This window comes from Pteropus alecto, unplaced genomic scaffold, assembly GCF_000325575.1.
Source record: "Pteropus alecto unplaced genomic scaffold, ASM32557v1 scaffold76, whole genome shotgun sequence".
In the NCBI taxonomy this organism is placed as follows: Eukaryota; Metazoa; Chordata; class Mammalia; order Chiroptera; family Pteropodidae; genus Pteropus; species Pteropus alecto.
In genome coordinates this window covers 19,197,251-19,257,051 of record NW_006443138.1, presented here as the reverse complement: position 1 = coordinate 19,257,051, position 59,801 = coordinate 19,197,251, and the positions used below count along the sequence as shown (strand labels likewise).

The following is a 59,801-nucleotide window of genomic DNA, read 5'->3' as shown; positions in this document are numbered from 1 at the left end:
AGAGAGAGAGAGAGAGGGAGAGAGAGAGAGAGAGGGAGGGAGGGAGGGAGGGAGGGAGAGAGAGAGAGAGAGAGAGAGAGAGAGAGAGAGAGATTCCTATTATTCTGGTTTTATTTGCCTACTATTTTAAATACAAATGGAACCTTTAGTATTTTGTGTTTGTTTATAAACACACATAACTGTTTTTTTAAGAAGACATTTGAATTCTCTAAATTTCTTAGGCATGCTACTACCACTACCACCAAAAATTGCCTAAGCATGCCATCTATTTAAGCATAATAAAAGCATGTGGATCAAATCTGCCTCTTAAGATATATCCCCCTTTTAAGATTGAAGAAAAAATATTTTGCTAAACTCCAAATATTTGAAGGACACTTTGAAGATCTGAAGGAATGTTAATCTCAACACATGGTTTCTTCTTCTTTAATATTGTAAGTCTTCCTGTTATGATAATGATCAGGCTAAAAAATTCAGTACAAATGAGAGCTAACCATAATTATACTCATATTTTCTTTTTGTTTTACCTCCCAGTGTTGAAAGGCCCTGCTGTGACAGATATTTCGGATCTGGTATACTGTCAACATTGCTTCCAAGCTAAAGCCATCTAAAGCAGTGGGGAATTTCCTTCTTGTAATAAGGTCCTCTTCACGAAACTCCTCTGTTTCCTCAGCTTGGCTGTTGAGGTTATTTATCAGACTGCAAATATTTAGCAGGGTCATTTTCCAAGATGGAACCCTTGCCTTACTGATCTGAAATATAAAAATAAATAAATAAATATTGCATTTTAATCTTATATTTTATGAATAAAAAATAAGTAATAAGAGCAGAAAAGTCATGGAATCTCTCATCAAAGGAGAACTATGTAAAAGAAACATGTAGAATGATGTTCAGCTTGGCTACCATTAGATTGGAAGACTTTTAAAAATACAAGTACTCTCAGTGGTGTACTCTTGGGGACATGAGACTCACACACCTTCCTAAATGTTCGTTGCTCTGGATGTAGATCAGTGTAATTTCTTAAAGGGTGTTTTGGCAATATGTATTAAAATTGTAAAATGTACATTCCCTTTGATTTAAATTTTATCCAAAGGATAGGCAAAGCTGTGAGTATGAACATAGTCACTGAAATGTTTTCAACAGTCTGAAGATCCTATCGACTAGGTCCCTTGGATCTGATTATTCAGCCATTGTTTCAATTTTTTCTATTATGAAAACTTAGAGGAAACATGCTTCATTGTATGGCAGCAATATCATACATCCTGCCAATTAATGAGATACTATAATACATTTGAAAAGCTCTTTAAAGAGCTTTCTAATTGAGTATTTTCCAGTGTGTTCCTAAGAATACTAGTTCTGTACTTACTGGTTTTAAAAGAGGAGTTCCGCTATCAAATAAATTAAAAAACTTGAGTTTAAAAAAAATTTCAAGGCTTCTTAAATGTAAGTAAGTATTCTCAGAACTTTTTACTTGCAAATCCACATTTTAACTTTTCATTGGTGCCAGTATAGTATCTGATGTTTCCCAAACTCATTTGACCACAGAAGGCTTTATTCATAAAGTATCTGACAAGCCTAGTATTGTCTGATTATTTTTTGGATGAGAAAACTAAGTTAATTACCTTGTTGCCTTCTGCCATGTAAAATAGGCACTATATCACTCAACGCTACTATGTAATGTCACATATTAATCTCAGTCCTACCTAGGAAGCATAGCAGAGAAAGCACTCTTGACCAAAGGATGTCTAAGTGCTCATATATTTGAGAAATTTTGAATAAATTTTAAATTATTTCACTCAGGGGAATGACAGACTCTCTCCTTGACCAAATCTGAGTCAGGCTCCTCTGAGCCTTCTTCTTGACTATGTCTAGACCTTGGGTTCTGTCTTTGGTCCACTTACTCCAGTTTTAACAAAAAGCCAGCTGAGTCGGTGTAGCAAAAATGCCTCCCTCTTGGTATTTGATCACTTTAGATATATCTGATATTTGATCAAATTTCCACTCTCAACATGAGAATCCTATTGAGTCATCTAAAAAATCTTCCTATCCTTAATGTTTCCTCTTAGGAATTTCCCATCCATTGACCCTCACCTTGCTCCACACTTGTCCTTGTTATATTTGGAGTTAAATCCAATTTCTGAAAAACTCCCATTGTGATAGCTCCTGTTGATTAAAGTTTTCCTTACTACCTTTAACAAGCGTTACAAATAACTTTTCTTTAACAATAAGCAATCTTACTTATTAAATTATTTTATACAAATGTTTAGAATAGGCCTAAGCCTACAGATAAGAAATTTAAAATATTATCTCATTGTTTTTTAAGATGAAGACAATAAGAATATCTGTGGTTCCTATTTACTATTATTTTTATTTTATTTTATTTTATTTTATTATTATTTTATTTCTTTTTATTATGGTGACATTGGTTAACAAAATCCAGTAAGTTTCAGGTATACAATTCAACAGGAAAGCATATATATATTGCATTGTTTGTTCACTGCTTATAAATTTCTTTCTGTCACCACATATTTGACTCCTTTCATCCTATCTAACTTCTCTTTTCTTCTCCTCCATACCATCTTCAGGGAATCCTGAAATATATAAAGCAATTACTAACAGAACTAAAGGGAGAAACAGACCAAAACACTATCATAGTAAGGGACCTAAATACCCCAATGTTGAATATGGACGGATCATCCAAACAGGAAATCAATAAGGAAACAACAACCTTAAATGACACATTAGACCAATTGGATATTATTGACATATACAGAGCCTTCCATCCCAAAACAGCTGCTTATACATTCTTCTCTAGTGCACAAGGAACATTCTCAAGGATTGATAACATACTGGGACACAGAGATAGCCTACTCACCATTATTTGATTTAACTTCCTAATACTGAATAAGATCCTGGTCAAATTTCTGTTTTCTTCATTAAATGGACCTGATCGATATGACTAATACTCACCACCAAAGGTGAGGGTTAGTAGTGAATCCTGGATTTCCATTAGTTCATAAATTAGTTAGTTCATTAATATTTATTAAACACTTATCATATATAAGGCATTGAGTTTGATCACAGAAAATTACAACATTCCAGCAGTTTTTTTTTTTTTTTGAGACTCTGAAGAAAACATGCAGTACAAAGTTTTGTTTCTTAATAAAGCTATACCAGAATACTAGCAAACATAATTCTACTTATATAGTGAAGATAGTTGTACCTTAAACAATTAGGAAAGAGAAACCTGACACGATGAGACTTGATTAGGAGCATTGCTACAGAAATTAGCCAGGAGTTTGGAGAACTTACTTTCTTACCATAACATCTGTTGAGTCTTCAGCTTCAGTCTCCCAGTGTTGTAACAGTGATTGCACCAGGTGACTGCCTCATCTCAAAACTTGTTTTTTTCTTTGAGAAATATCTTTTGATTGGGAACCCTATTCTCTAACTCTACATTTAGATGCACACTGATTGATTCATTCGGGGTAAATCAATATTGTGTGGTAGCATGGTAATCAAGTATATCCTAATTTAATTTTTTGCCCTTAGGTACAGGTTGGGATCTAACCTGTTTCTTGCTTTCAAAACCCAAAGAGAGGAATAATAAGGTTCGATATATCAAGTTTTACTTGATTCAATAAAAACAATGAGCAAGGACAGATAATACTTCTGTTATAGGAAGAATTTAAATCTAAGTATGGATTTAATGTAAATATCTAAGAGATTATGAACTCCAACCCCAGAATTTAAAAATAAGGAAATGAAGGCAAACAATGTCAATTGCCTGCTTGCTTAAGAACAAAAGTTCTTAAGTTACAGCTGCTGGATTAGATCTCAAAGCTTCTGTTTGCTAGTCTACTACATTTATTCATGAATTGTCATGAACTTTCATTTTTAATTTAAGAATTTCATTTTACTTTCTTCACTATAATTAAAAAAGCAAAAATATCACTTAATTTTCATATATGTATTTAACTTGAGGTCAATATACCTTTCATCATACACAATGTGACAGGAATGGAAATGGGGTTCTTTTAAATATATGTACATGTCCACATAAATAATATGTGACTATTTAATTAAAGTTACAATATATTGATTAAGAGTCACTATAATTTCTTTTCCTGTCACATCAACACCCTTAACTCTTTTGAACTCAAAGAAAAGTTTCAGAGAAAGGAAGTGCCTCCCAATGAACTTTTCTGTCTCGATGGGAAGTTATTACTATAGGAATAGGACATCATGTTTATAATGAGAGTTCAATCTTCGACTGTTTTTCAATCCTTGGTTAAAGAAAAGAAAGTTACCTTTGATGTATGCATATTGGTCAATAAATCTGCTTCCAGTGCTTTCATTTCCTCTTCTGAATCTGAGTAAAATTAAAACCACATGTTTACTATATAATCACATATCATATAATTATATTGTAACCTATAGATTTTAGATTAATCTCAAAAAATTAGTCTTAGAGGTTTATTGTCTTTCTTCTGTTTTTATTCAACTTAAAATATTAATCAGAAAAAAGTATATGTATATATTTTTTGTTTGTTTGTTTGTTTTAGGCTAACAGACAGCTAGGATAACAGAAGCTCTTCTAAGAAAATAAGCACCTGATTATATGCCAAGAGGGCTATTGATGATTAGAGTTGTTTAATCTCTAAATCTCAGAATTAAAAAAAAAAAAAAAGATTATATCTTATAATAGAAATGTCATGAAATATGCTGGTTAATTTCACCAACAATAATTTACATATATAGACTACATGCATATTAATATTTAAAAACACAACATAATGAAAAAGTGTGCATAAAAGACTTTTTAAGACAATAACAAAAATACTAAAAACCATTGCTTACTGATAATTTTAAAACAAGAAAGACATTCAAATTTAACTTGAGATGCTATTTTACAAAACACATTTTGAAAGATTTTTTTTTTAATTTAAACGAGAATTTAGAATTATGTATACTTAGCAATCTTATCACAGTCTATTAAGGAAATTGTTTAAGCAGAAGGGAAGCTATCCATCAATACATCTACAACAGAGTTAAAAATGGATTTCTGATATTTTTTAAATATCCTTTCCAGTTTCCACTAATGAATACTCTACAGAGAAGAAAAATTAGGAACTATTATAAGGTAATAAAAATAAAGTTATAGGACACTGTAATAAGATGACTTAAATCAAACTCACTGATCTATAAGTCATAAAGCAGAAGTTAAAATTATTCTATCTTCCTTGCACTCTACACTATTATTAAGAAGTTTTGTCACACTTGGAGAAATTAAATTAAGAACTAAATTACACCAGAGATCTTTTTTTTCCTCCTATTTTTAGGGGCCAAATCTGTTTTTCAAAAGGAGTTATTAATTCCTTTAGCCATTTATAAAAAAATGTATACCAAAATTCCCATAAAATTTGGCTTATTACAGCAAGAAGTTTCAAGATTTAATAAACAAAATATTTCATCAATAACCTAGTTTTTCTCACATGCTCTAAGTACACTTCTAACCTCATGTAACTATTAGATAAAATCATAACTGTAAAAAAAATTAATATTTATCTCATAAAAAATTACAAAGTTAGAAGTTCCAAGTATTTTTTTGAAGATCAAAAGAAATTAAATTTTTTTCTAAATTACATTTATATTTTTTGATAGATTTAATTTTATAATTTAAATGAAATCATAGCAGGAGTTTGAATTAAACATTTCAATGTCATTTTTATAAGATAAAAATGTATAAAACAGGTTAAATAATTTTTCCTACATTTATTTCTTGTTTTTCTTTTAATTTTGATGTAGTTTTTTTTAACATTACTGAAGTATACTGTAATCATTATATTTCATGTCACTCTTCTAAATTTAAATCTTATTTTCAAGATGAATTATTGATAGATATTTAGTAATTATATTATATGCAAAACATCCTGCAGGTAAATAATTTTCCTTAATATAGGTACACCAATTTGCCAAATACATTTTGTATCTGCTTAAACAACATGTAAAAAAATAAAATAATTAAATTAATAGGATGTCCATTTGTCACATAGAAAAACTATAAAATGTATTCACCAAAAGGACTTGGAATATTTTTGTATTTTTCTAGAAATAATTTTCTACAAATAATACTTTATTCATTTATTCATTAATCATCGATTTTCATATTGCTATCTTACCACACACACAGAGTCAGAGTTAAGAAAAATAATTTGGAAGTTAGAGAAGCCACTGCCTTCTAAGAGAATGACTGAGAACGAGATAGAGCATTTTGAATGAAATGGGCTTTAATTACGAGTTTGCACTTTGACAAAGCACCATCTCTGTACTTATTATTAAATAGTAACCAGCCTCATTTAGTTTCAGGTTTTTTGTTTGCTTTTTGTTTTCCCCTTCTGGTAGTTACATTCAAAAGAAGGGCATAAAGTATTTCATTGAAATCCCTTTTATTGCCTTGCAGATTTAAAAACAGAAAAGAAAGTGTTCAGTTCTTATAATCATAAAGACAGAGAAAGGAAATATTCAGCTTCTATCACAAAAAAAAAACAAAAAACAAAAAACAAATCCAGAATAAGGGAGAAACTCTTCTCTTTGGATACATTAACATAAGAAGCAACAAACTGCAAAAAAGGGAAAAAGAAATCACTTCAAGGAGTTGTGAAATGCAACTGAGCTTACCTGAGCACAGACTCCAGGAGCTGAAAGCCAGGAGTATCATGCATGCCAGCTGGATTTTCATTCCTGCCATCATCTCCTTGAGATTTCTAGCAAGCCAAGTCTATAAACCTCAGAGACCCACTGAAGTAAGGGCTCTCTCTAGTGCTTCCTCTTGCCTTCAGCTGACTTGGAAAGTGACTGAACTGTGAGAGATGCTTTGGCCATTCCCTATATATATATAGGCAGGAGGATGATGTCATGAGACTACAGGGATTATCTTTTCAGGATGTGCCTTCCCTTCATCCCCATCCCACCCCACCTTTCCCCACTTTCTCCTCCCCTTTTCCTTTGTCCCTCTCTCTCCTCTTACACTTCTGAAGCACGACTGAAAGTGACATCCTCTCTAATTGTCGCTGCTACTCCAGACTTCTGACTCACAGAAGGAGTAATTCAAAAGCAATTCCATAGAGAGCATCCAGGACAAGAACTTCCAGTACCGTTCTCTATTTCCTCTCATTCCCTGGCTCTAAGAAGTTGTCATTCTGATTTTGTAAAGAATGAGATCTATTATTTCCAATGTAAGCAACATCTTCAGGATGAATGTATGAAATCAGTGATTCTTTAGGTTTGGAAGTTCTTAAAGAGTTAGGATTCTTTTCTGATAACGCACTTTTGAGTAAATATGTTGTGGTTTCGAGAGTAATATAGGTTTTAGATAATATATGCTTAAAGAAGGAAGTGAAAGATAATCAGATAATCAGTTATAATATTGGAGTTAAGCAAAATAAATTATATAAAGAGAAAAAGTCAATTAAAAATACTAACAAGCACTAAGTCATAGGGCATTATTTTCTAAAAAATTAAAAGGCTTTTATTTTAAGTAACTCGGGGAATGATATACATATGCTTACTTTCGATTATATTTCTTAGGAAAACAATTTTATGTTTATAAAGTCCAACTATAAATTATTTATCTGTTAGCAGGAGGAAAATGTATCACTGTATCACTGATTGCTGTTTTCTGATACTTTCCTCTTTTTCTGTCATTCTTGTTGATATTGATTGTACAATAAATAGGATATAGTTATTGTACAATCCTCTTCTCACTGGTTATCACTATTTAATTATATTTCTTTCCCTGTTATAATCACAAAAATGAGGCAATTCTAAACAACTATCATTCACCGAAGTCACATTTCTAAGACAGTGTCTTTAAGTATTTTGTAACTTACAATGATGCTCATTCCCTCTGTAAATTCTCAAAAGAAAATTGCTAAAAACGCCTTATGGAGTGAAGCTTTTTTCTTGCATTAACTATGTCAGGATAAATAGAGTGATCTGAAAGGGGTATGCTTTCAGGAATGTGACTGTTTAAAGATAAAATTGTCTGAGATTTGTTCATTTCTTAAAGAATATCAATCATATAGTAACAATCAAGAAAAGATTTGGATTGAGTTCTATAGAGAGCTAATTTATATGGCATATAATCTATGAGATGAACTTCTCCATTTTGCCCTAAATTTAAGGAAAGAGATTAATTTAAAATATGTGATAATTATTTAAATTAGCAAAGAGTCATTTATATAATTTAATGTTCAGGAATTTAATAATAGATGATGTTTTATTACTTTTAGTTTGTTTTATAAACTAACATAAAAAATATTGAACTTGACTCATTTGAGGAACGTTTTGTATAAAGGATAAATTAACTGTCAAAGAAATGTGAAAGAACATGCATCTAAATTTTGCTTTCCTGCCACTAGGGGGCACAATAGAAGTTTAAAAGGCTTTATTTTCACTTAACTGATCACATTAGAATTCAGAGCACCTTTGTAAGAGAATCCTTTTAAAGCTACTTTTAAAGAAATTATATATTCTTTGCATGATATTTAAATTTGTTTTGTCTGTTTTTGAATTGCAAATATAATTAATAATATTTTTAAATGTGTGATAGCCTAATAATGAAAAGGAAGTGTGATTCCTATTTTTTCAAGTTATTTATTATGAAGCTCAAAGAATTGTTGACAAAATTTTTTCCTAATTAATCATAAAAAAGTAGAATAAAGAAGAAAATGAATTTTGTTTAAAGAAATCACTTGGATATTAGCTGTCATGTAAGTATTGTTTTAAATATGTGATAAATCTGAAAAAACTGGGGGAAATCGCAAATGATTCAAAATCAAATACATTCTATGCTCTATTTTCCTGTGAGGAAAAAGATGTGTAATTATTTGTGGTAAAATTATAATATATACAAATCTTATCTGTTCTCTAATTAGTATTTTTAAAAATCTGTTATTTCTTTTCGTTTTAGACCCAATGCCTTCAAGCTATAGAGAAAAAAAAAATTAAACAATTTGTTTTAAGAGGGTAGATTAGATGTGAATACTTGCCTTTAAAAAGTATTTTAAGAAGTACCCAAATGATGCCTTTAATGCAGGATTTTAGGACTTTCCTATGATTCATGGACTATTTTTACTCTAAAGTCTTTATGGCTAAAATCCTTCTAACTTTTACTTAGTTCTTGAAATAACTAATAAAGAGTATGAACATTATCTTTTAAAAATCTTCATGTGTTGGCCATCCAGTCTGAGGTCACCACGGAGTAGCTAATCTAGGTTTTACCTATTTATCTATCAAAATAGATTTATCTGGTTAATTGTAGATTGCAAGATCTCTACTGTATATAGATTTCTGAGCTCCTACTGTGACTTAATTAAGACAGTTAATAGTTAATGACTTAAAATAATCAACAGAGATACCTAAAGTACTGACAATTAGAAGGACTGGTCAGTGATTTCTTCAATTTGGAGATGGCAGAGCTCAAAACCTACTTGATGAATAGTGGTTCTTTAGTTCCACATTTCTCCCTTTACCTTCATAGGCTTCGTCACTCTGGTAGGTAGTCAGGCGTGAGCAACAGGAGCCATGGCCCAGCTTTGTAACTACAGAAACTTTCCTTGAAGACCTTCCTTAAGGACCTCCCAGAAACACCTCCCTTTTAGGGTCATAAATTACCCCAAATCCTAGAGCACAAAGTCTATACAAGCTGCTGGCTAAACCAGCTACAGATGCATGTGCAGAAACTATACCTATAACTTTTGCCCCATTATACCATCATTTTAATCTCATGACTATGCCTGGAAGTTCATGAATCTAATTATAACAGACCGAATTCTGGATAAGCACATGCGTGATAGGCAAAGCATTATATAGCAGCCAACTGTCAATCAAGGCGACCTCACAGATGGATCATGTAGGCCTTCCCATCAAGGCCCAAATATAAACAGATCTTCCCATCTCTGTATTGTTACTGGAAACCTGCTCCACTCTTTGAGACGTACTATCTTATCTCTTCACCTCCTAATTTCCACAGGGCTACAGCCTTCTTTAGTGTGGCTCATCTCCTTCTAAAATGTACTTTCAATACATTTTACTTTTTCTAAATCTCAATGACCTGTAATTCTTTGCTGCATTGGAGGAGAAGAAACAAAGGACAACACAAAATGCCACCGTCCTCCTCCTTCTCCTCCCCCATGCCACTGGGGCGACATTGGATTTCACATCACCCCAGTTGTGACAATCCATTAACAGATACCTGGACTCTCCAACCTTTTTAAAATTTAATACCTAACACTGAACCTATTGTGTTTCTACTATCTGGAATCTGTCCTCGGTCTTCCCTTTGACTTCCCCGTCTCTTATTTTCTGACGTTCTCTCTCATTTTTTAAAAAATCGTATTATATGGCCTAATAAAAGTAAACTTTCTAAGTTTGAATTCTGAAGTAGTCTCATTTACTTCTGTTATTCCCAGTTTCTGCTAAATGCTCATTCGCTTGTGGTAATCTGTGAAGGAAAACAACTTGCCATCTCCAAATATGCCTCTTTGTCATATTGATTATCTTGAGCTGGTTATTTTTAAGAAACAGCAAACACAGGAAACCCTCTGAAAACCAAAGAGAAGTTATCTTTTTAAAAGAAACATTTACATCAATAAGGAAATCTCCATTCCTAAGGATGCCCCTCTTTGTACTTGGAAGAGAAGAATGACTAGATCTTTAGAAACACTTATCAATGGAGAAGGGGAGGATGAAAATCTGCCTAATAATCACACCCCTGTTTACTGTCCTTTTCTTAGTAACCTTCTATAACTGGCTTCCCCCATCCCCTCAACATCTTCTTTTGTCTTTAGCTGGAGATGGTACTTAAGGTGGAGGCTTGAGCCATTTAGGAGAGTTACTCAGTTTTCCTGGGTATCTCTCATGTAAACAGGAGATACACACGGTATTAAACTTTCTATTTTATTTTCTCCTATTAATCTTTTTGTTACAGAGGGATCTCAGCCAAGAACCCAGAAAGGCAGAGGAAAAGCTATTTTTCCTCCTCTACAACTAAATTTCTAGAAGGAAAGGACTCTCACTCATTATTGTATGACCTCTTGCAAGATTTATAATCCTTAAGTGTTTAAAATGTGTTTACTAAATTAAATTGAAATCATAATTATTTTAAATTTTAACATGTTTTTCCATGTTTCCATTTGTAACATTTCTTTCAGCCACATCTCTACTTTGATTTCAATTATTTAAAATTTCTTTTTTTTATTATTAATCTTAATATTTGTTGTGAGCCTTTATCTAAGTCAGTTTTCTCAGTCTTTTTTCTAGTCATTCTTTTCCTCCCTGACTGGGAAAGTCAGCCTTAAGAAGTTATTTAAGAACAACGCCCTGGAATCATGTAAATTTGTCAGCTGAGTGCTAGGCAAACTCATTAGAAAAACTTGCTGTCTAAATAAAACTTTTGATTCTGTTAGGTAGCTAGTCAGACATGAGCAATAGAAAGAAAAATGAATAGGGGCCCAGCCTAGAGACCTCCCAAACAACACTCCAATGGTAGTAGAATTCTAGGTATGCTCATGAGCACTAGACAAAGAGTTATATAGCAGCCAAGTATCAATCAAAATGACCTCACTTCCATTCATCTAGGCATGACTTTGGAACCAGCCATCAGGGCCCAGATAAAATGCAGACATTCTTATTTCTGGTTCCTTTTTGCCCTTTTTGCCCCTTTGTGGCCTTTTTGTGGTCCCTTTGTGTTGGTTATTGTGTTTATAGTGCTCTGTTTCAGCTCTTCACTGGGACCATGTGCTTCTTTGGAGTATGCTTTGTCTTTCTAAAATATACTTTTAATAAATCTTTTCTAAATCTCACTGACCAGTGATTCTTCACTGCCTCAATGAGGAAGAACTGAGGAAAAATGCTAACTACACTTCCGCGCTGTCATTATCCCTCTTCCTCCCCGCTGCCATTAGGGTGACACCGAACTCCCATCAGCCCCAGTGGTGACAATTCCTCCAAATTTATGCTAGATAAATTGTGGGCTTACTCTGTTCATCTAAATGAGTCTCTGGTTTAGAACTGTAACTCTGATTCATCTGAACAAACAAGGATGTAAATCTCTTTGTAAACTCAATTGATTTTTCTATTCAATTAAAGTCCATTTTCTAGACATACAGATAGTTATATGCACATACACACCCATACCCACATAAACTTTCTTCCTCACAGAATGCCTATAACCCAGAACTTGGAGACTTAGGTAAATATATACCAAATATCCAATTTCCCAATCTATGTGTAATCATGATTTGCCCATAATATCTGTAAATTCCCTGATCATTTCCCTTTAGTTCTTCCTGACTCTGCTTTTGCATCTTTATAGGTAATTAACTTGAAAAAAAAAAATGATGATAGATTTCTGTAATCAAAATATATTTTACAATTTAAACTCCAATCATAACACAAGCTTTCCCTGGGATTTACATGGTAACTAGTTGCAATATCTAAGGAAAGATGCTCCACTTTGTAGTTACTGCTAATCTCACTTATAATCTTATTTCTCATATCTAAAAAAAAAAAAGTGAGATGTTCACAAGATTACTGTATACTATGTGTAATGCTCAAGTAATTGTCTTTATAAGCCTCATTTTTGTGTAAGACCAAAATAAAAGCATTAAAGAGAGAAAAATGTCTGTTTCTTTTTATAAATTAGACTGTAATTATATAGAGTAAGAAATGAGATGAATTTTCAGAAAGAAATTTTCCTTTTATTTTTATGTTACAAAATCTAAGAAAATTCTGTAGCGCCTATAATACCCAAACAGAGCAAATACTTTTAAGCTACTACTTACCAGGAGCAGATTCAGTGAAAAGCTTTTTCTTTATCTTAAGAAGATATTTGATGTTGAATTTAGAATATCATAATTTATATTATTAGCTCTCCTTGGTCTTATTTTTTTGTTAACTTACATCCTTTCCCTATAAATTCTTATAATCTCAAGGCTTTGAACTTTATCTATTCCCTAATTACCTCCCAATTGGCATCTCCAGCTAACCAAACTATATAACCAATCACATCTTCAGCAGGTTTACTTGAAGGATCATCATTAGGCAAACTTATTGCCCAAAATAAAACTTTTGATTTCTCCTTTTCTAAAAATATTCTCTTCTTTTAGTGTTCTCCTTTTCAGTAATTAAAACCATCATTCTTTGAGTGGCATAAATCCAAAAACTAGAAGTCATTTCCGATGTTTTTTTCTCTTCACCCACAGTTCCTAGTTTCTAAGCTCTGTCATGCAGATCTGACACTAAAATATATTCCAAATCTAAGTACTTTTTCTCACTCCATTATCATTACCCAGGTCCAAGCCATCATTGCTCCCCTGAGCTGCATGCAGCAAGACTACTTTCATAGTGTTCCTCCCAACAGTCTTGATCCATTTTGATACAGTTACTATGTAGCAGCTGGAGAAATTATTTTAAAATGTAATCTATTCTTGTTTCTCTCTGTTTAAAATCATCCAAGTTTTTCCTATCATACTTAGAAGAAATTCCTGACCGTGGCCCTTATTATCTTGAGTAAATCTCTGCTTCTCTCTCCGCTGTCACATCCTGCCATTTTCCATTTCTGTCTCTATATTTTAAGCACTCTGGTCTTCGGGCTTTTTTTCCTCAAACATGTCAACCTTTTCCTCAGAGATCTTCAATAAACACTGAAAAATACTGTATATTCCACCTACTCTGCCTCAAAGAGTGGGAATACACCTTCCACTCTTTTGACAGTGACCTTGGCCACGAGGCTTGCCTTAGCCAATGGGATGATAGCAGATGTAAGGGAAACAAAGATGTGATATGTGTTTGACGCATGGGGCTTGCCTGCTTGCTCTTCTGCCACTGCCATAAGACCTTTTCCTGGATGGTCCCAAAATAAGGACAAACACAAATCAAGGCTGAACTAGCTGTCTCTCAAATCTGCAGTGTGAAGCAGAGCTTCCAGAGTTTAAATCAGGTTCACCCTGGGTCACTTACAGACATATAAAAATTAAATGATTTGCTTTAAGTAACTGAGTTTTAGAGTGGTATGTATTGCAGTATTTTTGTGGCAATAGTTGACTGGTAGAATCGACATTTTAAAACCCATCCTACTGCTAACGCATTCAAATTCTGTAGTCTTTATTTGTCCACTTATTTCTTTATCTTTTGCGAGTAAAAGCAACATTTTTTTGTCTTGTTTCTTCTATCCTCAGAAAACACAAAATGATGCTTCTCTAAAGTAAGAATTCAGTAAATATTGTTAATTGGATAAATTAATGAACTAATGAAACTCTAAGCATCCTCTCTGATGGTTTTAGGGTAGCTATTTCTCCCTTACCTCTCACAAGGATATTTTTATTCTTCAGTCTGTGAACAATGAAATCCAGGAAGCAAATTTTCTTTTAGAGAAATTCCTAGTCAAATGGTCCAAGAGAATGCTTTCCTTCAAAGGACTCTTGAATGTTATTTTAAATTGCAATTGACATTTTATAAGTTACCATTAAAGAGAAGTGGGAGTATGGTGGTCCTAAAAGCACATGTTGATGCTGCCAATTTGTGAGCCGATTTAGACAGAAAGTGTAGGTGGGGGCAAGTTGCTGGAGGCAGAGGGCTAAAATAAACAATACAGCATTCTGAGTCCAGAAACAGCCACTGTAACTAATACCACAGTCCTCATAGTAATATAAAAATTAAACCTGAAATTTATTTATTGAAAACCTACTCTATGACAGGCACTGTGCCAGGTTAATTTGATTTCACATAACATAGTATACTGCAAAGTAGAGTTCACAGAACGATATTATTCCCATTGTGTAGACTAAAAAAATAGATAAAAAGAGCTGTAGAGAGTTTAAATAAGGGTAAAGTGACTTAATAAGTAGAGCTTGGATAGGACTAAACAATGCTCTCATTTCTAAAGCAACAGCTAATCTTTGTAATATTAATACCGGATCCAAGAACAAGTCCTAGAATATCTTGTATTAACAAGTTATAGAAAACATTATGGCAAATAATGGAGAGGTTAATACTTTTAACCTAAAAGTACATTTAGCAAAAGTCAGATTGGATTCTATTTTCAAATTGATTCTAATTCATCAGTTTAACCTTGTTTTTTCTCCCTTTCCAGGCTTAAGTGTATTACATAATTAAAAAAATAAATAAGCTATTTATCTCAGAATCCTCCTTATTATAAAGATTGTGTAGAACTTAAATGGGCTCTACATGCATTGAATTCTTTTAGCTGTGGTGGAAGATTAGAAAATATGAGAGGAGAATCAGGAAGAAAGTGAGATTGTAGCCCAAGGAGAGTCAAGCCGAATGGCCTGGGAAAGAGATCATTTCCTACTTTGTACTCTAGGTAAAGGCACTAGTATGTGTAGAATGAAAATTCCAGACAGGCACTCTTGGGGGTAGTAGGCTACATTTTAATGTTATCCTGATTCATTAAGCCAAAGAATGCTGGCGCTGAAAGGGGTTGTATGGAACAACCCCATGGTCTTGTCCTTTAATTTTACAGAGAAGGAAACACAGACCTAGCTACTCCAAGTGTGTTTCAAATTTCCTCCACATTCCAACTCTTAATTGTATTGTTCTAATTGCTTTGAATTTAACCACACTTCTTATTCCAGAGAAAGGTTATTCTCTAACATCAGTCAAACTATTTTGAGAAGTTGTCTTCTGTGAGTTCCTCGATTATTAGTACAGCATCCCCACAAGTTGGAATACATCCAAAGGGTATTAGTCACTATAAAAAGGACTTTCCTTTTAGACAGATCTCTCTTTGTCTTTTTCTGTTACATAATATCTTGCTTTTGACATTATCAGTTTCCATCGTTGCCTTTTAATAAACACAAATCGTTTATAAACACAAATGAGTTATGGATTCTCTACTCATGATTTTTTATCCCCTTTCACTGTATAATATCATCATATTTTTTCTATGTCTTCTCTGGACCTGAACACAGCAGACGAACATGGTCATAAATCAGGAATATATACTCAAATGTCTACAAGGACCAGGCAGGTAACATGTCCTATTTAAGTCTCTTTTAAAGGGGCCACCTGCTTGCTACTGAGCTTCAGATGATTTTTCTCCATGTGGAAACACAGACACAAGATGGTAGATTTTCCAATTTTTTAGCATTTTCCAGAAATTCAGATTTTTATGGAAATGTTACTGTCTTTAAATACAAATATTAGTTCAATTTTTTTTTTTTTATTTTATCATGCTCAGCAGACAAATTGAAATGTTGAATTTAGCCTCAAAAGCCACCACTTGGCTAGTCCCTGGTTTAAATCCTATTCCTATAACTTTCTACCTTTGTGGCCTTAGATTTTAATTCTCTGGGCCTCTTTAATTATCTGTAAAATAAAAATAATAATTACTGTCTAAACTATGGTAATGTGCATTATATTTGTTCCTATATGGTACGCATCTATCACAAGGTATCTGTATAACAGGCATTCAGTGTTAGCTTGTGCATCTCATTGTAAGCTGCTCATACTCCTATTTATTTTTAATTTATTTTTAATCTTTCAATTACAGTTGACATTTGTATAACTTACAAAGTGATCCCCCCAAATAAGTCTAATACCCCCTTGACACCATACATAGTTATTAAAATAGTATTGACTATATCTCCTATGCTATACTTTACATTCTCATGACAATTTTATAACTGCCAATTTGTATTTCTTAATCTCTTCCAACCCCTCTTCCACCTGGCAACCATCAGTTTGTTCTCTGCACCTATGTCCTCCCATTCTTATTTCCCTTGTTTTCTAATTTACATTTATATTCCTTTCTTTTTAGTTTAAATACATTTTATTTTTAGACAAACTACACAAGTTTTCCTTAAAAACAATGCCTCTGCTCCAAATAAATCAAGATAAAAATAAATGAAGAGTTCAAGATAACATTAGCCTCATTTGTCCGACTCCTGGTGTGTGGATGAAAGCAACAGCCAGCTATGATGATGACAGCTGATAGATCCAAATGGCCAAATTTGTTAACATTTTTCCATTTCTAAATCTTCCTTAAAGAAAATTATATATGGGGTCACACCATCCTCACGGTAGTTCAGCAGAGCAACCTTGCCATCTGGATTCATGTTTTCACCAATAAAGAACTAGTAGTTTTTTTTTGTTTGTTTTTGTTTTTGTTTTTTTTTTAATTAGCAAGGATGTGCTTGATTTGCGTTGTTTTTGTTTTTGTTTTTGTTTTTTTTTAATTAGCAAGGATGTGCTTGATTTGTTCTGTAGCCCCACTCATAAAAGGCTTTACTCTTTCTGATTTCTGGTCTTCAAGTTGATTGACTTCATGTAATCTTTGATGTAGTTCTTGTAGGCTTCTTTTGTGAGGCTAGTTTTCCCCTTGATGGTTTCCGAAGTGATGGTTCATGACAAAACAGACACCAGTGATTATCAAGCCTCGGTATCTTCGCCTTCCCAGCCTTCAGCGGAGGCGTTTGCACAAATGAGCAAGTTATCAATGTTACCCTCTGTCCTGCTGACATCTTCCTCTCCAACTCTAGGCACAGCCATCCAAGATCTCCCAGGTCTTGTAGATGTCGAGGAACATTTCATCATAGCTGATGAAGTTCCCGTGTCTGGTCGTGATTGCGACTGGAAGGAGACAGCGGCGGCGCTGGCTTAGCAGGAGCCTGGAGCTCAATGCAGCTGGAGTGGTGCTCAGAAATGTGGGCGGAAAAGCTATATTCCTTAATCTTTTTAAATCATTCCAGGATCTGTTCACAAAATCTTAAATTAGACTTCATCTCAGAGATTGTATGTGAACATTATTCGTCTCCCTTCTCTTCAAAGTTGAATGTTCTTTTGCTTCTTTGCTTTCCAATTTCAAGGTCTCTTAATGGTAGTACAACATATAAATTTTGTCCCTGCGTGGCTTGTTTTTTAATTGCAGTATAATTTACATGCAATAAAGGGCATACACTCTAAATATAGATTGATGAGTTTCAACAAATGTTTAAATTTGTGTAATTCAAAACCCAATAAAGATAAAAATCATTTCCTTCACACCCCCAAATTTTCTCATTTTTTCAGGGGCACACTCCCTGTGAATTTCTCTGACATTACAAACAGTTAATTTTGCTATTATCGATCTTCATATAAATGGAATCAAACATTGGCTACTGTTTTGTGATGTCTGCTATTGTTTAACAGAATGTTTTGAGGATTTGACTTTTGTTATTACAGACATCAGCAGTTTGTATCTCTTCATTCCTATTATTCTAGTGTAGAAATATACTATAATTTGTTCGTATGTTCTCCTGTGAAAACTCTTGTGAACATTTAGATATAAGTATTTTCCTGGGCATACATTTTCATTGTTTTTGTAAAAATACCTGGAATAAAAGTGCTGGATTATAGGGTAAGGCGTGTGCTTAACATAAAAAGAAATTGCAGGTTTCCTATGTGATTGTATCATTTTAAAAATACCACCAGCAATATCCTTGCTAACATCAGGTACTGCCTTTCTTTTGAAGTTTAGTCAAGAAAACCAGGGTGAACGTGGAACTAGGCTCATGTGTTGTCCTTCTTTCAGGAATTATAGTTATATGCTGTGTTTTCCCCAAAGCCTGAAAAAAATCATTTCATATATTTTATCTTATTTTGTTGATTTCTATGGCAGGAAGATAAACCAGATATCCATTACTCTGCTGTGGCCAGAACTGGCAGTATATATACATCATTATTGCAACTCCTCAAAAGCTAGTTGCTTTTCCTTTCTTCCAATTCTCATTTCCCACTCTTCAATTCCTGCAAAATATTTAGTATTTAGAACTCAATCAAATGGAAATATCAATGAACCAGAAATAACTAAGCAATACTTTGATTGAAACAAGATAAATGGCAACAACCAATCTGATATAAAGGAATCCGTTTTTCAATTATTCATTCATTTTTTTTATTAAACATTATTGGAGTGACACTCATACAATCAAATAAGTTTCAAGTGTACAGTCCAATAGTATGTCATATATATTGCATTGTGTATTCACCACCCAAAGTTAGATTTCCTTTCATCACCAAATATTTGATCTCTTTTACTCTTGTCTACCACATCCTGCTTCCTATGATAACCACTAATCCACTGTTCATGTCCATGATTCTGTTTGTCAGGTTTGTTTGTTGCTTTAAATTTTATATGTCACATATGAGTGACATCATATGGTTGTCAACTTTTTCTGTCTGACTTATTTTGCTTAGCATGGTTATCTCAAGATCTATCCATGTTGTAGCAAATGGCAGTATTTCATCTTTTCTTATGGCTGAGTAATATTCCATTGTGTGTGTATACACACACACACACACACACACACACACACATATACACACACACACATAGATGATATATAGATGACATATATAGATGATATATATAGAGAGAGATGATATATATATAGATAGAATATATATAGATGATATATATCATCTTCTTTATCTAATCTGCTATCATAGGACACTTTGGTTGCTTCCATGTCCTGGCCACCATGAATAATGCTGCTATGAAACATTGGGGTGAATATATTTTTGTGGATAAAAGTTTTCAGATTTTTTGGGTAAATACCCAGAAGAGGGATTGCCGTAATTCTATTTTTATTTTTTTGAGGAAACTCCATACTGTTTTCCATAGTGGTTGTACCAATTTACATTCTCACCAGCAGGTATAAAGGTTCCTTTTTGCCCACAATTTCTCCAACACTTGACATTACTTGCCCTCTTGACTATAGCCATTCTAACAGGTGTGAGATGGTATCTCATTGTGGTTTTGATTTGCATTTCTCTAATAGTTAGTGAAGTTGATTATCTTTTCATGTCTGTTGTCCACTCAAATGTCTTCTTGGGAGAAGTATCTGTTCAGGTCCTCTGCTCATTTTTTTATTTGGATTTTTTTTATGAGTTATTTTTATATTTTGGATATTAGGCCCTTACCAAAAGCATTGTTTGCAAATATATTCTCCCATTTGAATGGTTCCCTCTTTGCCTTGTTGATGATTTCTTTGCTGTGCAGAAGCTTTTTCATTTGCTATAGTCTCATTTATTTATTTTTGCTTTTACTTCCTTTGACTTTGAGGTCAAATTCTTAAATCGTCTCTAAATCTAAAGTCCATAATTTAGTACCCACATTTTCTATGCAATTTATTGTTTCAGGTCTTATATTCAGGTCCTAGATCCATTTTAAGTTAATCTTGGTGTGTGATGATAGACAACAGTTTAGTTTCATTCTTTTACATGTGGCTTTCCTGTTTTCCCGGCACCATTTATTAAAGAAGATTTCCTTTCTCTATTGTATGTTTTTGGCTCCTTTAAAAAAAATATTTGCCAATATATATGGGGTTTACTTCTGGACTCTCAATTCTGTTCCATTGGTCCGTGTGTCTGTTTTTCTGCCAATACCATTCTGGTTTGATTATTGTCACTTTGTAGTATAATTTGAAGTCAGGCAGAGTACTACCTCTGGACTTGTTCTTTTTTCTTAAGATTGCTTTGGCTATTTAGGGTCTTTTGTGTTTCATTTATTTTTAATTCATCCATTCTATTTATATGTATTGAATACTTACTGTTTGTAAAGCACAGAGATAAATATTGAGGGTTGCACAATGAATAAGAGAGACATAATTTTTTTATTATGATTTGTAGAGATAAATCCTGAAAAAAATATCTCATTGTGAAAACAAGAACATTACAATGGACTAGATGCCAAGACTTTTCTTTGGTTGACATCTATCTTGATGAATTCACCATGGTTTAGGATCCAGAAAACTGATCTTGTCTTAGTTCTAGATATAATCAAGTCCTCGGCAAGTAATTAATGGTAACTGAGCTCACTAGAGAGTAAAGTATCTTAATCAGATTAGCAATTTCTTAATTTATATGAAGATCTCTACCATAGTGTCTGTTCTCACACCCTCAGGTCAAGGCATTCTTTTATTGTACACAAGACTACTATAATTAGAAAATGTTTCGTGAGAATGACATCAGCACAAAGACTGTTAAATGATAAGAATAGTTTCTGGCACCAGGCTCTGATAATCTAATGCTTCATCTCCACAGTGATAATAGCTAATGTTTATTGAGCCATACTTTCTCACAACATTTCAATGTGGTACATAAGCTTATAATCCCTGTTTTACAAACTAAACATTGAGGCACGGAGAGTTTACGTAACTAGAAAGTGTCAGAGCTGGGATTCAAACACACAAAGTTTGGCTCGAGTCCAGTTCTCAACTGCTCTGAAAAATCCAGAACAGCAAGATCAGATATACTGATGCTTGGAATCGGTAGTATATGTGTTGAGATTGCTTGAACATGCCACTTCTTTGTCTCTATTTTTCTGTTTCCGCGGCTGGTTAATATATCTTTGACTAAGACATCATTTCTTTAGCTATGATAATGAATTAAATCACCTTTCAGTGAAGTGTGTTAGGTGGCTTGGAATAACTTTTCTTAATTCATTATTATAAATCTATAGAGAGATACCAACCTGGAGCACTGTGGTTAGGGTTTGCATTTAGAAATATTACATTTGGCTTTAGCATTTTAAAAATTTTAATTTGTTGTCATACATTTAACATGGCGTGATTTCACATTTTAAACAATTCAGATTTTCATGGGTTCTCTTAAAAAAAATATCAGGAAATTAGAAGTAATGGACTCACATTCCACATGGTGGCAATCTGCTGGAGTTCTGCAGGGGCTATATTCATGAGCAACACCTGCTTAAGGACTTTAGGCATTTTCATTAGTAATCCTTGATATGCAATTTAACATGAAGGAAAATAATTACTAATACCATTTCATCAAATTGCATATGGATCTAACTTATTTTTAATATTCATAGAGGTGTCTATAACTAGAGTTCATTATTTGTTTAAACATTCTCCTATTAAAATACATTAAAAATTTATTTTTATGAGAAGCAGCCTATTGTAATTGTTAAGCGCATGGCTTTGAATTTCTGTTCTGCTGTTTAGTAGCTTTGGAACCTCAAGGAAGCTCTTTCACTTCTTTGCATCCCAGTTTCCCTTATCTATAAAATGCTGATTAAAAAATGGGCTTAGCTCATAGACTCTTATAAGGATTAAGGAAAGTGCCTGACATTTAGATCATTTATTTTTTAGATCATTTATTTTTTTAGATCATTTATTTTTCCCTATTGCACACAATGATATGAGGGTCATCTTTTTTAATATTTATAAATATTTCTTAGATTTTTTATTGAAGTAGAATCACTGTTTTAAAAATATATGTGCTTAAAATTGTATAAGTAGTATATTGAAAAATTACCCACCAAACAGAGTGTTTCAATTAAATACCTATCTGTGCTCTGATAAATACCAGGAATTACTATTTTAAAAAAATGGCAATATAATGTTTAAGAAGTGACTTGACTTTGTTATTTTATTTTCCATTTCTCTGAGTGAGTCTGATTGTAATATTTATTTAACTCTGTGTAATATTTTGGTTTATAATAAGAAATACATATTTAGTCTTTGTCACCATTTCTAGAACAGAGGTCCTAAAATTCTTGGAATTTCCTAAGTGCAAGAGTAAGAAAAGTGTCTTTTGCTATATTAATGAGGTGGCTTTTGGACCCTACCTAAGGGTGAGGGACTGGTTGCTGGGAGAATCAACCACATGATTAGAGGGTTAGAATTTTCAGTCCCTGGGCCCACCCACCTCAGGGGTGGGGAGAGGAGCTGGAGATTGAGTTCACTTGCCAGTGGCTAATGACTGAATTAATTAGTCTTATGTAATAAAGTTTTCAGAAAACCACAAAACTTAGCATCTATAAACATTTATTAACTCATGCAGTTTGTAAGACTCAAAAATCTGGGAGCAACTTTGCTAGGTGGTTCTTTCTCAAGGTCTCTTAGGAGGTTTCAGTCAAGCTGTCAGCCAGGGCTACAATATCTGAAGAAACTGGGTGTCTGCTTCTAAACTCTTGTGGCCTCTGGCAGTAGGCTTCAGTTCCTCAGCATGTGGGACTCTCCATAGGACTGCTTATAACAGAGTGTTTCCCCCAGAGCATTATACAAGTTACAGTCTTTTTATAACCTAATATTTAAAAAACACAGTGTCACTCCTGCCATTATTTGTTGAAAGCAAGTCACTAAGTATACTCTATTGTTATTCGTTGGAAGTGTGTCACTAAGACTTGTCTACACTCCAGGAGAGAGAAAATTAGCTTCACCTATAGAAGGGAGGAGCATCAAAGAATCTGTGGACATGGTTTGAACACCTCAGCACTGAACTTTTTGAATCCTTCATGAATTGCTTGTTCACAAGTGTAAACATTTTTTAAAGTACAGCTCATAGGGCACTAGTATATATGAAAATCTATAAGCTCCAAGCCATTATATTGGGGTAACAAAATAGTTGTTTTTAAAATATTTCTCCCATCAATCATAGAGTAAATGACTGAGTGGATGCCTGAAATGTGGATAGGACCAAATTCTACATATACTATGTTTAATTTTTTATATACACATACTTTTTCACTTAAAGGAAGCACTTTATGGGTTCTATGGGGCATACATGAATTGCCAGCATTGCTGGTCTTGTGCTTTGGGCCATTATTAAATCAAATGAAAGTTAGCTGAACACAAGACTGTAATATCACAATAGTCAATTTGTTAACAGTGATGACTTCTAAGTGACTAAGTAGCAGGTAGTGTATACAGCATGGATACCATCGACAAAGGGAAGATTCATACTCTGGGCAGGATGGAGAAGGACGGCATGAGATTTCATCAAACTTTTCAGAACAGTGCCAATTTGAAACATCCGAATTGTTTACTTCCAAAATTTTTTCATTAAATATTTTTAGACAATGGTTGACCGTGGTAAATGAAACTTGGGAAACAAAAACTATGAATAAGAGAGGCTACTATGTTCATCAGGAAATCTAATATGTCCTTTCCTTCTTTTATTCATTCCCTTACTCCTTAACTATTAAACAAAGCAATCCTGCTTACAGAGAACATAGGGAAGAAAATTTTAAAAATATAAACAGCTTACTTGCAGTTGGAGCTTTTTAGCTGCCCTTTTTTCTATTGTTCTCACAAGGTTTTAGTCTCAAAAACTAGATCCACAAAGTCAGATCTGTGCCCACTGCTCTAAGAGCTCAAATCTCTGTGAGTGCAGAAGGCGGCAACTTTGAGGGTCATACATTTTTTCCTAACCTACATTAACAAATTTCACTAAATTTTGAAAATCTATGGTGGCTATGTCTTGAAATTTTCCAGAGTGAATTCTTCCTCAGAAGGCTGTGGGTTTCTCTGTAGAATCCTACTGAGAAAGATACAACCTGCAAACTTCTTTTCAGTTTGATTTGAATCACCCTTACATCCCTGAAACCCTTTCAATTCAAAATGGCACTTATTCATTGAGAAATTCTATAACATTGAATCTCAAAGGAAATACGTGGACTAAGATCTGTGAACTTCCCAAGAGGCTCCCAGATCCAGGTGTAAACTCACCCACCTCTTCTCCCAGAACACAAAGGGATAAAAGAGATAGCTTTTTCCCAAAGAGTAAAAGGTACTGTGTTGTTCCTCCCCACAGAAAATTAGCCCAAATTCATCAGTTTTATATTATTTATGTATCAGTTTGCTTGAGCTGTCATAACACAATATCACAGATTGGGTGGCTTAAGTGACAGAAATTTATTTTCTCAAAGTTCTGGGGCTAAAAGTCATTCATCAAGGTGCTGGCAAATTGTGTTTCTGATGAGGAGTCATTCTGGCTTGTAAACTGCTTCCTTTTCTCTGTGCTCATATTACCTTTCTTCTGCATGTCTGCAGTGAGAGAAGGCTCTGGTGTCCTCTCCTCTTCTTATAAGGATACCAGTCCTCCCAGATTAGGACCTTGCCCTTATGACCTCATTTAATCTCATCTAGATAACTCCCTAAATGCCTTATGTCCAAATACAGTAACATTGGTGTTTAGAGCTTCAACTTAGTAATTTTGGTGGGACACAATTCAGTTCATAACAATTGGTATTAGTGCTTCAATAGATATGAGGCTAATATGTTCTTTGAATTTTGAATTTTGGTGTTAATAATATTTAAAGTAAACCCAGCATCTTAAACAAATAAACAATTGTTCTTTGTAAACTTTGTAAATGCTCTGAATTAAAGAATAGTCTATTTATTTTCTGCTGTACAGACACTGACTTTTTTAAAATATTTACTGATTATATCTATAAACTAGTCAGGCATGAAGACTAACCAGCAACTTTAATTCTTTACAAGTAATAATTCTAGCAATTTCATGTGTGTTTAGTTGAGAAGATGGGAAAAGAAGAAGTGTTCCTAATTCTTCTAGGAACAATTCATTCCAGCATAATTTTTACCTGAATCATACATATTCTAAGAGGCAGGGACTGTTAGGACATGGAGCTAACATTTATTGACTATGTATTATGTATTTGGAACATTGTGTATCTTACCTATTGTACTTTTCAATCATATTAGGTATGGATCCTATCCATTTGAGTTTAGATAGGAAATTAAGGTTCAGAGAATTTAAAACACTCAATGTCTCCACGTCACAAAACTAGTAAATAACAGAGGCCAAATTCAAATTATATGTCTGATTCCAGAACTCATGGTCTAGGTCAGGAAGAATACATTATATAACAATGCTCCTCTAACTCTTTTAGAGCACTTGATCCTTTTCTAAGCAAAGGGAATATTGACTGGGATTTTTCTATCATCCCTATGAACCAAGTCCTGAACATTGGCTGTTAATTTTTTTTTTTTTTTAATTTACATCAGTCATAAGATAGGACATATTTAACAGCTTTGTCTTTGCCCAGCCTCTCTCCTTTGGCATTATGTGTAGTGTCAATGAATTCTAGCCTTCCCCTCCCACCCCAGATCCTGCCACTTAGGTTATACACAGAAGATATGTCTTTTGTCTCTGTAATCTTCCAGGTAGCTATACATTGACAAACTACCTAGTATCAATTCGTGTATGATTTAATTGTTTTCAACTCCACATCCTTCTATATTTTCCACCATGCTGACAAGTTTAGAAGCCTGCAAACTATTTCTGAGACACTTTACCAAACTAGTAGCTTAAGTGCCAACTTTCTCAAGTTCTGACATTGAGAAATATGGGCAGAAGTTTGGAAAGTGGGAGGAGTTGAAAGATTTGCAAATATTGACCCAGCCTCCTTAGAGTACACACTTCAGGGTTTTTGTGAGGAGCAGCCCTGAAGTTCTAATAGGTGTGGTCAGTCAAAAATGTTTCTCCAGTAGCTGAGAAGCCATTGCTGGCTCATGGGTTCCAGCACAACTATGATAATAGCTTCCTAGTATTCTGCTTTTAAATCTCTGTTCTTTCCAGCACCTTTGTAACCAATTCTCTGTACCTTGCTTGGTTTGAACTACCTAAGTGTTGTTTAATATTAAGACTGGAAACATATGCCGTCAGCTTTTCTTTCTCCATGCAGTATTTGTTAAAAACATAGTTTTGAATTTTAAAAGTATTAGTCTCTGGCACATTAAAACTTGAAGACTAAATTTATATCCTCTGTAAGATTTACTATTGTTTCAAGAAAAAAATCTGCTAGTGCTTTATGAGTTTATAAAATTTCTTGTCACTAGATCTAAAGAATAAACTATAAAATAGATGTCACTTAGGCCTGTGAGATTTGAACCCAAATCACTTAAATGCATGTAAATAGATTGAGCATATACAGTTATATAATTTAAAAAGAATACTGAATTTGGAGAATTGTGTTTAAAACCTACTACTCTGTAAAGTTTGGAAATTATCCTTTGCTGTCCTTAGTGGTAAAATGAGTCCTTGCATGGATGAATCAGAAGGTCTGTTTCAGTCCCTAGATTTTCATTTTGTTCTATTGTAATTGAAAAGCTATATTTGAATCATTAATGTAGTCAATGAGGCCTGTTCTTGGCTCTATTTCATGCTAAGGGCATTTATCTCTGAGTCTCATATTCTTCATTTATATAATGAGAGATATGAAATAGAGGGTATCTATGTTTCTTACTTTCTCTAAAATTATCTTTGGTTCCACTTTGACTGTGTTTTGTTTTGAGTAATAGTTAAATCATCAGATGGCTCTAAACCTCAATTTTCTTATCCATAAAGTCGAAATAATATTGTCTTTTCTGCTGACCATATTGGAAATCAAATGAGATATCGGATATAAAAATGCCTTGTATAAAATTCTGCAATATAATATTACGATTCTATTATTTAGTATAACAGATGAATGTTTATTTGGGGGTGTTTATACATTCATATGCACAAATTTAATTTTATTGAAGTATCTGTGTTTCACAACACTTTTCTTTGAAGCTGAGCGATTTATAGTAGTAGCCATCCTTACAGGGATTTGTCACTTTATCTCATTAGACTTAATTAAAGCCATGGCTACTTAGTGAAGAAATTGGCCTTTTATTTGGGACACAGGCATCTAGCCAGCACCCAACCAGTCAGCTCTTCAAATACTATTTAATTAATTAAAAGTCTATTGAAGCTGGATAAGTAGACATATGATTATATAAGTCCTACAAATTTTAGAAGTGCCATTCTCATTTTGTTTTTTTTGAAAATCAAAAGAACATTGCCACCATAGAATCCTAAAACTGAAATAGAATCTCTGCTTTTGAGTTTTTTCTAATATTCAAGGTAGTTATTTCTTCCATGCTCAAACCTCTTAGAGAGGTTATTTTACAACCTCTGATACCTACATACATTTTTTAAAAGATCCTGTGAGCAAATTTTAGACAGGAAAAAAAAAATTCAGAAGATAGGTACTCACTGGAATAATAATAATAACAACAATAATAATTTAGTAATAATAATAGTAATATTAATTGCAATTCTGGAATTCAGTTTACCTTATATACTCCATTCACTTTTTTGAGGTTTATAATTCTATAAGCAGCTCTGTTCTGCCATTTCGCTATATATTGATTGTCCAAAGATTCTCATCTAAATTCTAATCCTATTCTTCTGGCCCATTCTATTTATTTCTGAGTTATTCTCTATTGTTCAAACAAAACAGATTCTGTATCTTGCTATTTTTCTCTTAATTGAGAATGGGATTTTGAGTAAATCAGATTGATTATAACAAGCTATGTAGTATGTTAATCCTTCACAGATTATAATTTAAGTAGTGACAGATTAGTTCAGAGTGAAGTAAGTGTGTGTAATCCAAGATATAGAGTCTCAGATCTGCTGTTCTTTTCATTCAGGCCCTGGGGAAAACTGGCTCTTACCAGTATAGACAGGTATGATAATTATACCAGTAAGGCAATTTAATCATTAAAATATGAAGGGTAAATTTATAGTAATAAGAATATGATGTGTCTGTACAAAACAGCATTTTTTCAAAAGGAAAAATCCTCAAGCTTACTTTTAATAGAAAATGAAAATGCATTATTATTATTTTCTTTATTTTGCAGATCAGAAAACCGAGGGTCAGACAGGTTAAGGAATTTTTCGAAGATCTCTACTAGGAAGTGACAGAGCTGTGACATAGCTTCAAAGCTCATGCTCTTAACTTCTGTATTCTTTCTGCCACTTTTTAAATTGTCATATGTGCTAAAACTAAAAGTCAGAAAAGTTCATATAAGAAAAAAAAACTTTGAATGTGGTTACCAGATGTGGGGAGTAGGGCGAAGGAGGAATTGAGAAAGGAGGTCAAGAGGTACACACTTCCAGGTACAAGATGAATAAGTGCTAGGGATGTAATGTATAGCATGATGGCAGTAGTTAACAGTGTCATATGATATATAGGAAAGTTAAGAGAGTAAATCCTAAAAGTTCTCATCACAAGGGAAAAATATTTAACTTTTTTTGCTATATGAGGTAATGGATGCTAACTAAACTTATTGCGTAATCATTTTGTAATATAAGCAAGTCAAACCATAATGGTGTACACCTTAAACTTATAGAGTGATGTATGTCAATTAGGTCTCAATAAAACTGGGGAAAAATTTTGACTTAAAAAAAAAAAAGACTTCCTAATATAGAGGTTGGTTCTATGAATAAACTGGACCAAGAATTGATACATTTATTTTCTTTGTTTTTCCTCCTTCAAAAACAGGGTTTTCTAAGAGAATACATCTTTTAACACTATTTAGCTTTTGAGATCAACTGGATCACAGATTAAATAATTTTCATCTGATTCAGAAGAACATTCTTTCCTTCATTATCAAGTGTAACGTACCATCGCTACACTGATTTTTCACATGTTAATCTAAATATGTAAGGAAATATACCTTTTCTACTTTGCTTGAGCTTTATAATCATAGATGAAAAAAAGGACATTTTAACTATTTTTTCCTATCAAAACTTATTTTACACATTTTATCTTTTAAGAAAGATAGGGATTGCATAGATAAGTAGTTATCTTTCTTCTATGAAGATTTCTTATTAGTTGAGAAAAGAACTGATGCATTCTCAGAGTTTTTCAAACTATAATTTTCCAAAAATTGAAATGTATGAATTTCATACAAATATATAGTGAGAAAGTATCAAATATTGGCTTAACTTATTAATGAGAGATTCAGTAGAATTATAAAGCTGGTCCAACAGAGGATAGGAAAAATAGCTATATCTAGTCAATAATTTTAAAAAATGTTGAAATTAAATTATATGAGATATAAAATTGGTTAATTTTCTACAGGGCAATTGAATCATATTTTTTTGTTATCTTTCTACCAGACAAAAATCATTCGTATTGCTCATGAGCAAAAATCATTTGCAACTTGCCCTTTTTTCCCCCACAATTTAACATCAAATTGTTCAGAGTTAGGCCTAACCAATAGAAAAGAGTAAGTTTAAAAAATGGATTCTTCCAGAAAACTGGATAATCTTGGGAAGAACTATTATACAATGCTCCACTATATCACTGAAAAGACCTACAGTCATTAGTTTCCCTTATTTTTCAGTTGAGATAATTTTGCATACTACTCTCTACTCCATTAAAAAATAACAATTTGTCTAATACTTTTTGCCAACACTTTGCATGCAATATTTCATTTAGTTTACAAATGAATATCAATAAGCATAAACCTTTCATGATTATTTCCTTGGAAAAAAGTCTTACGAGAATAAACTTGGAAATGTGTTTAAATGTTTTTGAAGGTTATTGATGTACATAGCTAAATTCATTTCCACAAAGTGTATGCCAATCTATACTACTTATGTAGAATAATATACTCTGATCATCATACTGACAGAGTTGAGCATCATTATCTTAAAAATCAGGCCATTTGGTAGATACAAAATAAAATCTCATTTCAATTTACCTATACTATATGTGGTTACTAGTTAAGTTGGTTTTTTAAAACACATTTGTTATTTCCTTTTAAAATTGTTATTCGCTTATTTTTCTATTTAGATATTAGCGTCTACATTTTTTAGTCCTTTTAGCTTTTAATTTTTACATATTGAAGACTTTGTCATAAATAGTATTAATAGAATATTTTATGAGGACTAACAATACCATAAATGAGACTCATTTATGCTAACTTGAAACTCAACAGAAGATTATAATGATAAAAATGTAATGTTTCCTCTTGTTCCATTAAAACTCCTTTATTAAAAAAATGTTTTATATGAAAACTATATATACAATAATGTTAGTAAGGGTGGAGAACTGAAACTACAGAAAGCAGAGATATTTGTAAATGTATAATTCTTTGCAAATTGACGACATTCATTACATTAATAAATAAACAGTATAGCTTTAGGGGATTATATCTTGAACAATTTAGTTTCAATCATTTTTTGTGATGTATTTGTAAAATAAAATCAAGAATTGAAACTAAAGTATACCCAGGATTATTATTTACATTGCATGTAAAGTGTTATGTAATTATATGTATGTGTATGTATACATATATATGTGTGTGTGTATATATATATATATAAACATAAACACGTAAAGCAAAATATATCATTACTACTTTTCGTGTTTTAAAGGTTTTCTTTGTTACCACTATCGTAGGTCCCTTTAAAAGATCGTTATGTATTTTCTTAATTATCTTCCAGGACTAGAAAAAAAGATGACTGAATTAAAGCATTAACTATTGCAATGTTTTAAAATTTGTAACAATTATATATATATATGTTGTATACATAATATTTAATAACAATTATAAACAATAAATAACATAACGAAATCGTTATATACAATATACATATGTATATATATATAGAGAGAGAGAGAGAAATATACAACATAGAGGACAAGAAAAGAATTACGATAGTAAATATTGGAAAAAATGAATTTTTTTGAGCTCTGTAGAATCCTGAATAAATCAATGCATATACAATTATAGTAACTTTTGAGATCACTTTTTTTGTTTGATGTTGTTGAGGATGGGGGGGTGGGCTCCCAAAGAAAATATGAGTCTTTTATGTTCTCTGGCAAGGTCCTGAGACCCACTAGCCTGAAATGTGATTCATAGTGAACCCACCACAGTCCTTCGATTTCTTTTCCCTCCCTCCGTCCCTCCCTTTGCGGCGGAAACCTATGATTAGAAGCGTGGCGGTGGGAGGGGGAAGAGGAGTAGGACCGAGAGGAGTTAAGGGGGTGAAATCGCAGAAAAAAGACGTCCTGGGAAAATTCTGCGTCCCTCGCCCCTGGACAGCGCTTTCCCACTACATTGCGGGCTCCGGGGAGCTTGTTCCGCGCTGCGTGGGCCGCCGGCACCCGAGTCCCTTCGCCCAGTTCTGCCTCGGCTGCTTGGGCTGTGGGTTCGGGGCTGTGGGTTCGAACTTGTGTGGGGGTGACCCGGTGATGCCCGCCCTCCCTTTGACCTCCACTGTACACTTCGAGTTCCCTGAAGCCCTCCAGGCGCGTACTCTCTCACTTTACTAGGTGAGTGAGGGGCGAGAGTAAACAGTTGGCTCTTCCCTCAAACTCTCACGCCCCAAAAGGCCCAGTAAATGCCAAAGATACTGCAGGGGTCGGTGTACACGCCGCGGGAGTAGGACCCCAAACCCCCGCTGGTTCCTATGCCAATGCTGCGATTAGGAGCCTTGCGGTCCTTCAGGTCCTTCAGCTTTTGCAAGATGAACTTGAAAATTGTGGAGAAATGGAGTTGGAGGAAGTTCTTAGGATCATAAACTGGGGGGCTCAGATTCCCAACTGATCTGTGACCACCTGGATCCGGTCTTCAGCTTCGCTCCTCCTCCACGAATATTACAGCATTGACATCACGGACGGGGGTTTTTGTGTCGAATCACGGGCGGGAGATTTTTGTGTCGAATCCGTAGGCAATGTGTTCTGGGCCCTCACTCCTGCTTGCCATTATCAGATTACTTTTCACAGACCGGAGCTGCCTGGGATGTGGGAGTATTTACTTTTTAATCCTTTTATGTGTGTTCAGTTCACCTTGTGTGTTTGGGTGTGGAAAGAGGGCAACGGGGGTTTCCAAATCGAGAGAAATTCCCATTCCATGGGTATTACCATGCCTGCGGGGTTGGCAGTTCTTAAAGTTTAGCAAGTCTGCAAATAAGTACAGAAGACAATAGAGCCCCCCTCCCTTCCTCTCCTCTCTTTTTTTTTTTTTTTCTTTTCCTGCTTCCAAACGCCTTCTTCAAGGCTGAAGCTGGGCAGGTCTCCAAAGGTGCAGCAGCCACTACAATCCCGCAGTTCAAAGTTAAGCAGCAGTTGCACAACTTCTAACAACTCTCTTAGCCGGCTACTAATGAGCTGAAAGCCAGGAACATCTGAGGAGGTGAAAAGGAAGCTTCCAGTCCTCCTCCCTTCACCCTAGAAATCCAGATAATCCCCACCCCCAACCTTCATAACTTTGAGATACGGTCCTTACTGCTTTGATTGCCTGTCCTACCATGGCTCCCTTTGGAAGAAACTTGCTGAAGACTCGGCATAAAAACAGGTAAAGTCCAGCGTGTGTGTGTGTAACTGGGAGCTTACGTGTGAAAGTATGTGTTTTGCTACAGTTATATTCTGATGAAAATTGTTCTTGGGAGACAAAGCCCTAGGGAGATAGGTCTTGTATTTATACTCAGTAGGCCAGGAAATTGTACCAGTAACAATGACTGCGGTGGCCAGAGCAAAGATTGCTGAAAATAATGATTATTTTGACTACTTTTTACCCACTTTGGCCAGTCCTTTATCCACGACTAGCATAACTAAAATCTTTCTTTGTGTTGAGTATTTGAGAGTAGTGAAATGGAAAGTTTCATTTTGCTTCAGACAGAATTTTAGTGTATTATATGAAGAATTAAAATGTCAATGAAGATATAAGTAAAATATGTTAGCCACTAATTAAAACGAAATACACAGCTACTGATACCATCCAAAGCAAATTTTTGGCTCCCCTTAGAGTGGGGCATTCCGGGAACTTGTAAAGTTCCCATAGTGCAAATACCCTGTAGAGAAATTTTTCGCGGACTGGTTCTTTCAAAAATCTTTGAGAACTTTAGATGGTTTTAGGCACTAAAGGAGGATTCAAGCAGCTGTCTTTCTTAATTCTTGTTATTAATATTTTACTTTGATTTGCTTTGCTTTGTTATTTCAAGACTTCAGCGCTCACAAGTGTAAATAAATGCCTCTCTCTCAGATATTTCTTGAGCTAGTATGTGTTTCAGTCCTATTAAATATTTTATTAACATCTCCAGTATTACATTTCTGTGCAAAAAAAAAAAAAAAAATGAGGATGATTTTAGACATGGGCTTTAGTTTTTTAATGTATTTATTTTGGCATAAGTGCTTTTCTACAACTCTTCTCTCAGTCATGCCTGTTTATACTCCTTGTAATTTACTTAGTATAAATTTAAAAGCCTACAATTACAAGGCAGGAAATGATGCAATTATTTTAAAGTATCTTCATGACAATATAGAGTGATAAAATTTTAAAGCAAATATTCACACTTTATTTTGTGCTCAAATGTCTACTTGAAACTTTGTTTTTAATTCATTCTAAATATATTCATGATTTAGTTGACTAAGTTTGCTTAAAAAACTAAAACAAATCAATACTATAAAACTTTCTAAACTGGTTTTTATTTGCTAATTTGATAATATATCACAAATATAGTATTTCTGGTTCGAGTATTCTTAAAAATATATTAATGGTGGTTATTAAAATAGGTTTGTATCAGCGGTGTCAGTGCATTAAAAAATATTCTAGAAGACTCTTCTCGCTAAAAAAATTCTTACTATTTTTTAAATAATTATTCAGTAACATTATTTTTGAGATTGTTTAATGCTATGAAGCTATATTTTTAAATTACTTCAGGAAAGTTCATGGCTTTATAAAGCAACTTATATTTCTGACATACTGATTTTTCTGAATACTACCCTTGTAATTGGGAGTTATTGCATGCGTGTGTCTGTTTTTTGTTTCTTATTATTATAAATTCAAAACTTCTGTTATTGATATGCCAAATGGCAGTGCAATAAAATTTGACGTGCTCCCCTGTGAGTTTCCCTCAGGGGAGTACATGTCCACTTTCATTACCTCAATTTTGCTGCTGCACCATCTACTCTGCCCATAAAACTGGCTTTCGTTCCAGGAGGTGAGTACACAAATATTTTTTAAACCCTTTTCTATGCAAAATGGTGAAAAAGTGGGAAAATAAACAACAGGAAAAATGAAGAGTTTTGAAATATTTCAAATTTCTTTGAGAAAATGGAATGGTGTTCCCAAAGGTGCTGCATTATTATAAACATGTTTTGGCAAAGGGGTAATAGTGAGGATATGCTAAAGTTCCTCTAATAACCAAGTTCTGTCTTTTACACATTGGTATTTTCCCAATCCATAAGAAAAATTTAAAACACAGTGGTAGTCGAAGACATAAAAATATGGGTATTTCAAACTAAGCAGTAAATAATCCATATGGTGTGTTGAAATAGAATTAATGTATGTGTACTTAGTGTTTAATATTGCTATAGATGAGTTATTTTTGTTTTATTCTGTTTTATTTTTTCACCTCAATTTACTTACATAATTAGGTTTATCCATTTTGTTTATCACATTGTACAATGATTTAAATAATCTTACTTAGCCATAGAAAAACCAAATATCTTTCCTTAAATGATGAATGATTCATCCTATGATAGAAAATATGATTGATGATAGAACAGTTATCTGATAATAGCCAATGTCTTCCTCAGACACATTGTATAAAATACCTTGTAGAAAGTGAAGGAAGCATTTGAGCACTATATTTGTATACCTTGTTATATATAATTTATACAACTAAATGAACCATTTGAACATAATTACATCTTTACCAGCAGGAAAAAATGTCAATTACTAGGAGGAATATTGAGAATTTGAGATGATAAAATTTTGAACTAGAAATGTAATAATTATTTTATTCTCTATTATATAATGTCAGCTGGTATTATATAAAAGTGAATATTTTATAAAGAATTGTTTGACATTCAATATAATTCAAAACGGAAGGAAATAGACAAATAATTATATGGATTTAGACACCAAGTTAATCTCATGCTAATCTTTTCTAAATTTTAGAAAGTATTTAATTCAAAAATTTGGGAAACAGTTCAGGAAATTTAAGAATAAGGCATGGTCACAAAATGATTGTATTTGGACACAAACTTTTTACGCTTTTCATTTCTAGCTTTCATATAAATAAAAGAAATGGAGCCAATCTAAAAAACCTTTATACTTACAATGAGAATGAGTCTTTTAAAATTTTCTAATTGTAGTAGCGTTTTATAGAAAGAGTACAGTTTTCAGAAGCTCTTTTAATCTGAAGAGGTGAATTGTTTACTTTGGTTCCAGAATAATAGACTATTCTATGACTGAATCCCAAAGATCGATGAATATCTTCTTACACTTTTTGTTCAACATGAAGAATAAATATTTTGGAGAGTCTGGATATTTCCTTTTCAATAAACTATTTAAATTTCTGAAAATGTTTTCTAAAAGTCACTAGGTAGATGTTGTTTCTCATATGAAAGCCAAAGAAGCAAATAACGAAGCATAACTTTACTGTATTCATATGAACATTCAATAATTGGATTTAGGTTATCAACATATTCAAATATTTACAGAGGTTCCATTTGTGAATTTGATCATCTTTATATTTGGTTCTATTTTCAATATAATGATTATTTTAAAAACTAGTGTTACTGGATAGCAACCAGCAACTTTTTAAAAATTACAGAAAAATAGAATGTCACTGTAAAGCTTTTGGAGATACTTAATTGTGAGTCATGATTCCTTGATATTTTAATTAATGAAATTTGGGGGCAGAGAATTGGTTGGACATTGTACCAAACCTTGTTAGAAGCAGAAAATTGTCTTAGTATAAGCAGCAGTCCATATATTTGTTAGCAATATAAAATAGAATAGTTCATTTAGGTGATTTGTAAGAGAACAGAATATTAGCAATGAATATGAAAGGATCTAGTCTAATTAACAAGGCCTTTAGAATCATCGTTAAGTACTATTCAGTATGCTCTTGGATTTCCTTTGGCTTTTCCTATACCTGTGGATATACGTCTATCCGTTGCAGGTGATAACAAACTTTGTCATAATATTAACTTGAAATTAAAAGGCTCCAAAAATATATATTTGTAATAAATATATTAGAAGTAAAATACAGCTTTATTGTTTATAATTGATACATAAAATTTGCATCAAACTTTGTTTTTGAATTAATTAGAACATATCTAGCCAAGTTTTTTTTAAAACCAGGTGTTTTATATTGCTCCCATAAGTACATCAGGCCACGAATGCTTCATCAGATGGAAGAACTAAGTTTTGCGGTAAGAGTAAAAGTTGCTGGCAAGACGGATGTTTTTTCTTTGTCATTAGGAGCATGCCAATTTATAAATTCTGTGGAATAGAAAATTATTTTGTACTATTTTTTCTACTTTAATAAATATTTAAAATATTCCCAAAATTAGATTGAGAAATACCAGATATTTGAATATGTACATCTTTGTTCTCAGGAGTTCCTGAAAGAGATTTCCCTTGATGATACCTGGTAACTTAAGTAGTTTCTACCTGGCAGCAGACAGCCCATTAGAAACAATGACTGGAATGCTCTTTCCTGGCAAAAATAACCAGAGAGCAGTGGCAGTGGTGAAATTGAGCTCCAGGTTAATTCTGAATTGTTACTCAAACAACTATAAGCCAACTTAAAACTCACTACATAAGATATTTTATTATCCACCATACTAACTCATGAAACATGTCAAGGTGAAAAGGTCTTAAGTGGATTTTTTTTGAAAAAAGTGTCTTAAGAAGTTTGTAGCTGGTTAACAATATTATTATTAACATAATGTCATTATTAACTGGGCTGCGTAACTTAGCAACTTTTGATTGGTATGTAGTTCCAGGAGATTTGCTAGTAGTTTTAAGTCATTTACAAAAATGTAGCTCTCTTTATTTAATTCTGAAAGGGGAAGGAAGTTGAAATAGGGATATGAGTTTACCTATTTCAGGTGCATGTGGATATCAGCTCTTGAAAAGAAATCTCTTTGTTGTTAGCATATTGGTTTTCTAAAGTGAGGCAACATATTCTCTGCTATGTGTACATGTGAAAATTTCAGCATATTTCCGTGTTCTGATGTTCTTCAATTTATATTTGCTTAGGAGTATTTGTTGGCTAAACACAACACACACAACAAGATTGATTTTTTAAAGAATTATTTACTTTTTAAAAATAGATTTTGATTTCATTCCCATGGAGCCCGTTCTAATATTACACTTTCTGAAGAAAGTTTGCATATTTGTTGATAGTAATTTAAAGTAAACACTAATGTGAAAGGTCACCCAAGGGTGAAGTAATTACTTTATGTGAATTGAATAGAGCCTTGGGAAGATGTTTAGCACTGGCAGTGATAAGTTATTTCAAGGATAAGACTAATAAGTAGGTATTAAATATGCTGATAAACAAAGGAAATTATCCTCAAAGGTTTATATCTGCAGGCTTAGAATGCCCCCCTTTTAATATTTTTAATAAAATGACTTAGGATAGCTATAACAAATTCTCATTGAGTATAGGCTTATTGACAACATAAACCTTACCTATCTTGTTCCTTTCTATGTAACCAGTAAGTAGATGCTCAATAAATATTTGATTGAATAAATCAAATAGTTGATTGAATAAATTAATTCAACACATATTCTCCAAATACAGCTGGTCCCCATATAGTACTTGGATCAGAGTAATAGACGAGTACATTTTTGTTGAATAGATGTATGGGTAACTTAAAAAATGAATCAAGGATCCTAGGCTCTTCTTATCTCTGATTTTAGGCTCAACTTATTACCTGTCATCCAAGGCTCAACTCCTCCTTGCTTTCAAATGGTGAAGGGCCATATATCACAAATAGATACTGTAAACGACTACTGGGCTTCTCCTAGAAAACAAAGGTATCTCGTTCTAGCACTAGGGCCACTCTTACTTTCCTTCATGCTCTTTGAACACAACCAAATATGTATATGAGTGAGGTTCGGCAGACAATGGTAGATGGCTACTACACATCCCATTGCTGAATGTAGAGTGTTTTCTCCTTTTGAGAGAATAGGGGAAATATGATTGTGAAATATTTGTTTTCTCGTGTGAAAGGAGGATTTATGCTCTTTGTATAAAATAATTACAGTTATAAGACAAAAAGAAAAGGCTAGAAATACGCAGAAAAAACATCTTGGTTAAGAATTCCAACTCTTTATCTAATCACCTTAGGTCACATCTCAGATATGCTTTGTTAGTTGTATGCCTTGGGGCAAACGCCTAATCTTTTTAATACAAAAACAATAATAGTAACATGCAAGGGTAAATCCAAGTTTCGCAATTGGAGGGGGATGCTCTTTAAGTAAAAGAATACACAGTTGTGAATAAAAATATTGCTAAGGTCATTCTGGGACCTTGGAAGGTGACTTGCAAATGAGGCAGCCTTTATGCTTAAGCTTCTTTAGCTTCAGGGTGAATCTACCTCTGCTGACACTTTCACAACACTTACTATGTGCCAAGCACTGTTTTAAGTAATTTACATGATACCTAAAATAATGCTCAGAAGAAGGTACTGTTATTTTTCCCTTTTCTACTTAATTCCCTATTTGAGGCAATTAAGATACAAAGGAGTGCAAAAATTATTAAATGGAAGAGATAAGATTTAAATCTATGCTCTTAATCATTAGTGTGTATGGCCTATTTAGAACTAAACTTTATTATCTCTGAAATAGACAATCCTAAACCATAAAGTAGTCTATTATATGTAAAAGACTTAACACAGTGCTAGGACGTAATACCATCTCAATAAATAGTTACTCTTTGTTCAGACTTGTTGGATTAAAAATGCTATGAAGTATATCTAAGGTTTTTAGTACTTAAACATATGGTGTGATGGTTTGGTTTTCAAAATCTCAACCTCGACTCACTCGTACTTCTATATCATCACTGATCTCTTTTCCTCTTGAATGTAAAGAAGTAGATTTTAAATTACCTAATAAAATTACAAATGAGTCTATAAATATTATACAAAACTATCTTTGGATCATGATTTCAAGAATTAAAAAAAAAAGATTGTCTTATCTTTTGATAACCATTTTATAGAAGTTACTTTTTATGGCATTTACTGAAACACTTGTAAGTAAAAGATTCCAGTACTTCCAAATAAAATTTCTTCAAGTTCTTTATATGGAGAAAAAAATTATCTTTGGATCTTGATGAAATGTATTAATTCTGACAGCTTTTAGATTTAATTCTTATACTTCTTTTGAGCCAGATTATGAGACCATTAGTGATTTTGCAGTGCATAGCTTAGCATGGTTTAAGGGGATGTTTTCTTATGTATCTTTGTGGAGTTTTAATAAAAAGAAAGGCTACATAATTTAAATATTTTAATCTTTATCTAATAAAATGAGAGATTGAATTAGATATTTAGGGTCCGTTTCATGTCTAAGCTTCTATAATTCTAAAATAAGCACTGCAGAGTACAATTTATTTCTCTTATCCTGCCTAATAATTATTGAATGTTTACTATTTGCTAAGCATAATTTAATTTTTATTACAGATATATGAATGTTATGATTAGCTATCTTTTTATTTTATTTTTTAGGACTGGTAAATTCTGAATTTGGTATTGTATCAAACATGCAAAGACACAACCCCGTTCCTAACAGATTAAACTCTTAATTGAGAAAACAGCATTATAGTTAAATATTTCATGCATGAACTCATCTTTAAATCATTCTTCCATAAGAAACTATCTTTGACAGGGTAGGTAAAAGTTCAAGTTTTATAATACAATTAAAAAAAGAGAGAGAGCATAAGGTCTTAAAGTTGAAAAAAGCTGTCCCTCTGTTTAGTATGTGCTCAATAAATTTTTTGATTGACTCTTAAGTAGAAACACAGAAGAGAGAAATAAATGCATGTAAAGGAAAATAACAGGAGCATTAACGTAATTAGATAGCATTTATTAAACTCCCACATTTAGGTGACGGGCTTGGACAAGAGAACACAGTAAGTTGTATAAAAAGATGTAGGAGGGGGCTGAATCACACAAAGCTAAAACTGACTCAGGATAATCAAAAGTTAAGAATCTGGGAAGCAGGCAGAAATATGGACAGTTTGGTGACAATTCATAATCTTTGTTGGCTTGTTAGAAAATAGTATTTTACAAGTGAGGAAGTGTGTAGAAAAATGTTAAGGATGTGTTTATAGAATATTATTGTACTAACAGTCTGCTACAGTTGACTGCTCTTCGTTCTAATAATCATATTAAATTGGTCGGTTTATCATTTTATAGAATTGAATTATTATACTATTTTGTAGATCTTTTAATTTTTAATTCTATTAATGCAGAAAGTGGTCCAACTTAAGTAAATTTTTAGGCTCATTAATTATGATGTATACTTGATAGTAGTAATTTTGTGTCTGAGACTTATTGATATGCTGCACAGTGTGTGTTTGTTGTTCTCAACCAATGACTAGGGCATTTTATAGCCACTTCAAATACCTTTAGTTACTCTAATGTTTCTCATTTATTCTGACGTTTTTCAATCCTTCCGGAATTTCCTGCAGTATAGTTTAACTGAGGGTACTTATGATTCAGTGTCAGGGCATTAGTTTGGGGAGACCACAGTCTTCCATAGTAGAGCCTGAAGATATTCATTTCTAGCTTTGCACATAAGACTTGACATTTGTCTGGAAGCTCTAAGAGATGCTATTTGTATGGAGTAGACATATAATAACTACATTCTCATATGAAGAAAGGATTTGTACACAATTTGAAAAGCACTTATGAAGCTATAGTGGACTTTTGAGACTCCATTTTTTTAATAGTACAGGAAGTCAGGCACTTTACAGCAGTGGACCAAAAAGTATTAGCCTTGGTTTCTTGACTGCCTGCTCTTCAACTCTAGTGTAGAAAGTCAGAGAGTTTCTTTCTAAAACCGTTAATAATAGGCATGGACTTAGACTTAGTTACATTAAAAATACTGATCATTTTTAGTAGTTCCACATTTAGTTAGAAGAACTTGCTGTGATTACAGTTTAGAGAAGTAAGTAAAATGGCAGCTCGTGATACCTAATATGTGACAAAGTCTGGGCACATTATAGTATTGCTTTCTTATCTATCTTAGCATCTAAAAACAAAACATTCACAAACTATCTGACTACGTCAGATTGGGCATCTACTTGTAGATATTTGGCTTGTGATTCAAGATGATTATTTGATTTTTAAAAATCCAGAAATATTAAATGAACCCTACACATTGGGGGGAATTATGGGAGATTAAAGATAAATCAAATACAGATCATACTTTTAAGGAACTTGCTGTCTGGTAGACACAGACATACTTAAATAAAATGCATGGCAGGCATTTTAAAGTATAATAAATTCATGTATTCAGTGATAAGTATTTATTTACCTCCTATTATGTGCAACATGTTATCCTAGATGTTGAGGATAAAATAATGAGAAAGTTAGTCAAAGTCTGTAGTCTCAATGAGCTTATAGTGCTGTGGTGGACAGGCAGGTAATAAACAAATAATAAGTGAAACAATTTATTTTTTCAAATATTGTTTCAAACAAAAAATTTCAGATTGGGATTACTCTTATGAGTCACTATGAAGGCAGAATTTATAGAATTCAAATTGAGTGGAGGGGTCAGTAGAAACTATCAGGATGAAAAAAAATCGATAATTACAGTTTTGGGTCTGAGTAACTGGCACTATAGATTGTCATCATAAAAAACAACAACAAAAACCGGCAATGGTAATTTGGAGAGGGAGGGACATCAGGCTGAAGAGTAAAAAAGTTCCAGGTGTCTTTTGAATGTTTCCAGGTGTTCCACCTTCAAACACCTGGTGTTTGGACATGCTGCACCTGAGATGGGACTGTGAAAGCAACCTTTCATTCCAACCTACTCTGATACCACCTGACATCCATTTGGAGCTGATTAGCATGGAACACACTGCACCTAGAATGGGACTTTAAAGGCAAAACACACTGGTTTTCCATCAGGGCCTTCAAGTTGACTAATCCTAGTTAAACCCACTCAATCTCTATTAGGAATTTAGCAACCATTCTTTTAGTCATCCTTTAATAATTACTTTTGGTTGAAATTACTTCTAAACAAAGCCATTCTTTCCATAAGATTGTAAATTTCTTCTGTTTAAAGACCATGTTTTTACCTTTTTATCCAGTAGATACTGGAATTCAAAGAATGTTTTCATATTTAAATAAAATGTAGATTTTTGGTGCAGGCAAATTATCTAGGTCAGGAATTGGCAATTATTTTGTGTATGTAAAAGGCCATTTAAAAAATATTGTAGTTTTTTCAGGCCATAATGTTACCTTCTCAACTACTCAACTCTGTCATTGTAGTGTGAAAAAAACCATAGATAATACATAATTAAATGGGCATGACTATATTACAATAAAACTCTGCTTACAAAAATAGGTGATGGGATAGTTGTAACTACCAGGTCATAGTTGATTGAAAAATTCCCTTCGTTTACCTCCTACCCCATTGATTCCGCTCCACCTCTCCACCTCACCCTACTCCAAAATATAAAAGAAATTTTTAACGTTTACTATGTTAGGCACTTAGACTTTAAAGATAAAAGACTCAGTCCAGGACTTGACTGGAAAACTAGCAAAAAAAGACAGTAGAAATACTATTCCTGAATGTCATTGGGTTCTGTAGCAGCATCCAGAATAGGTACTCATTTCCATTTGGAGTTGGTAGAAGTTGGGTTATTCATAGAAGATAAGGGAATTTTCCTAGAGGAAGCAATATTTGAGGCAAAGTAAGAGTTAGAAAGAGGAAAAAGGGTGTTTCAGGCCAAGGAAACAGGTTATGGAAAAGCCCAGAGTGAAAACAAAAGCATGGCAGATATAGTTCAATCCAGTCCAGCATTCCATAGGGTGACATGTATGACAGTCATATTGCCCTCATATTAGATCTGTCAGAGATCAGCAAGCAGTTGAAATATCTGGATAAATATGAATATTAAAGAGTGCTTGGCTATGAGTTGGTAGAATTAGGTCATGGAAAGAATCCTATATCCTAGGAGGAGGCAGGAGAGATGACAGAGAAAGAAGAGAAGGGGTGAAGTGAAAGGAAAAGAGAAAGATTTGAAATGGAAAACTTGGAAGCCATTTAAAGATTTTAGTCAAGGAAGGTACACAACTAGATTGTAGTTTAAAAGCGTAGTCTGGCAATCTTATGGAGCACCAATGTGAAGTGAGCAAGAGTTTATAATATAATATGTAATAGCTTGCTATAGTAATCTATTGTAAAAAGAATTGACTGAGTTGTAATAGTGAATAAAATGGGAATGAGAAAGAGAAAAGAATTTAGGAAGACTCCCAGTTTTCAAGCTTGAGAGGAAGGGTTGAGGGGTAGTGATTACTTGCAGGAAGATGGGGAATCAGGAGATAGAATAGTTTGGGATATGAGAGGATTGAATGATGAATTAGTTTTGATGGGTCAAGTTTGAAGTGCCTGTGGATTATACAAATAAAAATATCAAGTAAATGCAAGGAAGGAAGTTGGGGATATGGATCTAAAGCTCAAGGGCAAAATAATTAGATTTGAGAAATATCATCATGGAATTGGTTAACAAATTATGGGCAATATTACAGTCACCCATAAAATGTGTATAGTGAGAAGAAATTAGTCATAGGAACCTGGAGATGCCAACTGAATCAGTTATCATTTACTGCATAATAAAACATCTTAATAATTAGTGGCTGAAAACTAAAATTTATTATTTGTCATGATTTTATGGGTAAACTGGGTGATTCTTCTGTTCGTTTCATCTGGGCTCTCTCATGAGCAGTTCATTGGCTGAGTGCTAGGTTCAGATGGGACAACAGAGATGGTTGTCTCTCTCTCCATATGGTCTTTCTTCGTAGGCTTTTATCAGACAGCAGTCTCAGGACAGCATTGTAGGAGGAAAAAAGCAGAAGTTGCAAGACTTCTTGAAGCCTGGACTCCAGAACTTACACATATGGTTTTCACCACATTCTGTAGGTCACATATAGCACGACTCAAGGTCTATTCATGGAGGTGGGGAAATACACTTCATCTTTTGTTGGAAGGAGCTGCGAAGACATTTGTGACCATCCCTCCATGAAACCTACATTTATGAAATACACAGAGGAAGCAAAGCTCATGCAGGAACTGAGAAGGAAAAGCCAGGAAGGTAAAGGAAGAACCATGGAGAGTGAAATCAAGAAGTCAAGCAATGGATTGCTGCAAGAATGGAAGGCAATGGTCACAATACATAATGTGATGAAGCGGTCAAGTCAGATCAGTGCCAAAAATGGCTATTGGATTTGGAAGTTAGGAGATATCAGTGTTTGTTGGGAGTAGATAGAAGTCACTTTATGGTGGGTTGCTGTTACTATAAAGTGATGAACTAGTGAAAGTGACTGTAGATTGCTATTTGTGTTTGTGAAGGAAAGATAGTTGAGGTGAAATGTGGTCAAATGATTGTTATAATGTGACAGGATAATAGGAAGGACGAGAGAAAAATAGAACATTAGAGTTTAAGAAGGAATAAAAGATGGAGCAGAGTCCTAAGGGAGGTGGAGGCAGTGAAATTCAGAGCATATTAAAGAGTTTAAAATTTGGGAAAGGTAAGTGGAAATTAGACAATTTTATTATAGATAACCAGTGTTTTTCATTTTATCGATGGTGTTTTCAAGTGTATTTTTTTCCTTAACAAAATGACATCACAGGCCCTGCTATATTCTTTTTTCTACAAGTTATTTATTTGTTGTTGCCATTTTGGCAATTTATTTATGAGTAATGTGAAAAGCTGATTATTTTAGATGAAATTTCCAATTGGATGTTACATTTTATTACAGTTAATTATAGAGTATGTTCAGACAATGAAAATCAGGTATAAAGGAGCTCATCTTGTGTTTTCAGCTATCGTAAAGTAATTCAAATTCTTACATATTTCTAGTGCCGTTCAAATATGTCGACATATTTCAGAATACATTTAGAGAGGGAAGAGTAGGTGGCTGAAGGCAGATACAAGCTGAAAATCACCATCATTAAGAAATATCTTCCACTAAGAAGGTAAAACCAATTACGACTTAGCTGCCAAAAGGAAAATGAATGCTAATCATTGACATAACTACAGGTATCATGAAATGAAATATTCAGACAAGATAACTTTCCTTTAATAAATATGCTTTGTTGTTATGAAATATTTCTCTACAAAATACAAATCGATAAGGAAACTTTAGGTATTTTCCAGGCACAGGTAACATTGGTAAGTAAGCAGTAGACTTTCCAATGAGATTAGATATTTTCTCAGCTTTTTATCTGGTAAAAACTACATGTTAAATATTTACATTTTGATTATAATCGATTTCCGGAATCTGAACTATGAGCTGAGTTTACTTAACCTCCAGTAGTCTTCAAAACACATTCTTTACACATTCTCTTCCCTTTTCTCTGCTTATGAGAATTAATGCAATATAGCAGTTATGTAGAGTCTAAGGTTTTTCTTATCCTCCATGACTGGCATATATTATTATATTATTACTTTCTAGAAAATTAAACTGCCATTAATAGAGGATAAAACTAGTGATTTTTTCCTACATAGGTACATATATTTGTATACATAATTTTAATTTTCAGGTTAATTTTAATTAATTTTTGACTGTCTCCAGTTTTCATAGGACAATTTTCTGAAGGACTTCGATTTTACAACTAATTTAATAAGATGTTAATGGTTTGTGTTTAGTGAAAACATATGTTATAATAATTCTGCTTCTGTTCCTTGCTAAGAAATTGAATTACATAGTGATATTAGGGTAAAATAAATTTGTCTTTTGAGGAATATAAATGTATTTTGAGGTTCAATAAAAATTTTGAAGGGAATTAATTGCATTATGTGTTAATGTAATGAATGAGAAGTTTGACTGTGAAGGATTTATTTACTTTCAACTGTATGGAAAAAAACAAGACAATATCTTAGCTTGGCCAAAAGGCTAATAAAATGTGAAATATTAGTAGCCCTTGCTTGGTATTCAGCAATTAGAAAACACAAATAACCAGATTTTATGTATATGTCAATTCATTTAAATAATAGTGACTTAAGGACAGTATTAGAGCACAGGTCGTCTTCTGAATAACCCAAACACAATAATGCTATATTCAGCATAGTTTTATTGATTAGGCATTTTAAAAGGCTATTTCTGACTTATTAAGGCATAGCTTAAATGCCTGCAATGTCCCCAGCTCTAAAAGTGATAGCAGAGATTTTTTTTCTCTAATTGTTCACAGTTTCTGAGAACTTTTATTTTATCCTGGAGACCAGGAGTCCTCAATTCCCGGGCCACAGTCCAGTCTGTGGCCTGTTAGGAATCAAGCCGCACAGCAGGAGGTGAACAATAGGCAAGGGAGCGAAGCTTCATCTGGATTTGCAGCCGCTCCCCAGTGTTAGCATCACCGCCTCAGCTCCACCTCAGATCATCAGGCATTAGATTCTCATAGGAGAACCCGTACCTGGTGCCAAAAAGTTTGGGGACCACTGCTATAGACAGCAGGTGTTGTTTGAGCTTTCTCTTCCCTCAAACTAAGTGCCAAGTAACCACCATTTCTAATTCTGGTCTTTGTTTGTCCCTTCTGTCCAGGTCAGAATAGACTGTACAGAAGAAATAAGAGAGAAATACAATGAAAAGCCCTTCTACTGACTCTCAACCCCACTACGCCCCTGGCATGGCACTGGTCTCCTTGACCATTCCCATTATGTCATTTCTTCTACACACCTTTTTACCCCACAGTCCACTCTCTGTATTTGGTGGCCAGATGTTCGAATACTATTTCATAATGAAGAAGGAAGATAACTAGTCTGTGAATGTAAGTTTTTTCCTGAACTAAAATTAACCCTATTGTAAATAGGATTTGTGGTTCTATAGCATCTAAATACGAATAGCCATATTCCTTAGGACCAGCTCTGGTGTTAACAGAGGGAAATCCAGTTGAGCAGGATCAATAATAAGCATAAAGATTGGTTATGGGGTGAAAGGAAAGAAAAAAAAGTTCCATTTGTATTCTATTCCAGTAGAATGCCAACTTTCATCATTTATTTTAGGCTGCTTGAGATTGGAAATGTCTGCCTTGTTTATAATTTTTCCTTTCATATGTTTTACTATTCATTTCTCCAGAATATGTAAGACCAAAAAATAAAAAGGTAAAGGTGAAGCTGCAATGAAAGTATATTTTGTTGTAAATCTGGAACAAGATTCCTCAACAGCACCTCTCTTGACATTTCAGGCTGGAGAATTTCTTGCTATGAGAGCGCTATTCTGTGCATTGTAGGACGTTTATGTTCCTGCCTTCTTTCCACTAGATGCTAGTAGCACCCCTGGACTCTAATATGAGAACCAAAATTATCTCCATACATTGCAGAGTATCTCCTGAGGGACATCTCTGGTAGAGAACCTTAGAATAAGAGAATCTTCAGTTTAAATAAGTATTGGTAAGTAAAAGAAAATCGAACAGTCTTTAGGCAGTGAGGCAAGGCTCAGATAGTCCCCCAAAACTTCACAGTTCTTTATTCTTAAACCTGATGTGTCCTTCGATTAAATCTCCAGGCACAGGTGCCACCAATAGCTTGGAATTGAAAAAGTTCTAACTTTTGATTTCAAGCATAGAATATGGTTCTGCAGAGAGTTAAGCAATAAAAACATTTCACTTCAAATCACACCTCTACATGGCAGCTAGATTCTGTCAGTATCATACTTTCCAGGTTGGCCTAGGAAATAATTATATCCTAGATTCTATGGAAAAATACATTCAGAAGTCCAAATATTTTCCATAAATAGCTATAGCTTGCATTCTAGTGTTCATATACTTGGTTTTAGAAGCATTTCTTATAATGTAATTATTCTTAATAATTAATTATTTTAATGATTCTTATTGTTTTGAAAGTAGGGCTTAATATTGTCCTGATATGTTACACATCAAATTTCAATTGAACTTGAATGTTTACTATAGATAGGAAGAAACATTACTCTTGATTTATTCTCCTGTGTTCCAACTTTGATGCCTTTTTCCTCTGGACAGCTGAATAAAGATGGCCAAATATCATCCATCTATCTGTGCCATAACATCAAATTCTTTTTCTGTAAATGTATATTTTATGGGATCTTCAATTTGGAATTGAAATTCATTCAGTATGTTATGTTAAAACTTTCAGATTTAAGTAGCTTACTTTGTACATAACAGTTATTCAGTAGAAGTTTGTTGAAGAAATATTTGTATGAATGTTGCATTTGTACTTACAAGCCAACTCATCTTAATTCTCCATAATTGTTTTTGAGATATTAAAATTATTTATCAATGGGAAAATGTTTTTTTCTGATTAACAATAAATTAAATGCAAAAAAGTCTCAGATTTAATTTTCATTATTTCAGAGAGAATATAGAAAAGGACTTGTAAGTAAGGGTAACACATGTTAAAGTATTTTATTTAACATATAAACTTTCTTAATTTTCTTTGGTGAGGATATTATAAAAAGGAAAAACTGGATAATGAAATAGTCGTAGAGGAATAATTATATATATATTATGTATATATATATCTTTTTTGGTGTAATGAGCTTCATTAACACTATCTGAATCAAAATCAGAGTTATAAATCAAAGGAAGATTAAAAGCATTCTCAGCTCATCTGTGATTCAAAGATTATATTAATGATGTTTTTAAATGTCTTTTATTAGCTTAACAGTTGTGTTATATTGGAAGTATGTGCAAAAATATTGACTAGTTGAAACAGTTGAAAAAATATTGTGGGATAAGTTGGAAAATATTTGTAAAATAATATTGTTAACTACTATAAGAAGTTCAATGAAGTTACTGAATAACAACACTAAAAGCACTACATCCTGCTCTGCATCAAATAATAATAATATTTTTATTAATGTTAATACGCTATATTTACCCAGGTGTTTTTTATACTTACCAAAGCACTTTTACTCTTTCTCTTATTTGATATTTGCAGCAACCTTGTGAAAAATTGAATCAGATATGTACATTGCAGAATTATAATAAAGGGTATAGAGGATTAGAAAAATATAATTTATCAGAATTCATCATGACTGTTAGTGATAATTAAGATGAAATCATAAATTTAAAATTTCAAGTCCATTTCTTTCCACTATTCTTTTTTGGAAATCTTCATACATGAATTTATTAATGCTTCAAAGAATAAAATAATTAAAGCATTTGATACTGTAGCATTATGAATGTTTTAAAAAAATTTCTTCTGTATATATAAATATTTTTCAAACATTTTGTGATTATAAAATAAATTTGAAAATAAATTAAACAAAAGTATGCTAAGTCAGGGGTCCCCAACCCCAATGGCCTGTTAGGAATTGGGCTGCTCAGTAGGAGGTGAGCGGTGGGCAAGCTAGCAAAGCTTCATCTGTATTTGCAGCTGCTCCCCAGTACTAGCATCATCTCTCAGTTCCACCTCAGATCATCAGGTATTAGATTCTCATAGGAGCACTGTTCTCTGCTGCCAAAAATTGGGGAACGCTGTGTCAAGCAACAAAATATTCCCATAAGAACCTTAGGATATATTAAATATAATCAAATTTAATAAAATATTAAAAATACATATATAAAAAAGTATGTGCATGAGAAATGTAATTATCTACTACATAATTATAGACATAGTATAATATATATTTAGAATGTGTAGTATAATCTCTTGAATAAAGTTTCAAATTATTTTTAATACAGCTTCCAATGAGTAAAGCATAGTAAAAGATGATTTCATGAAACAGTTATGTATTGATGGGAGTTATGGTTTATATATTAAGAACATTATTTTTTATGAACCATTCATGAAAGACAAACTGGTTCAAATCAAGTCAAAACACAATCATAATCTTAATCAATTCTTCAACACATACTTCATTGTAAAATTCCTTAAGTTTTATTGATTTTCGTGTTTTAATTGGAAACAAAATTTGAAATACCCTACTTAACATTACATTATCATTTAAAAATGTTATTTTTCATTTTTTTACCTCCCTAAAGTAGACACCTTAAAGTAAATAACCTTGTTATATGTTTGTGATGTGGATAACCCATTCAAATCTTCCTAGTCATATAATTTATTCAAGAAATTTTGTGGATGATAAGATATTAGAGATGCTTAGTACCAAACTTTGAAACCAAAATATGACTAAATCCTGCCTAAATTTCGTATCTGCTTGTAAATTATACATGAAGATTTATCAAATTAACCTAAAAATCCAAATTTAAACTGGTGTGAATTAAATGTGAGTATAGTAATTACTTTAATTTATGAATGTATCATTTTGTAGTAATACTTTCACTCTATGATGTAATGTAAATTATAAATTTTATAATCCAAGCAATCTCCATTTTATAACCAGGTAAATTATAATTAATCTATTCTTGCAAATAGCTATAGTATTTTTATATCCCATCAGGAAGTCCATTTATTGGTTACCCTCTCCCAGAGTATCTAGAGAGAACCACTCTTGCAAACACCGTCCATGTTAACATTACCATCTGTCATCAATCTCTTTGTCCCAACTTCCTTAATATTATAGACTTGGATACATAGGACTCCTTTAATACTTACTTTTATACTAGATGTTCAAATGAACAAATAATAGAGTTGAGGAAGGCAAACCAGGAATTTGATTAATTATATCAGGTGCAACATTAATTTTATAGGGAAAAATGCATTGAGTTTCAAGCAATTAATTTAAAAATAACTTGAAAGGTAATCAGTTCATAAATTGAGAAATATTTGTAAGTGGGTAGTAATAATAGCTATAGTAATTTATTTTTAAAGAGTAGTCCTAGGACTAATCAACCTCTAAATTAATAACACCTAAAACCAGAGTTGGAAGGGACATCGCCACTTTCTAGCTTTGTGACTTTAGACATATTACTTTCCCTCTTTTTGTCTCAGTTTTCTCATCTGTAAAATGGAGATGACATTAGTAATTACCACATGCATGAGTTGTTAAAATCAAGGTTGCTGCAAACCAAGAAACATCTAAAATAAAAGCAACTTTGTTGGATTGGAAGTAGTAAATATCAATAAATGTATATTCAATAAGCAGGAAAAAAATTTAATTGCTCTATTAAGTAACATTGAGCAAAGGCAGAGTATAGGGAACTAAAAAAAGATTAATATCATTAATCAGATTGACAATGAGGATTATAAATGGAACTAAAACATTAGGATAAAATAAAAATAAAAGTGAATTATTGGGATATGTGATTTTATAAATTAAAGCTCTATGATTTTTTAGTTTTTATGTGGTTAATTATGTTCTCTGGGAAGTCTAAGGTCCAGTAAAATTTGTATCCCTTCTCCCCCCTAAACATATACAAAAACAAAGCAAACCAAACCAAACAATACTCTTAGGCAGGCAATCTATGTACTTATTTTTATTTTGTTGCTTTAGAATTAGAGATTATATGTCTCAATTACTAAATTTAAATCATTCTGTAAGAACTGTTTGTTACATTATATTACATTACAAACCAATTTATCTAGTCTAAGTGTTTGTATTTTTAACCTTTGTTGTGTATGTGTTTGTAGATGTCATTACTTCTACTAGATAGTAAATTTCCAAAAGTTGGGAAGGGAACATTTTATTTAGTTCCAGTTCTAATGTTAAATTTTGTATATCAGATGAGTAGGTCTGCATTGGTCTGTGACCAAATGAAAAGAAGTATTTCTAAAAAGTAGTGATTGGATTTTTAAACTGGTTTAATTTTGATGTATATTTATTTTACATCCTTTCTATATTTTTTATTTGAATCTTCTTTTTTTTTTTTTTTAATGAAATGATACTGAGCATCATTAGTCTAGTTTCTGGGAACCACTGATGTAATAAGAAACTTATCATTAGAATTGATACTACAGTCATGATGGAAATATGATTGTAAAATTCTCCAATAAGTATAACCTGGAAATTACGAACTTCCTTGCTTCTTTTACTATCTGTGTCTCTTTTTTCCTCAGAAAACTATTTTCCCCCCATTATTCTATACTATAAAGTAAATTACTGTCAAGTCCTTACTTTATATAAATGTTCCAACTCTAACTACTTCCTAGTATCTCTACTGCTAAAACCTTAGTCCAGATAATTCTCTTTCACAGATCTCTGCACTAGGCTTTCAACTAAGCCTTCCTGACTTTACTTTTTGCCTTTTTCTTTTTTTTACAGTCCATTCCATAAACAGAAACCAGATATATTTAAAGCATGAATTAGATCATATCCTTCCTCTGCTTAAAACTTTCCCATGGTTTCTCATTAAAACTGGAACAAAATTCAAATACTTTATTATGGCCACAATCTCCAAATCTGCTTATCTTCAGCCTCCAATTGCATTCATGTTCTTTCTGTTCCTTAAACATACTTCATGACCCTTGCACATTTGTTCATTCGTTTTGGAATTCTCCCCTTAGGCCTCTGATTGCCTCCTTATAATTTATGTCTCTATTCAAATGTTATCTTCTTAGAGAGTCTCTCCTAAATACTCTAAATAAAACAGACTTCTTTTTTTTCCAAGTCACTCTCTATCCCTTTATCCAATTTAATAGTCTTTCTAACATTTACCACTATCCAATATTATATTAATTACACTTTGTGTCTGTGACCTCGTCTCCTTTGTTTATTGCTGGATCTTTAGCATCTTCAGCCATGTCTGGCACACGGTTGGCATACAATAAAATTTCTTGAATGAAAAAATGACAGTTTTCAATAATGAACTATTTTCAACTCTATGATTTTAATATCATTTCACCCTTCCTACCTATGCTTCTTTGGTCTTTTGCTAGTTACAAGGCTCCAGCAAAATTAGTCTTATTTTATCTTCTCTTATTAATCTTTGCTTAACTCTAGAAGTTTTAACTGTAATCATATTGTTGCCGACTTCTAAAAATAAATGAAAATAGCCTTAGTTGTTTTTGATGACAATTCGGTCTTTCCGGAGCCCACTAGGAAATAACAAGGAAATTAAGATATGTTCCACAGTTTTAAGATTTTTCTCTTTCAGTAAAACTTCTGATTCTATGTAGTCTCAACCTCAAAATGCATCTCTCCTTAAGGGTATTAAAGTTAAATCATCTATCAGAATTTACACGGGTGATGACAGAAACATAATGTACTTTGTTTTTGTTTCAGATCTCCAACTAAAGACATGGATTCAGAAGAGAAGGAAATTGTGGTTTGGGTTTGCCAAGAAGAAAAGATTGTCTGTGGCTTAACTAAACGCACCACCTCTGCTGATGTCATCCAGGCTTTGCTTGAAGAACACGAGACTACATTTGGAGAGAAACGATTTCTTCTGGGGAAGCCCAGTGATTACTGCATCATAGAAAAGTGGAGAGGCTCGGAACGGGTTCTTCCTCCATTAACTAGAATCTTGAAGCTCTGGAAAGCATGGGGGGATGAGCAGCCCAACATGCAATTTGTTCTGGTTAAAGCAGATGCTTTTCTACCAGTTCCCTTGTGGCGGACAGCTGAAGCCAAATTAGTGCAAAACACAGAAAAACTGTGGGAGCTCAGCCCAGCAAACTACATGAAGACATTACCACCAGATAAGCAAAAAAGAATAGTCAGAAAAACTTTCCGGAAACTGGCTAAAATTAAGCAAGACACAGTTTCCTATGATCGAGATAGTATGGAGACCTTAGTTCATCTGATTATTTCCCAGGACCATACTATTCATCAGCAAGTCAAGAGAATGAAAGAGCTAGATCTGGAAATTGAAAAGTGCGAGGCTAAGTTCCACCTTGATCGGATAGAAAATGATGGAGAAAATTATGTCCAGGATGCATATTTAATGCCCAGTTTCAGTGAAGTTGAGCAAAAGCTAGACTTGCAGTACGATGAAAACCAGATTCTGGAGGACCTGAGTGAAAGTGATGGAATCATACAGCTAGAGGAACGACTAACATATTACAGAATGCTCATTGATAAGCTCTCTGCTGAAATAGAAAAAGAGGTAAAAAGTGTTTGCACTGAGATAAATGAAGATGCAGAAGGGGCAGCTGCAAGTGAACTTGAAAGTTCTAATTTAGAAAGTGTTAAGTGTGATTTGGAGAAAAGCATGAAAGCTGGTTTGAAAATCCACTCTCATTTGAATGGCATCCAAAAAGAGATTAAATACAATGACTCATTGCTTCAGATGAAAGCCAAAGAATATGAGCTCCTGGCCAAGGAGTTCAGTTCACTTCATATTAGCAACAAAGATGGATGCCAGCTAAAGGAAAACAGAGGGAAATTGTCTGAAGTCCCCAGCAGCAGTGAGGAGGTTCCTCTTTTTACTCAAAGAGTATTTAATATGTATACAAATGACACAGACTCGGACACTGGGATCAGCTCTAATCATAGTCAGGACTCAGAAACAACTGTAGGAGACGTGGTGCTGTTGTCAACATAATTTGAATGGCTTCTTTCTGACCTACTTTAGTATTGTTCATGCTTGTTTAATTTAATAGGAAATTTTATTTTAAATATTACATTCTGAAAAAAAGGTAAATCATGTTAAAGTATCCAGTAGTTAATAAAAAGTAGAGAAATTTTCAAGTTTGTTTTTGATTTAAGATTTCCAATGTGACCTAATTATTACAAGTTCAAACAAACTGTTTTTAGGAATGCAGAACAAATAGCTTGGTGTATAACAGAAATAATTTGATGGGAATTATAGTTTCCCATAGTTTCTATAAGAAATATAGAAACTTAAAACTAATTATTAATATAAGACAGTCAATATATGGAAACAGTACACATGACCAAGTAAAATTAAAATAATACACTAATTATTAATATAAGACAGTCAATATATGGAAACAGTACACATGAACAAGTAAAATTAAAATGTGCTATAATATTTTTTTCTGTGCTGTTTCATTGAATTTTTAAATCTGTAAAGTACATGACAGCTGCTCTATTGTAACTGTATTAATTCAAATCTTTTTTTTTTCATTGATACTTAGAATGTACATCATCTCTGTCACTTCCTAAATCCCTCTATCTGTCTAGGCCTAGGCAATAGAAGGTAGGAAGGCTGCTGTTGAGATATGTACAAATACCAGCAGCAGGGGTATAAATGAGGAAGGGTCATGTGCTGCATACAACAGCAATTTTTCTGAAGAAGCCTAAAATTATTAAGAAATAGGTATGTGCTTTCTCTATCTGACAATGCAAATATTAGGATCAAACTAATGATTTGTGCAGGTTCATTCTTTGAATGCAGTATGGTGTGGGTTACAGAGAAAATGTCCAAATTATAGTCCTGTTGGTTTATGCCCTATCTACAAAAATTTAAGAGATGAAACTTGGGGTCCTTTGTGTGGGTAAAATAGAGGTCTATATGGCATAAGTATTAGCATTTTGTCTCTGAGCATACAGACAAGAACTCACATGGACAAAAAACTTTTATTCTTCTATATTGTAATTCAGATTGTCTCTGTACTACTTTATCTAAGGTTCAAACTAAAAAGAGTACTAGCTCAGCTCCCTACTCCTAAGCATGCTAGTAAATATCCAACAAATCAAATAGATTATTTATATCCTACCTTGGCTGACAATCATTATAGTGCCAGACTAGGATTAGTTTTGCTTGATTTTCAGTTCTCCTCCCTCTCTCCCTTCTCTCCTTCTCCTCTCTCTTGTTTTTTCACCTGTGATATAATCACACATGATATAATCATATTAAAAACAATGTAATTGTATGATTAAAAGAATACTGCTATAGTTTATTTTTTCTTTAGCTGACACCTTTCCTGTGTGTCAGTGCACATGTAAGTAGAAATATCATTTTACTTAGTTTTAATATGTGGATGTTGTTTAAGATTTCCAGTATTTCTCATTGCTTCCCTTTTATTCTTATGCTTTTTATAGTGCATGTTTTAATTCAGTTTCTTAATCTATTTTTTTATCCTCCCATCCTCGAGACTTTTCACCAATCTTTGGGAAGATTTTTATAATTTTTTTAGTATTTTACTTTGGGGAGGAATCTATTTTATCATTTTTTTTTTTTTTTTTTTTGCACCAAGATATTGCTGAAAGCCTTGTTTGAAGTTAGCTGGTAAAAAAAGTAGGGATTTCCATTCCAGGGCAGGCACAGTGATAAAGACTAAGTAATAATGCTAACGTGGGTTTGATTTTTTTAAAAAAATAAGGAATTGAATAGTTATCTGAGAAAGAGAAGTTTATCTGCCTAATATTCTATTAAATCTTTTAGCAATATGGTAAACTATGGACATGTTCATTGTTATTTCTGGAGATTAAATTCAGAAGATAACATCATTGACAGACCAATGGTAATTCTGTTTTCCTAAAGTGAAAGTAATCTCTTTTGATTACTCTTCAGTGACAAAATAGTGAAAAAAAAAATTGTTTATCTGCTATATTATTTGCTTAATTATCTGAATTCAAACCAGACTTTGATAAGAAATAGGACCAGACAGATAATTTTATTCTAGAAACTTTGAATTAACTTCTGCTTTTATACAGTTAAGCACAGTGATGCATTCTAAAGGCCAATACTATATCTTTACAGGAAAGCAGGACCATTGATTATTAAAGTCACATTAAGATTTCTAATTGTTCTGTAGTTTTACAAATATATTTGAACTTTTGATTGATTACAATATTAAAGCATCAGTTACCATGGTGAGTCTCGAATTTAGAGTAATATATTAATACAAAAAATACTAAAATAATGCCTTCATGTTTGGAAATGGAACTATCCATTAATACATTAAGTGAGAATTGGAATTATAAATATAGAACTTGATAGAAACTTTACTGTTTCAATTATTTATACAAGCTTTAAAGCATTTATTAATTCTTGAGTAACCTGCCAGGTTAACTATGCAGTTGCTACATGCAGCTAGAAATAGCAAACCAAAGCTGGCTAGTCTTTCTTCTAATAACAGGACAGATTTTCAGATTGTGCTTTGTTCATCATTCCAATTGGAATGTCTCTTTTGCTCCATCTGCCATACTGAAATTCTACCCATTTTCAGTCTTTAATGTGTTACCTTTTCTATGAAACATTTGTTTCATTCAACCAGTTCTAATATCTTACCTCTGAACCCACAAATATTTTAGGTGTACTTTTCATAGAGGAGCATTTATATTCTAGCTTAGCATATATTTATCTATGCACTTATCTAACTTCCCTTGTCCAGTGTATTTTTTTGATCGTCTTATATACTTTGTCTTTTATCTTGTTAACCCTTCTTCCTTCAATCAACCTCTCTGCCCCTTCTCAGCTTTTGAACTGAGTTGCTAAATTTTAGATGATTGTAAACTTTTAAAAAATATATTTTAATGTATAGGAAATGATGCTTGTGCATTTTATACATAAATATGCATTTTAGCAGACTGAAAATATCAATAGTAATTCTACTTATAAATTCTGAGAGAGGCACTAAATCTTTATGTTATAAAATTTTTTAACGTGGTATAAATTTTTTATTTTATTTTTAATTTGCAGAATTATCAGTTTAAATCAATGCAAATATTTTTAAAGCCCATTGATAGTTAAATATGGTATTCTCTGTATTGTATGCATGTAAGAAAAAATATTTTATAAAGTTAGATTTTAAAGGCTAGACACACAAAATAACTTTGAAATATCCTAAATGAAATATAAATTTTATTTTCTCTTTTTATTGAAAAATAAATAGCCCTTCATTAATGGGTCGAAACTATCCTAATCCATTAAAATTTATTTTTATATTTATTTAAACATCTGCTGTACATGACAAAATATATTGCTGTGACTGCATTTTATAATTTTCAAAGTAGGACTATTGTTTTATTTAAAATGTATTTTTCTAGGGACAAAAAGACTACCTTTTAATCCAGATATAGATTTTTTTTTAATACTAGACTATTTCTTTTTATACTTCCTGATTGGTTTAACAAACATGACATGATGAATATAAAGTATATATAATTTCTTCAAATGTAACTGATTCAGAATAAAACAGAATAGTTATGCCTTTTCATGTGACATTGTCTTTCTGGGTGTCTTACTTGGCTATATTAAAAATAAATTTTTATGTCAGTTGGAATTATATAATTGCTGAGCTAACTCACACAATTTAAGATCAGATATTATTTCATGACATTATACATATATAGCAAATAAGATCTAATGAGACTTATTAGGTTTCATATATATTTATTTTAATTTATCAGCAAAGATAAAAAATTACCTTACTTTTATACAGTAGCCCTTCTTTATCCATGGGGGATACATTCTAAGACCCATAGTGAATACCTAAAACTGTAGATAGTAGCAAACCTCATATATATACACTGTTTTTTTGTAAACACATATTGATGATAAAGTTTAATTTATAAATTAGGTACGGTAAAAGGTTAACAATAATAACTAATAATAAAATAGAACAACTGTAACAATATACTGTAATAAAAGTTATCTGAATGGTTTTGGGGCCATTATTTAGTAAAATAAGGGTTACTTGTACACAAACACTTCAATACCAAGACAATTGATCTGATAACCAAGGTAGATACTAAATGACTAATAGCCTGGATACACTGGACCAAGGGATGATTCAAGTCCAGGACAGGACAGGACAGAACAAGACAGCTAGAGATTTCATCACACTACTTAGAACTGTGTGTAACTTAAAATTTATGAATTATTTATTTCTGAATTTTTTCACTTAAAATTTTGGACCCCATTTGATTACGGGTAGCTGAAACCGTAGAAGGTGAAACCGTGGACAAAAGGATAGACACACAGATGGCTGGTTTTATGGCCTGGTATCTTGTTTTCTAAAATGAAATACATTTTCATGTAAAAATATTCAAGTGTAAATCTTCTCTGCTATTATTCAGTTTGTCACTACATTTATTTCTCAAAATAGGTCTTTAATTTTGACTGTCTTTAATAACTAAATCACTTGAAAAATAAGGAAACTTATTTGTTCATTCTATAAATGACTATAAAATGACTCTATTAAACAATCATAGATAAGGTCCAGTAACAACTCATAGGAATAAGTTAATACTATTTTCTTAGCCAGTGTGTATCAATAGTGAAAGAAAACACATTTTTTAAGTCTGGAATTTGTGTTTCCAACAACTGTTAGAATTGAGAATAACAATCAATTATGGAACTTTCCATAATTAATAGTTTCATATCAGAAAGTGAAAAACTGAATGATTACTTTGATATTAAAAAATCAATTTAAATATTATATTTTTA

General features: G+C 32.8%; 2 protein-coding genes and 1 pseudogene across 2 annotated transcripts in view; 1 reads left to right on the top strand and 2 right to left on the bottom strand.

The window, feature by feature from the left end:
* NTS (neurotensin) overlaps window positions 1–6,862 on the bottom strand; it is a 9,029-nt gene extending 2,167 nt beyond the window's left edge. Inside the window, exons 1-3 of the mRNA XM_006923805.1 lie at window positions 6,679–6,862; window positions 4,308–4,369; window positions 525–749 (exon numbers count right to left, since the gene is read on the bottom strand). Of these exons, the coding sequence (XP_006923867.1) occupies window positions 525–749; window positions 4,308–4,369; window positions 6,679–6,751 (360 nt within the window). The 5' untranslated portion in view covers window positions 6,752–6,862. The remainder of the gene's footprint in view (window positions 1–524; window positions 750–4,307; window positions 4,370–6,678) is intronic.
* Window positions 6,863–17,036: 10,174 nt separating this feature from the next.
* LOC102879794 lies at window positions 17,037–19,760 on the bottom strand (annotated as a pseudogene).
* A 12,797-nt stretch (window positions 19,761–32,557) lies between these two features.
* On the top strand, window positions 32,558–55,144 carry RASSF9 (Ras association domain family member 9). Its single transcript, XM_006923804.1, has 2 exons — window positions 32,558–32,948; window positions 53,726–55,144. The coding sequence occupies exons 1-2, from the start codon at window positions 32,902–32,904 to the stop codon at window positions 54,984–54,986; spliced, it is 1,308 nt and encodes a 435-aa protein (XP_006923866.1). The 5' UTR covers window positions 32,558–32,901; the 3' UTR covers window positions 54,987–55,144.
* The last annotated feature ends 4,657 nt before the right edge of the window (window positions 55,145–59,801 follow it).

Bases quoted from the DNA above. Each gene is read 5' to 3' on its own strand.
- RASSF9 (XM_006923804.1), top strand. From the start codon at position 32,902: ATGGCTCCCTTTGGAAGAAACTTGCTGAAGACTCGGCATAAAAACAG. The intron at 32,949-53,725 runs GTAAAGTCCAGC...TTTTTGTTTCAG, and splicing joins AAGACTCGGCATAAAAACAG to ATCTCCAACTAAAGACATGG.